General features: G+C 49.6%; 1 protein-coding gene across 1 annotated transcript; it reads right to left on the bottom strand.

The window, feature by feature from the left end:
• Window positions 1-19,434: 19,434 nt before the first annotated feature.
• On the bottom strand, window positions 19,435-60,041 carry MARCO (macrophage receptor with collagenous structure). Its single transcript, XM_047085000.1, has 16 exons — window positions 59,908-60,041; window positions 45,754-45,855; window positions 44,444-44,665; window positions 43,079-43,114; window positions 38,016-38,060; window positions 37,655-37,699; window positions 37,255-37,362; window positions 33,754-33,852; window positions 33,622-33,657; window positions 33,036-33,134; window positions 32,881-32,943; window positions 24,245-24,289; window positions 23,164-23,262; window positions 22,517-22,561; window positions 21,840-22,016; window positions 19,435-19,694 (listed from the first exon to the last, which is right to left on the bottom strand). The coding sequence occupies exons 1-16, from the start codon at window positions 60,014-60,016 to the stop codon at window positions 19,564-19,566; spliced, it is 1,461 nt and encodes a 486-aa protein (XP_046940956.1). The 5' UTR covers window positions 60,017-60,041; the 3' UTR covers window positions 19,435-19,563.
• Between the last annotated feature and the right edge of the window lie 11,088 nt (window positions 60,042-71,129).

Genomic DNA, 71,129 nt, shown 5'->3' with positions numbered 1-71,129 from the left:
CATGAACTTCGGGCAGGTATGTTTTGTACTTTCCGGACTGTGTGAACTTGGGCAATTATCTAACCGCTCTTGAACCTTCACTTCTCCAGTTTTTTTTAAAAAAATGTTTATTTTTGAAAGAGAGAGAGAGAGAAGGCAGGGAGGGCCAGAGTGAGAGGGGGACAGAGGATCCGAAACAGGCTCTGTGCTGACAGCAAGGAGCCCCATGGGGGGACTCGAGCCCATGAACCATGACATCATGAGCTGAGCCAAAGTCGTACGCTTCACCGATTGAGCCACCCAGGTGCCCCTCCAGTTTTTAAGTGGGCGTAATATTCCCTCACCACCACCCAGGGCTGTGGAGATAGGATAAGACCAAGTATTTTAAATATGTAACATAGTGCCTGGCACCCAAGAAGGAATTAAAAGCAAAAGATTATGATCTTGCCCATGGAAACTGCCTTGAAGGGTGGAGTATCCAAATCCCCCATCCGGTTTCCGGCTGTCGCTGCTTCCCTGTCACTTTCCTGTCCGCCTCTCCCCGCCCCCCACCCTGACAACACACACCTCATCAATCCTTCTCTCCCCTAACTGCTCCAGTCATATTAATCTTCCTTGTTCTTTCTTATCTCTGAGCCTTTGCTCCTGTCAGGTGCGACGGAATGATCTCCCCTCTCCTCTCTGCCAAAGTAGGATGAGCGTCTCGTTCACGCCTTTGTCAAATTAAAATTTTCTCCATGGCAAAAAATACCAGGAACGAAGTAAAAGGACAAACCAAGGGAATAGATTTACATACTCTTATCCAGGCCATGTGAGGAGCTCTCACAAATTAGCGAACAAGCGTAACAACTCAGTTTTTAAAAACGGGAGATAAGCACACAGGCAGGTTGCAAGCAGGGACGTACAAGCGGTCAATAAACATCTGACAAGAAGCTCCGACTCACTCAGTTACTAAAAAACTCACAGCAGAACAATGAGGCGCCATTTTTCACAATTATCTTGGCAAAATAACGATGACAGTAGAGTCAGGCGAAGGAATGGGGAGGAAGACACAGCCGGGGACTGTTAATGGGAATGTAAACTGGTGCAGCCTGTTTGACTGGCAGTTCGACAACTTTATCAACGTTTTCCAGGCTTTTCTTCGTTGAGAGGGCGGTGCCACTGCTCGGAGCTATTTTATGGTTGTAATCGCTCATACCCTTCACCTCATTCAACAAATCCATAGTAGACTCCCGGTTGTCGGTTGTCGGTTGTCGGCAGGCGTGGTTCTTGGTGTTGGGATGCAAAGAGAGGAGAGCAAATCAGCTAAGCACCGGTTCGTTTCTTCCTGCTGCTGTAACGTGACCTGAAACAACATGGCGTGTGTATCTATATCTGGGTCTATGTCTATATCTATATCTATATCATCTAATCTATATCTACCTATATCTTTCTAATCTACATCTGTATCTATATCTATATATCTATCTCTATATCTTTCTAATCTACATCTGTATCTATATCTATATATCTATCTCTATCTCTATCTTTCTAATCTACATCTGTATCTATATCTATATATCTATCCCTATCTACATCTTTCTAATCTACATCTGTATCTGTATCTATATATCTATCTCTATCTCTATCTTTCTAATCTACATCTGTATCTGTATCTATATATCTATCTCTATCTCTATCTTTCTAATCTACATCTGTATCTGTATCAATATATCTATATCTATCTATATCTTTCTAATCTACATCTGTATCTCTATCTCTATCTCTATCTATCTCTATCTCTATCTCTATCATCTCTATCTCTATCTCTCTCCATTCACCAGTTGATGGCCACTTGGGCTGCTTCCGCAGTTTGGCTATCGTAGACAGCCAATGGATAGATTGGCTATGGATGCCGCCATAAACAACGGGGTGAATGTATCTTTTCAAATTAGTATTTTTGCACGCTTTGGGTAAATACCTAGTAGTCCATTTGCTGGGTCCTAGGGTAGTTCTATTTTTAACTTCTTGAGGGAACTGCATTCTGCTTTCCAGAGTGGCTACACCAGTTTGCATTCCCACCAGCAGTGTGAACGTGGACGGAGCTAGAGTGTATTATGCTAAGTGAAATAAATCAGTCAGAGAAAGACGAAGACCATGTGATTTCGCTCATATGTGGAATTTAAGAAACAAGACAAATGATCACGGGGCGGGGTGGGGGGGAGAGAGAGGAAAACCAAGAAACAGTCTCCTAACTACAGAAGACAAACCGCTGGGTCCCAGAAGGGAGGTGGGTGGCCGGGTGGGTGCGCTAGGTGATGGGGATTAGGAGGGTGCTTGCTGTGATGAGCACTGGGTATTGTATGGAAGTGATGAAACGCTAAATTCTACCCCTGAAACTAATATTACGCTGTATGCTAAGTGGAATTTAAATAAAAACTTAAAAAAACAAGAAGCCCTACAGTCAAGGAATGCATCTTTTTGCCTTGTCCAGCTTCTAGAGGCCCTTGTGCTCCTTCTCTGATGGCCCCCTCACCTTTATCCTGACTTTGACCTTCCTGCCTTCCTTTAACAAGGACACCGTGGTTACATTTAAGTCCCACCCAGATAATGCAGAATGCTCTCCCCATCTCCAGATCTTTAATGTAACTGTATTTGCAGAGTCCCTTTGGTCACCTAAGGTAACATATTCACGGGTCCTGGGGAATCGGATGCGGACGTCTTTGGGGATCTTTTTTCTGCCAAACACACAGCCTCCTGGAGTTAATATTCTGGTGCTTAAACACAAAGATATTCACGGCAGCATTATTTGTAACAGCAGAGAACTTGAAAAGCTTAACCGACCATTAATAGCAGACTAGTTAAATTGGTTATGATGCCTCCATTTAGTGGAGTCCCAGGCTGTCAAAGATCTGAGCAAGGTGGGGGCTGTTTGTAGTCACAGGGATCCATCTCGCAGATGCTTCGCTGAGTGAAAAAGTGACTGCAGGGCAGGATGAAAAGTGAGCTGACAGCTGAGTGGAAAGAAAAGTGCATATGCTTTGATATGCATAGAATGTATTTGGAAAGATACACAAGAAACTGTTAATGAGACCAGAACTGGATTGAGGGTTTGAGTCAGGGCGAGACTCTTCATAATATATCCTGTGGTATTGTTTTCCTTTTTCACCATTTGTAAAAACAACTTTTCAATTAAAAAGAAATCTAGCTAGGGAAAGGATGGAAATGAGACCATCAGTATTTTAGCGGCAGCACCTATCACTTCCCAAAAGATCTGCCCCAATTCTCTTCTGACTGACCTGCCCTCGAGGGCATCCTAGAGCAGCTCTGGTCCTGGGAGGGCTGGCTGGAGGGCCCAGGCAGCTGGCAGAACACAGAGGTGGGACCTGAAGGCAAGAGGGCAGGCAGGAGAACAGTCAGGTATGGTTCCTTCCTTCCTTCCTTCTGCATTCCTTCCTTCCTTCCTTCCTTCCTTCCTTCCTTCCTTCCTTCCTTCCATATTTCTTCCTCCATCTCTCCCTTCCTTCCTTCTTTCCTCCCTCCCTCTTTTCTTCCCTCCCTCCCTCCCTCCCTTCCTTCCTCTCTTCCTTCCTCTCTCCCTCCCTTCCTCTCTTCCTTCCTCCCTCCCTCCCTTCCTTCCTTCTTTCCTCCCTCCCTCCCTCTCTTCCTTCCTTCCTTCTTTCCTTCCTTCCTCCTCCCTCTCTCCCTCTCTTCCCTCCTTCCTTCCATCTTCCTTCCTTCCTTCCTTCCTTCCTTCCTTCCTTCCTTCCTTCCACAAATATGTACAGAAAGCCAGTGTGCAGGGCCTGAGTCAGCATTGGGAGGGGGAGCTGGGGGTGAGGGGCACTCCCTGGAGCCTAATCTCTTAAAGTCCCCTCTCACTTCAGACCCACGAACTCTTGACAGGCGCCCTGGGTCTGGGAAGTCTGGGTACCTGGGTACTCTGCCTCACCCTTGATGAAGTCAGATGTGAATTTTAGAAAACCCCTTGGGCTGGGAGGGGGAGCGGGGCACAGAGACCAAAAGTGGCAAGAGACGAGGCAGGGCAGAAGCTGGAGGCTGGTTCGGGGGAAGCGGGACAAAGATCTGGATTAAGACAGTGGCTGCTGGGAAGAGGGAAAGGGTCTGAGGATGACCTGGTGACAGATGGAAAAGGCTGGGGGAGCTGGAGGGACCCCTGGTCTCCTTCCTGAGAAGGGGCGTGAGGGGGACAATGGTCCTACTGTGAGAACGTGCAGGCGAAGGCACTTGCGGGGAGCCCAGAGGATGGTGACGCTGCAGGGGTGGACGAGGGGCCGGCAGCAGGGTCCTCACCAGAGGGACAGAGCGGTGGCGGTGCAGGGAGGGGAGGGGCCACAGCGCCCGGGCTGCACGTGCATGCGTTGCACCTCGCTCCTGCTCACCTCACTACCATAGAAATAGCAAGGTCCTCTAAGATGATTCAAGCTTTACTGAAGAATGACAACACACACATGTCACTCACTCGCATTTTCTCTCTTCCTCTTCCCCCTCCTCTTCTTCATCTGCTTTGGAAGTGGCTTTGGGAGGAAGCAGATAGAGTTGGGGTGACCACCCCCAGCCACCACGTGGCACTGTTCCTACCAAAGAACGTATGGACAGTGAAGCAAGAGGCAATGAATATCAGTTTTTCAGGGCCAAACAGAAGAGAAAGAAGCTGGGGAGGAAGGCTGAAGGGGGGGGCGGGGGTCAGGGAGACAGTGGGGTAAAGCTCCAAAAAAGTTTGAGAAAATGAAGGAGAGACAATGTTTTGAAAAACACATAATGCATTTTGAATTTAAAACACATTTTTTTTTTGAAAGGAGGCAATGGTTAACAGTGTCAGCTATCTCCTCTCTCTCTCTCTCTCTCTCTCTCACTTATCTATCCATTGATCCATCTGTCTAATCTGTAGATACCTAAGGCATGTCTACCAAGCACAAGGCATTATGGTAGAATCTTTAGGCAACGCTGTTAAAGTACCTATACTCTAGTTGGGTGACAATTGAAAACTAGCCCTAAAATATTGAAGTGGCAGCTTACCCCTGAAGCCACAAAGGAAAAGATGGATAAATCTGACTACGCACAAAAAATGAAAAGCTTTAGTCCAAAAAAACCCCAAAAAACAAAAAATCAAACCCTTCAGTACACACTGCAGAGGTATTTGGAATGCATGTGACGGTCGGCCCATTTCCCTAATTTACATTGAAAGAATCATTGAAAGACCCCAAATGAGCAGATGTGAACAGGAAGCTCTTGAAAATGAAAGCCAATAGGAAAAGTAGTCTCAACTTAACTCATAATTAAAAGAACGTGATTTAAAACAGCAAGGAGACTTCAATAATCGCACCTCCAGCTTGGCAAATCTTAAAATGCTCATTACTATCAAGTGTTGTCCAGGGTTGGGGGAAATAGGTACCCTCTCACTCCCGGTGGCAAGTCAACTGGGAAAGCGCCTTTAGGACTATGTCAGCGCCTTTTTGGAAGCGCCTTTAGGACTATGTCAGCATTTAGAACACATACCCCATTCGACTCAGCAATTCTACCACCATGTATGCAAGGTATACCAGTAGGAACACTCAGGGCAGCACCGTTTGAAGACCGCAAACTACCTAATATCCATCGACTGGGGATGGGAGGGATGAGTCATTTTGCATCTCTATTGTGGAATATCGTGTTAGCCCTTAGGAAGGATGGGGTATAATAGAGAACAGTGTGTCTAGAATTATGCCATTATGTTGATAAAAAGCTTAGGCAGTAAGCTGTATGTGGATTACACTCAATTTGTTTTGGAAGGATACATGTGAAACTGGTAACCGTTTCTGTCTTAAAACACTGTATGAATGGTTACTCCATCGGGCCAGATGAGAAATGCAGGAGCAGGTCTTTGGATGGAAATCATGAGTCTGGCTTTTGCCTGTTGAGTTTAAGGCATATTTAGGGGGAAGACAGAGAGGGGCTCAGTGCAGACAGAAAGTCACTGCTATTGTCTACTTTATGTTTTCAAGTACTATTTCAACTTTCTACTGTGTGCGTGTATTACTGTTGCCTTGTAACAGATTTTAGGTAAAATTACATACTAAGGCAATAATGGAGTAGTTGGCCCAAGGCCACATGTGAGAAACATTGAATTGCTCAGCCAACAGGGGCTGGGATGGGAGGGCTGTCTGGTCACCCCTCTGTACCATGTTGTTTTTCTATTTTGTGAAGTCCTTATGTTACTGCATATTGTTCATGGAGGCCCTCAGGAAAAGCCCCCGCAAGATGCCCGAGATGCTCCCCCCCCACCATTAGCGGCCCCCGCCATCTTGCCCCAAGATACAGACATGGCAGGTTTGTTCTGAGCAACTTCCGTTGCATGGTGATCCTTACATGTCCAAGTATTGTTTTGGCCAAAGACCAAATGAGTCACTAACTTGGGTAACTGTGTGTGTGTGTGTGTGTGTGTGTGTGTGTGTGTGTCCCAAGGTGGCACAGCTCGGTGAGTGGAAGGAGCCCTGAACTGAGGACAAGGAAACTTGGGTTCTAATCCAACTCAGCAGTTAACCCAGCTGTGTCTCAGTGCCGATCTCATTGCCTCTCTGGATCTCCCTCACTTGCCTATAAAATGAAAGAATCCAATTCAAGTCACGCCTTACAAAGATCCTCGTAGCCCAGACATTCTGGTTTTGCCACATTTCTTTCTAGACCCCATTGCAAGCCTTGGTTATATTTTCCTCCATTTCTCTACTTTCCCATAGAGCCTCCTGTAGAGCTGAGCCAACAGAGGGCTGGAGTGGTTGGCATCCTAGGGTGGAGAGTTCGCGCCTCGAGTCAGTCACATGTCCTCGGATTGGGACTCTGTTTCTGCTTCTTACCAGCTGTGTGGCCTGGAATAAGCTGATGATCTTTTCTGAGACTTGGTTTCTCCTTGTATAGAGTACCCTCAAGGTGGTCATGGAGATTAGAGATGCTTCGTCTCGGGGGCCTGGCACACAGTAGGTGCCCAATAAAAAGGGAAATTCTTATCACTGCACCAGAAAGTAATGACAGGAGAGCACAGAATGTCTACGCCCTCACCTCCTTCAAGGCTTCTCAAATGCCCTTCCTTCAGGCATCTGTGTTGCCTCACCGTTGACTGTATGAGTCATGCCCTATTGGAATTGTCTCTGGATGCCCCCATCTTCCTCAATAGACTCTGAACTCCTGGATCATGACGTTCGCCTCCCGATCTCTAGTACTTGGCACGGTGGCTAGCACCGAGAACTGCTCTGCAAACATTTGTCGAGCTAGTGTAGCCACGTGCAGGCCTGTGGGGCCTGCAGGCTTTGGACGGTGGTTTTGCCCCTGGCCCACGCTTTGGTCCGGACCACCTGTCCCAGCTCTGATTGAGCTAACCCAGGAGGGTTCCTGTACAGATGGGGGTGACGAGGGCAAACTGATGGAAGCTAACCCAGGGAGGAGGCTCATTTTTAATTAATCGCAGCCTCTTTTGTCAATGACAGGAGGGGCCACAATCGGCATCACAGAATTGCTCTAATTACCTCTGAAAACTCCCCACACTTCGGATGCTCTGGGAGGGCCTCCGCAGAGGGCCCAGGCAGCCCTGATGACTCCCTCCTCTCTTCCCCAGTTAGTCAGCTCCTCTGGGGGGTCCCATAGGTCAAACTCAAGCTTCTCTTTTCCACGACCTGCTCTGTTCCGAATTCTCCGTGTTGGTGACTGGCACAGCCACACTCCTGGGCACCCCAGCCAAGAATCAGCCTGGAGTCCACCTTCCATTCTGGGCATTGAGGGCCCATCCTGCGCCCAGGCCCCTGTCCCAGCCCTGGTCCTCTCTTGGCTCGGCTGCTGAGCCAGGCCCTTCGCCGGCCTTGCCTGTTGAATGTCCAGCCCCTACAGCCTCCTCACCCAGCTCTCCCTTTCTAGAACACCTTTGCCCCGGCCTCACTCCTGCGGCCAACCTCGATCAGCCTCCCATGAGCTCCGTCACCTCGGGTTCACCATCCTGCTCCGTCCCTGGACCCCATATTGGATCATCTAGTTGTGTGTTGATGGTTCCTCTACCTGGCTGGACCAAGACCTCTCTGGGGTCCTGGCTGTGATGGGGCCTCTCTTTCTCCCTGCCCAGCCCCTGCTACAGGGCTCCTGGTGCTTAGAATGTGCCTGGGCAACTTTTGTTGAAATGGAATTAAATCCAACACCCTCAGAGAGAAAGAGGCTGAAGAGAGAGCTGTCTTCAAGGGAAGGGAGGACGGCTGTCAAATGCCGGGGCACCTCCTGATGCCAGAGAGCTCGAGACGTAACCAGCGGCTGCAGACCGGCTGAGACCATGTGTGAGCACCTGCTTGGGAGCGCATTTGTTCCCCTGCCCACTTCCCAGATGGCACACCCGTGAGATTGTTGGCATGAAGGCCCCTCCTGGTTCTTTGCTGTCCTCGCTGGCCAGTCCTTGGATGAAGCCCCTACTTGGGGAGTCCTGCATGCACAGACTATTGGAGATGGTAGGGGGCTTTGCAGTGACCTAGTCTCACCCTTCCTTGTCCGCTAGAGAACCCAAGCTCTTCAGAAGCCCCTCCATCAAACCTGCCGGAGGACCCACCGCCTGCCCAAATTCTTTACCCGGGAGTGTGGGTATGAGAAGAGGATTGCCAGTGCAGGAGAAGAACATGAACTTCTAGGTCAGCTTGTGTTTAGACCATTAGCTCTGCTGCATAGCTGCTTGCTGTGTGGCCCTGGGCAAATAAGGTAACCTCTCTGAGCTTCGGTCTGTCTCCTCAGTAAAATGGGAGTTATAGACGCTCATGGGATTGTTCCGAGGAATTAATGCATATGAAGGACTTCATGGGGCGCCTGGGTTGAGTGCCCAACTTCGGCTCAGGTCACCATCTCACGGTTGGTGAATTCGAGCCCCACGTCCGGCTCTGTGCTGACAGCTCAGGGCCTGGAGCCTGTTTCCCCCACTCGCGTTCTGTCTCTCTCTCAAAAATAAATAAAGAAAAAAAAAAAAAAAAAGAACTTCATATGGTACCAGCTCACAGTCAGTGCTTAATAAATGGAAGTTTCCCTACATCCTAAGGGAAACGTACCCAAGTACATGCCTTTTTGAAAGCATCTGTCCAGGGCCAGCTGTAGATTGGTTATTCCCGGGGAAGGTGAGGAAGGAAGGAGGAAGGACTTTAGTGGAGGCCCGGGCCGGGCACAGACGAAAGGCGTGTGTTTCTTCCGAGGCAGGTGGGTTGTGACCCACCGGCCAGCCGACCTTGGCCAACCCACCGCAGCGTCTGGAGGTCTGTACACGGGCAGAACCGCGGAGACCGAGGCAGCTGCCTGGAGGGCTGGGCATGGCCTGCAGCGCCCCCTCGTGCCCACAGCGAGAAGGCAACCTCCCAAACCACCACCACCGGATCTGCTTGTCCCCAGGCCTTGTGCCCTGAAGGGAGAGCAGGGTCCAGTCAGCAGGCCCTGAAATCAGAGGCAGGATATGTTTAGAGGAAAGGAGAGACCTGAAACCCACCCTTTTCCAGACTGCTCAACAGCAGCTCTGCCATCACCTGCAATGGTCAGTCATTGCCCAGCATATACAAGATTCTTGCTCCGGGGACGGACAGCCTGGGTGCATTAAGCCCCTGTTATGCCCCTTGTTGTATTCTTCCCAGTCCTGGCCATAAGGGCCAGAGGGCCAGAGAAGAGCTTTCAACAGCTTATCAAAGGACTGCAATAAGAAATCCAGATAAAAAATGCCATTTAATGTGAATCTTAAACTTGGAAAGTTCTTGTTATCTTTTGCATGATTTTGACGTGCACTTACTGGGGAGACACCATAAAGCTGTTGTGCATGTGTTATGAAGACTTTACTACAGAGGGGCACCTAGGGGCTCAGGTGGTTAAGCGTCACGACTCCTGGTTTTGGCTCAGGTCATGATCTCTTCGTGGGTTCGAGCCCCGCGCCCGGCTCTGCGCTGACGGTGGAGCTTGCTTGGGATCCTCTCTCTCTCCATCTGCCTCTCTCTCTGCTCCTTCCTGCCTCAACACACACACACTCTGTCTCAAAAATAAATAGGGGCACCTGGGTGGCTCAGTCGCTTAAGCGTCTGACTTCAGCTCAGGTCATGATCTCGCGGTTTGTGGGTTCGAGCCCTGCGTCGGGGTCTGTGCTGACAGCTCAGAGCCTGGAACCTGCTTCGGATTCTGTGTCTCCCTCTCTCTCTGCCCCTCCCCCACTTGTGCTCTGTCTCTCTCTCTCCCTCCAAAAATAAATAGACATTAATAATAAATAAATAAATAAAAGATTTTACTATGTAGATTTGGGAAGCAGGGCTGGAGGAAGGAATTCCAATTGGGCCCTGGGTCTGGCTGGGGTTCAGAGCAAAGACCCCCCACATTCCTGGGCCGGCCCAGGCCATTGCTCTGTCCTGAGAATGTATTCACTTGTGGCTTCCCCCATGGGCCCTGACTGCAGGGGACAGGAACTGGGCCGTTTATCTTTGTGTCAGTTACTCCCTCGTAGAAGGCACAGGTGAATGAATGTCTGACACATTGCAGGGGAACGTGCAAATGCGAGATGGTGAGACTGGGAACAGGGTGGCTCCCAGTGGAAAGGGAAACAGAGGTGCAGCACGGTGTTAAGTAAGAGGGGCCCTCGCCAAAATCACCTTTGAATTCTCATTAAGGCGTCGGCAGCCATCGATACATGAGACCCCCCCCCCCCCCAAATCTGTTGGGTTCTCGGGCAACAGGACTTGACTGGGAGGTGAGCAGTGGCGTGGGGTGAGGCCCAGAGGGGCAGAAAAGGAGGCCGGGGCATGAGGCTCAGCAAAGGCATCTTCAGCAGAGTGCACGGATGGCCACTTGACCTTGGCATCAGACATGCCTGGGTTCAATTCTGGCCTCAATCCTGTGCACGTTGTGTGTGACCTTGAACACAGACCTCCTCAGCTCTAGAACGGTTTCAGGAATCTTCACCCTGTAGGGTTTTTTTTTTTTTTTTTTTTTTTTAAGTGAAGGCTAGTTGACACACAATGTCACATCATTTCGGGACGTACAGCCTAGTGATTCGACAAGTCTATTAACATGGTGCTATGTTCACAAGTGTTACTGCCATCGGTCGCCATACAACAGAATCCCCGTTCCATCGACCATATTCCCTAGGCTGTGCCGTTCACCCCCACGACTTATTCATTCCACACCCGGAAGCCTGCGCCTCCTACTCCCTTTCACCCATTTTGCCCATCCCCCACCCCCCACCAATTATCAATTTGTTTTCTGTACTTAGGGTCTGTCTCTCGCAGGTTGTTTTGAAGATCAAATGAGAGGATGAGTGTCTGGCCCAGGGTAAGCCTCGGTGGATGGCAGCATTTCCAGTAAAGGCAGCAGTGGGCTGCACGCCCCCCCGCCCCCCGCCCAAACCCCAGAGTCAGATCCTCCTCCCTTGACACTTCCGGCACCCGTCCCTCCCCGCGTTCAGCCGCTGACCTTGGTTCATGCCCTTTGAGAACGTAGAAGCAATCAAATGAGAACTCCACCTGTCCCTCATCTTCCCAATACCCAACGCACGGCTTCTGCGTCTTTATTCAGATTTTCACCTTCCTTCCTCCTGCCATGGAAGAGCTCTCCTGCTCCCACCAATTTGTCTGAACCCCTCTGACCTCTAGCCCTTGTAAGGACGTAGCTGCTGAAATTCTGCCCTGTCTCCCGATTTACTACTTTCTCCCTACCTACTGGGTCCTTCCCATCAACATACAAACAGGACTTAGTATATCTTGTTGTAAAATACAAAGTCCTCCCCTGCACGCCTCGTCTCCTCCAGCTGCGGTCCCCTTCCCCGTCACAGCCCAGCGCACCCTAGGTGTTCTCTGGACCCCATGCCTCATGTCCTCCAAGGGGCTTGTGCTCCAGGACACAGAGAGAGGGGGAACAGGACTGAAAGTCTGAGCCCAGGATGGGGAAGACGCTGGACGCTTTGATGGTGCATCGTGTGCTTTTACCGCCCACTTTAAATAACAATCTTTCTTCTGCTTACGAATATACATTCATGGTATATATTTATTGTCATGGTAGACATACGCATAGAAAAATAGAAAAAATACAATAAAAACCAATGCTAAAATAAATCAAAAATAAAATGAAATCCATCAGGATCCTGCCAAAGAGAAACATTTCAGTGCGTTTCTTTCCAATTTTTTCCCCCAAAGCGTATACATTTAAAAATTTATTTATTACATATACATACACCTTACATACGTACACACACATGATATATACACACTAGGTGCCGGGCACTATGCTGAATAATTAGAGGACACTACTAAAAACACAGTTCCTGCACACACAGTAGAGAGAGGCAATGAACAGTTTTTTGTTTTTTGTTTTTTTTTGGAGAGAGAGAGAGAGAGACAGAGCGTGATCAGGGGAGGGGCAGAGAGAGAAGGAGACATAGAATCTAAGGCAGACTCCAGGCTCTGAGCTGTCAGCATAGAGCCCAACATGGGGCTCGAACTCATGAACCATGAGATCATGACCTGAGCTAAAGTCAGACGCTTAACTGACTGGGCCATCCCGGTGCCCAGAACGGTTCCGAACTACGCTGAGTGCCATCTTACTGACTGGATCTGGGCATATGGGGATCAGAGGAGATGGGGCCGGAGGAAAAGGGGGGGGGCGAGGAGGGATGAATGGCCACAGCTGTTCTGAGGGACTGTGTGGAACTCCTCAGGCTGGAGAGTAAATTTGGGCCAAGTGACAAGAAGCAGTTCAAAGGCCGAGAGGTCAGTGGGGCCAGATGACAGAGGGCTCCTTCTACCACGGATGGGAGAGGGGACCTTCTTATAATGGCAGTGGGTGTTCTTTGAAGGGTGTGAAGCAAGGAGAGTGACCAGATGTAAGGCCACTCTGGCCGCTTGGGGACAATGGCTAGGAAGAGGCCAGACTGAAGGGAGAGAGACCAGCTGGGAGGTGAGCATCACATAGGCCCCTGACGGGAGCTCTGGCTGTGGTAGAGGCAGGGGTGGGAGGTGGGGGGACCAGTGGACACACTCAAGAAGCATCTGAGGGAGAACTCAGACATCTGCGGCGTGTGATCGACTCTTGGTTAGGGGTGGTGAGAAGGAGAAAACTGATTTTATTAAATTGTGGTCCTTCTGTACATACTGTTTTACAGCGAGGGAGACACAGAATCCGAAGCAGGCTCCAGGCTCTGAGCTGTCAGCACAGAGCCCGACACGGGGCTCGAACCCACGAACTGCAAGACTGTGACCTGAGCCGAAGTCGGACGCTCAACCGACTGAGCCACCCAGTCGCCCCTAGACTCCCATTTAAATTGCCATTTCTCTTTTGATTGTTCTGAACACCTTTAACATGAGTTAAAGGTGCATCTGTGTGGCTCTGTAGCATTACGCACAGTGCTCCACGGATATACTTCTGTGGGTCTGTAGATGCCTAATTGGCCCAGTTCCACCCCCTCTCCCATACATGCCTTTTGTCCCTTTGCCATCCCCCTACTGAAGGTGGAGGGAACATTCCTGCCCAAGGACTTTGGGCTTGGCCATGTGACTTGCTCTGGCCAGCGAAATGTGGCCAGAGGTGACAACGTGCCGGCTCTGAGCGTGGGCTTTAAGAAGTATCCTGTATTCTTGCTTATCCTTTGACGTTGCTGCCTTTACCAGGAGACAAGTTGTGGAGGGAATACAGGTGGCACAGCTGGGCCTGATCCACAGCGAAGAGCTTAACCCAGCTGGCCCTGCAGCTTGAAGCAGCGCCCCCTAGTGGAGCCCAGCCTGGATCCGCCAATTTCCCCCCACCTGCAGGTGCACGAATCAGGATAAATAAGAATTCTAACCTACCAAATCTTGGTGTGATTTGTCGTGCAGCAATAACGAACCAATACAGGGGGCATTTCTGATTCGTTCCTTGTTCTGTTTCAAAAAGCTCAAGTCACATCTCGCCAAATTCCCCTTCCCCACACCCGGAAGATCCATCTGTATTTCTATTTGCAGTGGTTAATGGTGTTCTTTTCCTTCCTCTTTGACCAACACCAAAGATTTTTTTTTTAATTGCCAATTTGACATTCCAATAAATGACCTCATGGGTTGTTGTTGCTGTTGCTGTTTTTTGCATTTCTTTTATTGAATGTAACGATGAACTTAAATGATTATTGGACCATGATCTCTTGTGAATTGATGGCTTATATTCCTGGGACTTGATCTGATTGGCCTCTGATTGCTCCACTACAAAGGGGAACTGAAGAGTGTTTAAATGAAAGAATTCCTCGAGTTCTGATCCCCTCCTCAGTCCCAAAGACTTAGAACATCCCTATCAGGGGAGTGTTGTTTGCGTATTATTTTAATGCGGGCTCCCATATGGCAACAATACACATTTCCTGAATGGTTCCCGAGTCCAAGACGGTGCAAAGGAAAAAGTGCAGAAGTAGAAGACCTGGGGATGAGTTTTACTGAGCAAAGGAAAGTCGCCTTATGGCTCCCAGCCTCAGTTTTTCCATCTGCAAAATGGAGGTATTCATGAAACATTCCGTCCGCTGTGGCCGCGAAGGATAATCGGCACAAAAATATAACGCATCCAGCATAGTGCATATCACACAGTTGGCTCTCAGAAAATCTTAGGTTCTGTGCTTTCTCTTTCCTTACATGGATGGGCCATTGGGATTGAGTGAAAGGAAAGATTTGTCTGCAGCAAGAGTCGTCAGAAAAGGTTTCCTAAAGGAAGTACAACGTCAACTGGGCCATAGAGGGTGGAAAGGATTCTGGAGTGGCGGGTGGAAGGATACAATATTCTACGCGTGGAGACAGGTTACAGTGGAAGCTTGGAGTCAAGCTGTTCTCATAACTGCTGTTACTCAGTTCCCAGTATGTGCCAAGAGCACGGGCAGTTAATCCATGTGAGGCACTATATTATTTTTATTTTTATCATCATCATCGTCATTTTTCCCCCTTTACAGATGGGGAAACAGAAACTCAGAGAGGGTATGTGACTTCCCCAAAGCCACACAATCGGTCATTGGTGCTGGGATTTAAATTTGATCCCAAACCCCGCACGCTTTCCCCCAAACCACCCCCAGCGGCCACGCAGGAGAGAAGCTATCCTTCAGCTGCAGGAGCACAGGAGCCTCCGGCCTCTGGGCGGCGACTTCTGGATGCACCTCCACTTCCCGGTCAAGTCCGCGCACTTCCGGGGCAGCCTGGCCAGGGACTGAATGGGGCAGAGCACGGTGTAGGGCCTGACTATTCCTGCCCAGCAGGGGATGCCTAGAGGGGACCGAGTCATGTCTGCATGTGGGTCTGCGTCTCTAGTGCCTTTTGTCTTTCACAGGCCTGACCCCCAGTAAATGTCTCCCACTGCCAGCTCTGTCTGTGTGGGGCCCTGGAGGACCCATGGACCCCCATCTTAGTGCATCCTACCCCGCAAGCGTGGCGCGGATGGGAGGGCTCTGAGAACACCCTCTTGCCTGGGGCACAGGGCCCGGCAGGGCAGTGGGGGGGGAGGCAAGGGTCGAGGGGTGGACTGTGGAGGGTGTTGAAGGATCATAGTAAGGAGCACTGAGCATTTACCATGTGCCGGGCACCATGCGAAATGCTTTCTTTTTAGCTATCATTTTGATTAATCCTCACAAGAACTCTGAGAGGGAGGAATTCTTACTATATTTTATAGACAAGGAAACCAGGGCCCAGAGAATTTTTTTTAAATTTTTAATGTTTATATTTGAGAGAGAGAGAGAGAGAGAACGAGCAGAGGAGGGGCAGAAAGAGAGGGACACAGGGCAGGCTCCATGCTGATAGCAGAGAGCTCCATGCGGGCTTGAACTCACAAACTGCGAAATCATGTCCCGAGCCAAAGTCCTACGTTTTACCGACTGAGCACCCAGGTGCCCCCCGGGGCCCAGAGAATTTCAACACCTTGATTGTCCAGGTAAAAGCCTGTTATAGGCTGCCCAGCCCAGGCAGCCTGGCTCCGGAACCTTCCCTCTTAGGTGCATCTCTATGGCTGGATGCCAGGGAGCTCTCTGGGCTTTCCCTGCTGGGCAGGGGAGTGATGGGGGCAGGGGGTGCAGATTGTGCACAGAGGGCCATCTCTGTCCTGCTGGGCCGGAGGGGCCCCGTGCTGGTTTGTGACCTGCGGGCCTCAGCCAGGCCACAGCATTTCCAGGAAGAGGAAGCAGGAGAGAGGAGGATTACTGCACATGAACAGCAGCGTCTGGCAAAGGTTAGGCAGTCATGCCCAACATTCAGCAGCCCCGGCCCAGCCTAGTCTGCTCTCGGGCAGTTGAGGATGCTGTCATGCTAATTTTCCCACTTCCCCTCCTGCCCCACAACCAACCCTCCATCAGCCGCAGAACCAGCGTGCCCACGCTGCGGCCATGTGCCGGCCCCCGCCCCGCCCGACGGAGGTTCTGGAAGGGACGTTTTCTCAGCTTAGCTTGGTCTGAGAGCTAATGAGGGGAGCTGCCTGGCCGAGGTGCGGGCGGCAGCAACTTTCCTTGGTCTCTTAATGTTACTGGTGCCAGACAGACCTGGGTTCAAATCTCTCTGCCTCTTACTGGCTGGGTGTCCTTAGTCGAGTTAATTGTGTTAGGGGGTTACTGCTACATAGTAAACCACCCCCAAAGTCAGTGGCTTTAAGCCACAGCCATCTGTGATTGCCCATGCGTTTATGGCTTGGTTGGACAGTTAGTCCCTCCAGCGTGGGCCAGGCTTGACCAGCCTTAGCTGGACTCCCTCATGTGACTGGGGCCAGCTGTAGGCTGGCTGGTGGAAGCTGGCCCCAGCCGGGGTGACCGGACTCTGCTCCACATGCTCATTCTTCCCCCAGTGGGCTAACCTGGACTAGTTTTCATCACATGATGAGAATTCCCAGAGAGAGAGAGAGAGAGTGTGTGTGTGTAAGAGAAGAGACCTGGCCTCTGTTGACGAGCTGCAGGGTCACGTTGTGAAGGCCACGGATGGAAGGGCGATGAATTGGGAGCCACGTGCCGCGGGTTTATAAGATGAGAATAGTATCACTTGCATCGCGTGATGCTCTCGGCTCCCTGTCCTTTTCGGGGATGTCACTCACGTGCTGCCACAAAACGGGGCACAGGAGAGGTGCAGGGAAAGGAAGTGTGCTACGCTCACAGGTCCTAGTGAGACAGAGTCACCGCAGGCCGAGGGGCCGCCACATGGCGGGGAGTGTTCAGGTTCAGGGAACAGGTTGAGCCATGCAGGTGGGGAGCAGAGAGACCGAGGACCCACGGGCAAGGGCCTTTATGGGGGGTCAGGGCGGGTGCACAAGCAAAGGGCGTGAGGGGTCTTCACGGGTCCCCTTTGGTGTTTGACTATCACCAGGTCATAGTCGTGGGAGGTGGGAAGGGGCACCTGTGGCAGGGGGCCACCTTACCATACCGGTACACCTGGTCCCCTGGGCTGGGTGCTCACAGCGTGTTTTGTGGGGATGTTGATGCCGCAGGGAGATAGGAAGTTTTAAAATGTACAACGCACCTAGTAAACCATGAGCTCCATGAGTTTGTTTTGAAAGCTACCCTTATAAAATGTAAACGACCGAGGATTAGACTCACCTTTGGAGAAAGCCGTTCCTTCCTTTCCTTGGGAAGGGGTTTCAGTGGGGAGGTCCTCTGTCACAATAATTAGAGTACGATGCACAACATTTGAGGGAAGACGGTGACGCCATCCCAGGGCAGAAAAAGCTGAGTGTTGGGTTTAGCCTGCCTTCTTCCTTCCTTCCTTCAGGCAGTCGATCAGAAAACAGCAAGAGCCCATCGTGTGATGTGTCGGAGATAGATCGATTGTCAGGGGCACTTCCTTGTAAGCCATGTGATGCGTGTGGCCCACTGCCTCGGGGAATGGGGAGCCTTTGAAGGCCTTAGGTGGGCATCAGCATGGTTTCTTTGTCATTTCTAAAGATCTCTCAGGCTGCTGCCCGGAGAATGAAGAGGTGGCTGATGGGTGTGGTGCAGGGAAGAGACTGATTAGGAGATGTCCCAAGCATCTGGACTATTGGTGCTGTGGCCTGAACCGTCGTGGTTGCAGAGAAGGAGCCAGCTGGATGGGCTGGAGAGATGTTTTGGAGGCAGGGCGGTAGAATTAGTGGGACTGGGTGCCTGGTGCTTGAGGGGTAAGGGATGGGGAGGCATGGGCTTTGGCATTCAGTTTCTGTCTTGGGCCCTGATGGAGGGAGCCATTGGCTGAGATGGGGACGCAGGAGTGGCAGACGATGAGTCAGACCTTAGCTTCCTGACCTTGAGACACCCACATGGAGGGTGCTGGTAGGCAGATCTGTATGACTAGGGCTCGGGAGAGAGCTCTGCACTTGGAGTATAAGCTAGGGAGTCAATAGCTCAGGGATGGAAACCAAGGCCATGGATGGGAAATGACTGTGAGCCTAGGCCTTAAGGAGCATCGTGTGTGCCTGCTTACATTTTTATGCTGCTGCCTTCACCAGGAGACAAGTTGTAGAGGGCATCTAGGTGGCACGGCTGAACCTGACCCTCAGTGAAGAGCCAAACCCAGCTGGCCCTGCAGCTTGAAGCAGCGCCCCCTCGTGGAGCCCAGCCTGGATGGGGCAGTCTCCAGCCGACCTACAGGTGCACGAATGAGTAAAAATAAGAGTTCTAACCTACCCATACTTGGTGTGATTTGTCGTGCAGCAATAACTAACCAACACAGTGGGTGTTTCTGATTCGTTCCTTTTTCGGTTTCGGAAAGTTCGGCTCACATCTCACCAAATTCCAACTTCTCCATCCCGCAGAGATCCACCTATGTGTTTATTCGCGGTGGGAACTCCTAGGCCCGGGCCTTCCATTGCCCCTCTGTGGGTTCTAACCTTGGCTCCCCTGTTTACAAGTGACCCTGGGCGTTTTTTCCGAATGCCCTGAGGCTGAGCTCCCCATGGGTCTGGCACAAATGATGATACCTCAGAGTCCTATCACACATGCATCTCACTCTCCCAGATTTACCATTTACCCAAAGCATTTATAATGGAGAGAGAGAGAGAGAGAAAATACTCGCGAGAGTGCACTCAGAAAATATATAACCCAGGGGAAGCCTGAAAAGGGAGTCAGAAGCCAAGTTGTGCAAAGCATGAGCCGTTCCACCCTCTTGGTTTAATTCAGTTCATTCAGTACATGTTTACTGAGTCCCTACATGGGTGAATAAAACAGACAAAAGTCCTTTTATTTATGGAGCTCACATCCCAAGGAAACTAATTTTCATGCTTAAAGGCACCGTTCCTATTTATCATGCACCATGGCGTCAACCACATGCCAACGTCCTCACTCGCTGGCGAACGGCCCCAGTGCTGGGGCTGAATGATGGTCATGCCTCACACTGACTTCGGGCACTCTTCGGTTTCCACTTCGCGTTTAGATCCCCCGAGTTGAGACGACACTGTCTCCCCGGGAGAACTCAGTGAAATGTGTGCGTGGAGTGGGCTCATCCGTAAGGGATGAGAGGTAGGAACGAGTGATTTCAGCCCCAGCCAATGACATTACCAGCTAGTGCTTTGAGCTTTATTAGTGACCCCACCCCAGAGGGACCCCTCGGAGAGCAGTGGCCCTCCCCCAGGTGAGCTGAGTGTCCATGCCTGCAAACATTTTGGGAGCGGAAGTGGAGGGGCTGTGGGGGGTCAGCTGCATTCCACGCCTGCATCCTCATTGTGGTTGCAGTTGTGAGAGCCCCAGCTATTCTTGTTGCAATTCCACAGGGTCCCTTCTGTCCCTTGACATGCAACGTTATCCAGCCAGATCTGCCCAGTGCCTGGAGATACGGAAGGCGAGGAGAGAGAGGAAAGCACAATTAGGGTCAAACTTCCATTTGGGGGTAGACTGCCAATTTCCCTCGCATCCACTCAGGCCGAGGGTGCTGACAGCTGGTCTATTCTCTCTCTCTCTCTCTCTTTTTTTTTTTTTTTACTTTTTTTTAAATGTTTATTTATTTTTGAGAAAGAGACACAGGGCGAGTGGGGGAGGGACAGAAAGAGAGAGAGAGGGAGACACAGAATCTGAAACAGGCTCCAGGTTCTGAGCTGTCAGCACACAGCCCAATGCGGGGCTCGAACTCATGAACCGTGAGATCATGACCAGAGCCGAAGTCGGACGCTTAACCGACTAAGCCACCCAGGCACCTCTCGTCCACTCTCTTATGTTAACTCCGCTTCTATTCTGCTTTCTACCCTTTGGCAAAGGTCTCACCCAAAGATTAAATGAGATAGATTAAGATACATTATGATATTAAATCTATTATTAATTATTATTACTTAAGCTATGCACCGTTTGAAATTTCCTCCTAGGGGCTCCCAGTGTTTACCACTTTCCTGCTGATTCACAGCAGCCATACCTACCTTCTTCAAATGGCCTTTTATTACCAGGCCATTCTCTGGCTGGAAAGCATCATTCTTCAAAAACCCCTAACTTCTGATATAATTGATTTCAGATCAATAGCACAGGGAAAAACAGCAGGATGACCGTCCCCACTTACGATGGTCTGATTTATGACTTTTCAACTTCACGATGGTTCAAGAGTGACCCACGTTCAATAGAAATCATACTTGAGAATTGTGAATTGTGATCTGTTCCTAGGCTAGAGACATGCGGGACGGTGCTCTTGTGGTGCGGGCCAGCACGAGCTCAGTCAGCTAGGCGACCACGAGAGTCGACAACCGATACATTTAGAGCCCTTCAGTACTGAGACGGCCATTCCGTTTGTCACTTTCAGTATGGTAGTCAATCAATTACAGGGGAAAGTTGACAACATTACATATAAGTAGGTTTCGTGTTAAATAATTCTGCCCAACTGTGGGCTCCTGTAAGTGTTCTGAGTATGTGTAAGGTAGATGAGGCTAGGCTATGATGTGTAAGTGAGGTGTATTAGTTGCATTTTCTGCACAATGTTTTCAAATTAGGATGAGTGTATTGAGATGTAACCCCATCGTAAATCGGAGAAGATGTGTATTCAGTTACAGTAATTTATACTACAGTGTGGCCATCTATATAAGGGTAATCTATGTGAGGAAAATATATCCTTTAAAGTAGTGTCACAATCCAACTGGAACTCAGATTAAAAAGCAGGTGGGTGCTGGGGCGCCTGGGGATCTCAGTCGGTTGAGTGTCCGACTTCGGCTCAGGTCATGATCTCACGTCTCGTGGGTTCGAGCCCCGCGTCGGGCTCTGTGCTGACAGCTCAGAAACTAAAGCCTGCTTCAGATTCTGTGTCTCGCTCTCTCTCTGCTCCTCCCCCATTCACGATCCCTCTCTCTCTCAAAAAATGAATAAACATTAAAAAAAAAAGAGGAGGCATTTTGGAGTAAGGGCAGAGAGTATTTGGAAGTGTGGGCAGGAGAAGCCAGCCTAGTGTCCCTGCCAGTTCAGCTCTTGTGGCCAAAGAAATGATCTCAGCCTGGATTCTTCACTCCTTTGTTGAAAGTTTGGACCTTTTGCTGAAAGACACAGGACATCTTTCCAAAACGAACTTTAGGAAGTCCCTGCCCCAATTTATTTTCTCTTCCTTTTGCACCTTCTCCTTAAAGACGGTCACAATATGGAATGTCCTGGTGTCTAGTTCCCAGAAGACTGAGAGGAACCCCTGTGTTTGCCCGTCCTGCAACTTCTCTGTCCTTCCGGGGCCAGCGCCTCAGCTGTCCTTCAGAGAGCCATGCCTCGGCCACAAAGCGACCTGGCTTCAGGGAGGCACAGACCGCGATCCAGGCCAGGTCAGCCAGAGCCCCGACCAAGCCTTTGCCATCACCGTTGTGGAAGACAAGTCCTCTCTCTCCTGGGGCCGCCAACCTGGAAGGCTGGCAGCCAGGGGCACTTTTCAGATGCTTAAACCAATCCTTCTCTTTTAACCCAAACTCGTTGAGTCACTTGCAACCGAAGGGAAGGCCTCAAGGAAAGACGCACTCACCAGGTGTCACATTGACAAGGGCCCTTCCCCTGGAGTAGCCCAGCATGCGGCAGAAGACAGTGGCATCTGAATGGTCCCAGTCGTCGTCACAAATTGTCCCCCAGATGCCGTTATAGTAAACTTCAGCCCGGCCTCGGCTGCTAGTGCCAATAATCCTGACGGACACCAGGGATTCACCTGGGTGAAAGACATACGTGGGAGAGGTGAGGAGAGCAGTCTAGGGCTTTGCATGGATGCGCGCTCTGCCTTTCCGCTCTTGGAAGTTCTGTCGTTAGGGAAGAGCCAGCCCCCCGCTTGGCCGTCACCAGAGCCGGGAAGATCCCACATACGGCACAGGTACGACCCGGCCGGCAGCCTCCATGCACCGGCAGCTGGCCTGGCCTGGCCTTGTGGGGAGAAGAAAAGGAAAAGTTGAGGGGGTAACGGGAGGGAGGGAGAGAAGGGAGGGGGAGACAAAGGGAAGGGGGGAAGAAGAGAGAAAGAGAAGGAGTCGGGGGGAGAGGACGGGAGCTGTGGCTCTCCGCCATGGGCAGGCCTAGCTGAGGGATAAGCCTGTTAGCTTTTCCCAAACCGAGGGATTTCTCCGAGAACCAGGGCCTCTCCCTACCGCACCTGCAGTTTTCAAGTACAGAGTTTCCTCTAAACCACAAATTAAAGAGACTAGAAATAGTGATTACCTTTTTGACCTTTTTGTCCCTGTATTCCTTGCTGTCCAGAGGATCCTGTCAAAAGGACAAAAAAAAAAAAAAAAAAAAAAAAAAAGCCCCCCCCCCAACACACACAATTTGAAGGAAACCAAGAAGCCAAGATCCCCTCACGCCTCTTTGCCAGCAGTGGGAGGAGGGTGGGGAGGTCAGATGATCTCCTCCAGGTTTGCAGGTGACCTGGCATCATGAGGGCTGGATGGACCACGGGCACCCGTGGTTGAGCCAGACGAAATAGGCTTACACTACAGCATGAGGGATTTGAGCTCGACCAGAGAGGAGCATTTAACAGGTGAGAAACATGTGACCCCATCATGTGACATGTGGGAAGTACATGTGACAGACAGGGGAGGCATCTCCTTTGTGGAAAGGTGCAGCGGCCGGGGCATTGGCTGGGCGTCACGTGAACACACGTTCACATGTTTGCCTCTCTGAAACGCCCACAACGTGCCTTCTTCACTTCTGTGTGCTCAGGGCCAAGGGCAATCCCAGCACAGAACTTGTCCGGGGTGGAGCGGGGGGAAGCCAGTAAACCTCTACACCTCTGGTTGTGGAAACTCCCAAACCCCTGACAACAGGGACTCTCCTCAGAACCCACAAATCAGAGACCGAGGCCTGACCTTTCACTCCTGGCTCTCCCTTTTGGCCTTTTAGTCCCGGTGCACCCGTGAGGCCTGCCAGGCCTGGGCTTCCCTGGCTTCCCTTCATGCCTGCAGGGCCTGGAGAGGAGAGAAACCATGTTAGTCAGATGCTTTGCTCTGCTTTCCGAGGGGGGCCAAGGGCCTTGGTCCTCAATGACTGAGTTGTCCTCGCCCACCTCCGTGAATGGGCTGCCAGGATGTTCAGCCCATGTCTTTGGTCCACCTTGGAGGGACAGTAGGGTTCAGGGTGTTGTTCTGATCTCCCCACCGACTCTCCTACGAATGCCGGCTGGGAACACACAGGTAAAAACAGCGGACGGGATCCTGGAGGGCCTCACCGAGCGACATAATTGTGTGGAAGGTGTGGCCATTCTGAGAGAACTTGCCGTCGTGTTTCTAGGTCTCGAGTTCGCCTTTAGTAAGTTCAAACAGGAACCGAATACGCAGATCGTGAGGCAGAAAGAGGGTTCAAGAGATGTGTCTGAGAAGTTTTGCGTTGGCGCCCTTTGGGGCGGGGGCTGTGGAGAAGGCTAGAAGTGAGTGCTCTGTGGGAAGTGCCATGCGCAGTGACCGACCACACGCTTGGGCTTGGGAGGTGATCATAATAGGCTAGCGGGCAGCAGCAGGAGGAGGGGAGGAGCTTGAGGGGCCAAAGGGAAGACAGAGATGGACCAGTGCAGGTATGGGGAAGCAGACGAGGCCTCGCAGCCCACTGGGGAGGTGGAGAGGAAGGCCGCACAGCTCCATGGTGGGCACACGGCCTGAAGCCACCAGCCGGCCCCGGCTCTCCAGGCGCTTCTTTACCCCTTCTCTACCCTCAGCGCGGCCCCTCTCCCTACCCGCTCAGGTCACTGAGTTCTGTCGCTCTCCAGGTTTTCCAGGGGTAGGAATCTGAGACTCGAAGGACAGAGCCCTGGAGTCTTAGCCTCAAACAGGCTTGGGCCCTAGCCCCTTTGGGGGAAGGTCACAGCAGCATGTTCAAAGTCAACAAAACCTGTCCTCCAAGCACGAGGTTTTCCAGACATCATTCTGAGAAATTAAAACGAAGCCGGCCCTTTACCTGGAAATCCTGATTCTCCTTTTGTTCCTTTCTGTCCTTGAAGTCCTAAGATCGAAATACAAAAAAGAGGGGAAGATAATAAAACTTAGATATTAGACACTTTTAATCTTAGACAACCTCTACCTTTTGTCTGATTAATGCAGACGGAAAGATACATTGGTTCTCCACGATTGTTTAAAGCCTCCTGAGCAGAGCATAAAAGGAGACAGACTGCAGATAAATGGGGACACGTGTTGGGGACAAATAGAGATGGAGTGGAGGAAAGTCTGCGTTAGACAGACAGACAGACTCTGGATTTACTGGCTGGCCTTCTTTGTCCGATTATAACCTGACTTGATGGCTAACTCCAATCCCGTTTCTTCCTGATGCGTTTGATTGGAAAGAAGTTGAGGGATATTTTGAAAACAAAGCTCTCTTTATTTCCAAAAGCCCGTGGAGGGGACTCACTGGCCGCCAGGAGTGCTTGGGGGCTCTCACCCATAGCAGATGCTCCACAGAATTGGTGGGTTCATTTCATTGTGGCCCTAATGTGGCTAAAGATTTATGTGGCTAAAGGGTCTCGTGTCCAGAAGATGGAAGAATTATCACTGCAATCATTGGTGATGATCATATTTGTGGTTCTAATGTGAAAGATCCTTCCTTCCCCCCTCCTTTCCTCCCTCCCTCCTTTCCTTCCTTCCTTCCTTCCTTCCTTCCTTCCACCCACTCACCCCGTTATTCACTGACTCATGGAAGGCCCACTGTCCCCAGTACCATGCTGGGTCACAGGGAGATAATACTTTGTTGGTTTAGCAACATTGTGGTTTCTTTTTTTTTTTTTTTTTGTATAAACTTTTTTTAAAGTTTATTTATTTTAAGAGAGAGAGAGAGAGCAAGCCAGCAGGGGAGAGGCAGAGAGAGAGAGAGAGGGAGAGCATGAGAATCCCAAGCAGACTCCATGCTGTCAGTGCAGAGCCGGATGAGGGGCTCAGCCCCCAAATCGTGAGATCGTGACCCGAGCTGATATCAAGAGTCGGACGCTTAACCGACTGAGCCACCCACGCGCCCTGCAACATTGTGGTTTCTGGATTTTAAGTGCCTGTACCGATTTGATTTCAGAGAAACAAGACTCTCCAAGACCCACAAACTTGGGGAAACGAAAGCTCAGTATTGACTGTGAAGTACCAGTTACTAGAGGGTAACCAGAGGAACACTGTGCTCACCACCACACCCTCGACTGGTGTCCTTCCCATGGCACAAGCCCACCGGTGGCAATCCTCAGCAGCCACAGGAAACTCAGTTCCCCAGCTTGCCCACGGCCTGCGGGGAGTTCCTACCTGGGGAACTTCCTGCTTCTGACTTCAATTTCTGACTTTCCTAAGCACCTACTGTGTGCTGGTCAATGGAGGGCAGGCAACGGGTCCGGCGGGCCTCTTTGGGACCCCTTTCTGGAATAATGAGCAAGGGAATTCCTGGCTCCCAGCAGCCCTTCAGATGATTCTCCTGAGGCCGGGAGCTGCCTGGAGGTAGATCAGAAGCCCCAGGAGCTCAGACCTTGGCACCACAGAGGCAGGAAGCCCCGGAACGATCTGAGAGGGCAACTAGTTCAGCTCTTCGTGTTAGGGATGGGACAGAACTGAGGCTCAGGAAGCTTCTTCTAAGGGCTAAAGGAACCTCAGAGGTCAGACCCTGGCAGGCAGACCCCAGCTCACTCCGGGGTCATTTGCTCATGCCCCAGCCCCCTTTGTAGAATGCCCCACTCCCTTCATCCCCCAGAGAACTCGGATCAAGCCTATGAAATCTGCTAAGATGTTAGATGTCCCCGACTGCAAAGCCTTCTCTGACCTCGCCCATGGATGGCATACTTCCTTTCAAGGCGGCAAAGTGGCCAGAGTCAGAGAGCCTGGGCTTACATCCGCCTCTGTGACCTTGAGCTAGGTGCTGCCCTCTGGGAACCTCACTTTCCTCCTCTGAGTCTCCTGGCTGCCTCGGGGGCACTTGGGAGACTGAAACGGAGTCGTCTGTGTCATGTGCTGAGCCTCATGTCTGGCGTGGGCTCAGTAGACCCTGTCACAGGGACCCCACAGACCCCGTTTGCACGTGTCTGTCTCCCCTCTCTGTGGGGAGTGCCTCGGACGCTGGCCCACATGAGTTCCGGGCTCACTGCCCAACAAGTCCCATAAATGTTTGCTGGTGACCTGAGGTCACCCAGCAGAGGTGGCAGATGCTTCCTGTCCTCTCACTTACAGCTGAATTGCATGCGTCCAGATGAGAGAGGAGAAGCCACGCTCAGAAACATGTTATTAAATAGGAAAACGAGTCATACATTGACTCTTGGCTCTTTGCATCCTAGAGGGCACCGTATGGCAAAACTCTCTACCTTAAGAGTCTGTCCCTGGAAGCAAAGTTCAGGGACCCCGGGCCTTGTGACCTCCCCTAATTGTCCCCTCCTGAAGAAGTGCCCATCTCCAGCTGTTCCCAAAGCACCAAATGACAAACACCCTGTACAGACAGGAACCATAGGGAATCCCCTCTTCTCTAGACCTATGGTCCCTGTGGCCTGACCCCCCCCCCCCCCCCGGCTCATTTCTCACACCCTCCTTCCCAGCCCGTCACCCCCCGGGGACTCTGTCTCTGCGGCTGCCTGCTCTCTGCCAGGCACAGCGCCAGGGGCTTCACAGACACCGCCTCATTCCGTCTTTCAGCTGCCCTGCAAGGTAGTGCCATTTTCCTTCTTACAGGGGAGGAGGAAGTCCACAGTCACAGACGCTAGGTGATTTATCCAAGGTCACGCAGGGAGTGAGCGGTGAACTTGAGTTGTAACCCAGGCTTGGCCTCCCACTGGGTGCCATAGCTCCCTGTGTCCTGTTCGCAAGGCAGCTCACACCTTCCTGAAGTTTCCCTCTCGGGCTGCCTACCTGGTTCCAAAGACATTCCCGGCCCCACCGGGGACCATCTCGTTCCCCTAAAGGAGTAGTCAAACTCGGGGTGTATCGGAATCACCAGCACAGGGCTTGCCAAACAAAGCAGCTTGTTAGGCTCTATTCCGGGATTGCTGATTCAGTGGATCGGGGATGGGGATCTGAGACTCTGCATTTCTAGCAAGCTCCCAGGTGATTTTAATGCTGCTGGTCCAGAGGCCACACTTTGAGGAGCAAGGCCTTAAACAATCCTTAAACTCATGGCCCACCTTCTCCAAACAGCCTTCCTGTCTCTGAGGCAAATAAATGCTGGGTTTCTCCTCTTAACCACAGCTTCCTGAATCTTCCTGGATATTGCACACATCTCAAGCTGAGGGGACCCCAAAATATTTATTTGCAAGGTGTTTATTTAGAGAAATGATTTTCTCCCAAGAAAATCGTGTAGTTAGAAAGCACACGTCGTCTTATTGGTCAGCGCTTAGCTAGTATTTTGCCTAAATGCTTAGGTTCCTGCTTTGAGGGGAAACTGTCAACTTCAAACCCAGAGTTATCAAACTAGCAGGGATCTGGATACTATTCTAGACGATTCCTCGCATTCCACAGGGGAGGAAACTCGGGCCCGGGGCAAGTTGGGGAGCAAGTCTCCCGACTCTGATTTAATGTAGAAATTTCCAGTACATTAGGAAACTTCCTTCAATACTTTTCTGACATACAGACTAAGTGCAGCCTGGCAGGTTGAGGATAAGTTTAATAACTGACAGATTGAGCTGTGTAGCAAGAAGGGGACCAAAAACTTGGATGCATGTAGAATTCTACAGATACCTCTGAGAAATTTAGAGGAAAATGAAAAAAGTTTTACAAGTGACAATTTAGTAATGTGATTTGGTAGAATTTAATAAGTTCTGGGGCTAACCCAGTCCTTAGATATGGCGGCTGGAATGAACTGAGAAATTATATTCACAATATAGGGCTTAATTGCTATTATGACGAATTCTTTGTTGCTTACCTTCAAAGTAAAATGTCCTAAAACACAGATGAGAAAATGGATTGCAGGTTATTTGCATTTTGGCTTTGCCTCAAGAGGAAAATCAAAGAACGTAGAAAATTCAGATGCTTGTTATATTTTAGACAGGAAGGCTGCTGAGATGCAGAACTTCTGATCCGATTGGTGTTTTGGAGCTTAAATGTTTTGGCTGGTTCTAACATCATTTTATGAGGTGGAATGATAGAAAGAGAAATGCCACGATCACAAGACGAAGTGAGTTCTTCCTCGTGTCCAAACAAACTTCAAAATGGCTAAGGGATTTTGAGCTAAAATTAATTTTTGTGTGGGGTTTTCGTGTTTTGCAATTCTCCCCACTTCAAAGTCAAGTGATTTTGTAATCCTTTGAAAGCTCAAAAGTTAGAAAAACACAGGGGCGCCTGGGTGGCTTAGGCGGTTAAGCGTCCGACTTCGGCTCAGGTCATGATCTGGTGTTTTGTGAGTTCAAGCCCCGCATCAGGCTCTGTGCTGACATCTCAGAGCTCGCAGCCTGCTTCAGATTCTGTGTCTCCCTCTCTCTCCGACCCTTCCCTGCTCGCCCTCTGCCTCTCTCAAAAATAAATAAACATCAAAGGTTAGAAAAAAACCAAGTTTGGGGAGTTTTGTAAAATGCCGTTCGGTGAATGGGTGAAGGAAAGGACCGTTAGAGAAAGTTGTGCTGAGTGATAATGCCCTACTTAATAAACTGTGCACCTTCCCTTCCCAGCAGAAGGAAAAGAACTTCCTCCTCACTGTCTTTAATCTGAGACGGCTCCTTTCTCACAAGAGGTGTCAATGAGGGGAAACATTTCACTTGGATGGGCTGGGGTGTGGTTAGTGGCTGTTCACAGCGGCAGGGGGATCTGGTGATGGGGCCAGGATTTACCCATCTGCTGTGGAATGGGAATACAGGTGATTCTGACTTCTCTGGAGTTCTACACTATGTTATTCTTTTTTTTTTTTTTTTTTTTTTTTAATTTTTTTTTTTCCAACGTTTATTTATTTTTGGGACAGAGAGAGACAGAGCATGAACAGGGGAGGGGCAGAGAGAGAGGGAGACACAGAATCGGAAACAGGCTCCAGGCTCCGAGCCATCAGCCCAGAGCCCGACGCGGGGCTCGAACTCACGGACCGCGAGATCGTGACCTGGCTGAAGTCGGACGCCTAACCGACTGCGCCACCCAGGCGCCCCTACACTATGTTATTCTATGTGACAAAATCTGGAACAGCGTAACTTTGGAATCTGACTTTGGTATCAGCTCCTGGATTCAGAGTATATTAACTGTAAGCCCCCCGCCTGCCTACCCCAGGAGAGGTTTTGCCTTCGGGGAGTCTTTGCTTCTCCTGCTGTAAGGTAGCGAAACTCAGGAGTGTGGGCAGGGGAACTAAGATGATGGGAGTAAATCCCAAGCACAGTGCTTGGCCCAGAGGCATTGTTAATCATAAACAGATTTATTATATATATAATTTAATATTATATATTAATATATAATAATATTATATATTATATATATACATGTATGTACATGTATATACACATATGTATACACATGTATATATGTATGTACATATATACATGTATATACATGTATATACGTATACATATACATACATGTATATATACATGCATATATTACATATATACATATACACATTATACATATATACATTAATATTATATATTAATATATAATAATATTATATATATTATATATGTATATTATATTATATATAATATTATATGTTAATATATTATATTATATATAATATATATAAATGTATATTATATATAATTAATGCATGATAATGGGATCCAGCTGTTACTTAGGTCAAGCGAAGGCACTGTAATTTCTCTGTTTTCATCTCGGGAGGCTAGATATTCTCTTGAGAGATTAATGATTTTATTTACAAAATGGGAAATGCATTGGTTTGATAAACTGGCTTGATAGAATCAAAACTGGACAAACACTGTGGTGCCTCCGGTCTGGGGAATACCGATGTCCTCACATGGAAAAGCATGTGTTATCTTCCATGGTGAGAAGGCCTGGCCCCTGGGTGGGAGCTCAGCCTTCCTTTTCCCACTTCAGAAATCTAACTTCTGCAAGAATTCGTTAACCTCTGACCCCGGGATGGTATGGAGACCTGCCTATGGGCCGCCAGACTGTGGACCTATGGCAATTCCCTCCTGAGATGTTCATGTGGGCCATTAGCTCCTAGATCAAGACAAGCATTTGGATTTGTGTGGGAAATCTGTGCAATTTTACATAAGCTGTAATTATCACATGCTCTGCTTTGGAAACATAATCACCATGTTTACTTGGGAAGCCAGAACTAAGGAAGAACCCTTAGAATTTGCCAGGTTGGTATTCACCAGTAGGCCTGATCGATGGAAATCCCCAAAAAGGTGCTCGGCAAAAATACAGGAACTTGATAATGGGGTTAAAATGATCCCCAGGCTAAGGGCCAACCGTCTCTGTGCTGTAAGGGAGGTGGGTTTGGGGGTGTATAACGAAGAGCCGTAACAGGGCCTGAGAACTTCATGTTTCCTTCTCAGAGTGGAAGAAGCTGCTGGAGCCTCAGCTCTAATCTTCCCTGGACTGGGATGGAGAGAGAAGGTGTTGCTCATGAGAGCGCCTGATGGGGGGCAAGGGGCACGTTCAGGCTGCCGGGGCAGGGAGACAGCATGATGGAGTACAGTGGGTAAGTCCATGGGCGTTGGATTTGCCAGGCTTGGGTTCTGGCCCTGGCTGTGTCTTCTCCTGGCCCCTCGAGTCTGGGCAAGTTCCTGTGAAATCGCACTCACAAGAGTGCCGCTCCCACTGCGTTGTCATGCAAAATCTCATTATCAAGAGGTGCTTTTACTATGTAAACCCTCCCAGGACGGGGACTACAGGGCAGAATTCCCTACCCTCAGACAGTGGGAGACACAAGTTGGGGGCTGGGGAGTGGGCACAGTGTTCCCTGTGCGTAAAACCATGCTTTACCCCTAATACCCTTGCTTAGTTAAGAACCGTTGGTCTGGCAGTGGGGGAAGGGTGTGGACAGGTGGGGACAGAGACTCATTGCTTATAGCCAAGGGATAAAAGCCATCATCACTATGAAGCCAAACAAAAACCTCAGGGATAGGGCAGCCTCAGGCCCTAAATTCAGACCCCCTAAAATCTGGGACCAGGGAAGATGAAAATATATATGATCAGGAGGAAACAGCCAACAAGTCAGGGGCATCTGACCCCCACACCCAGATGGAGCCTTTCCAGAAGGTGAAACCTTGCTGGCTGCCTTCAGGTGGCATCCTGGAGCAGGTCCCCTGTCCACACTGACACATAGTCCATAAACAAGAAATTGACTCCGGGGCTGGATGGACTGGAAGGGCAGTGGGTGTTACAGCGGCCTGCGCCACGGCTCTTATTAATCTTCAGAAAAGCCCAGATGGTTGAAGGCCCAGAGTCCAGGGCCAGCCAGGAGGTGGCGCCGCTAATCCCTCTGGCCAGAGCTCCTGACCCTCTCTCACATCTCAACCCTAAATGCCAGGGACATCAGCCTACAGAGCCCTCCCTCATTCTTCTGTGACTTCGCCTGCTCTGTTCCCGCTCTCTAGATTTCCCATCCCCTCCTCACCATGGCCAAGCTCCACTCATTCCATGAGACTCAGCTCAAGCTCTTACATCACTCCCGGACAGCGCTGCCTTTCACCACCCCTGCCAGACAGGGGACACTGTGAGACTGAAGCAGTTAGCTGAGTGAAGTCACATTTGTTTAAGGAATCAATCCATTCATCAGTCAACCACTTGATCAGCGAGCACAGAGAGGACGTGCCCCTGGTGTGGGTCTGTACACCACTCTGCCTGAGGGCATCGGGCTGTCTAACCCGGCAGGACCTTCTGCTCGGGCGGAGGATGGAGCCACGGAAGGCTGTCCACAGCCATAACCTTGAGCTGCTACCACATTCCAGGCTGCGCTTGGCTTTCTAAAGGGCATTTGTCACGTCTCACTTCTCCATGCAAAAGCCCACAACACAGTGTGCCTGGCACAACCTGGCAACAGTCTGTGTGCCTGTCTCCTGCCCCAGCCTGTATGTGTGAGGGCAGGAAGCAGGTCTTACGCATCACGGTGACCCAGCGCCCAACACAGTGGCCCACGCTTTCTAGACCACTATAGGCACTCGGACTTAGGGACGCGACAAAATTGGCGTGGGGGTTCGCAAAGCAGACCACACTGGTTTGATGCTTTGTAACCTAGATGAATTTGGCATGAAGGTTCATCCTGTAGTCACTGTGAGTTTGGTTACGCGGGTCCCTCCTCCCAGCCCGAGTCCCTCTGGGACAATGTGCAGGAAGGGGTTTCTTGACACCCCCTGCCCACATTCAGAGCCCTGACCCTGGGGGCCCCCCTGCAGGTCAGCAGGAGAGAATAGAAACTATGCACACAGCCGGAAGGCAGGCCAGGGGACAAGAAGGGCCGGCTGCCCTTCTCTTCTCTTTAATGGTGGAGGTTTGGTCATGGCATTGAGGCCTTTCAGGGATGCTGGGCAGAGAGAGGACAGCCCTAGGGCTCTGAGCTAAAAGGGCCCCGACAGAGGGAAGTGTCCTTAATCGGGGTGCCTCAGGGGCCAGAGCACAGGACACTCTGTGCCTCCTTCTGGGGGGCCCCCTGAGGCAGTGCTCCTCCCTATGCACCCAGCACCCCGTCCACCCCCTACCCACACCCTCCGTTACCTGAGTCCCCCTTGCTTCCCTTCATGCCGTCGGCTCCTGGCATCCCGGGTATCCCTGGTGGTCCTGTACAACAGATGCCCGGAGAGCATGAGGGCTGGGCTCTGTGGCTCTTCAGACACCACTCCCCATGCCCACGGCAGGGCCGAGGACCTCACCTGTCAGCCCGGGGGGGCCAGCGCTGCCGGGCTCACCCTTGGCACCTGGGGATCCCGCTGCGCCCGGAGAGCCGGGAAGACCCTGCGCTCCAGGTTGTCCTGCAAGTTAAGTGACAGTTGCAAGGTTGGGGGTGGTCGGCAGAGGGCTGGCTGCCCGCCCCTCGGCTCGTCTGTCTTCTCGGCTGTGACACGTGTACCTCCTATCAGCGTGCATTCTCCCTGGGCAGCTTTCCACATCTCCCTTTAGAAGCCACGAGCGAGCCCAGTTAGTAGGAGAGAAGTTACAGCCTGACCCGTGTGTTCATCGTTGCCATCACTCTGCAGTGCCTGGGGCTCGCGGACTCCCTAGGCACCCCGGTCGTGGGTGTGGGCTCCACACCCCTGCGTGGCGGACTGCAGCGAAGTAGTCTAAGGGGAATGCCAATCAAGCCTGTTCCTCCCAGGCGGGACCCGGTTTTCAGAGAGCCCCCACGCGCTCTGGGTTAACGCTACAATGAATCTAAGGACCGTGGAGTCGTGTCCCGGACTTGACTTTGCCCAGGGACAGTAGCAGCTCGAATGATGTCTGGATCCCCAGAGTTCTTACCTTGGTCTCCTTTCATTCCAGGAGATCCAGCCGCACCTAAAATGAAGAAGGACTGTTAGGGATTTTGTTCCCCTCTAGCTCAGCCTGCCAGAGAAAAAGGGAATGTGAACAGGCGGGTGGACGGCCTCTTACCTGGGGGGCCTGGCTTCCCTGAGTCACCTTTGCTCCCCTGGGCTCCGGGGGGCCCCATGACCCCTGTATCTCCTTTCATGCCCACGTCTCCCTTGCTTCCTGAAAAACCAGGGAGTTGTGGTCAGGCACGGAGGAGGACACAGCCGGCCGCCAGGTCCCAATGACGCTGTCCCACCCAAAATCCAAACTCAAACTCCTTGGGCTCCGCCTACCTGGTTCCCAGAAGTGGAAGATACAGTGGTTGGCCTCAAGGAGCACACCATCTTGCCCCAGAGACCAGATGGAAACGCATGAGAAATAGACGAAGTCACGGGGCCCGGCTGGCGTGCAGCCGAAGGCCCAGAAGCCAGGCTCTCAGGACCCTGGTCAGCACGCTGGTCCCCTTGGGAGGGACCACAGCCCAGGCTGAGCTAAGCGCTGCCCGGCTCATTTTAGTGTCTGCATTTGGGGAATTTTTTTTTTTTTTCAAGCCTCCCCAACTGAAACCTGAATATTCCAGAATGCCGATCCCAAGTGCCGAGAATAGAAACGTGAAGGCATGAGTGGAGAGGAAAACATTGCAGCAGCTCGGACTCCTGCCAGTGCTCCAGCCACAGCCTTTCCTGGTGCCCAAGGTTTCAAATTTTCCACTTGTCATCAGCATTCGAGGCTTGTCCCAGCCTGTCCTCTCCTCGGTCCTCCATTGCTCCCTCCTCCTTTCTGCATGGCGCATATCAGTTGAGGGAGGCTCCTCGCATGGGGGCTGCCAACCTCTTCCCAGTCTGCGGGCTTGGCTCCCGAGCGGGCTGCACACCCTCGCTAGCCGTGCCAGGCTGGGTCTGTTCATCAGCGGCCCCCTGGCTTGGCTGGTGTTCCCGGAGCTAGTCAAAGTCCCATCCTGGCAGCTCCCTCAGCCCTGGGACAGGCTTATTGGGATGGAATTTGGTTAAAAGGCTCCACTCCACTATCTTCCCGATATCAGAGCTGGGAGGACTCAGAGGGATAGCAGCCTTCCCTCCTGTGCGTTGGGAAAGGAGACAGAGAGATCTGAAGCAGCGGGGGACGGGAGGTGGGGGGGGGGGGAGAGTCACAGGTCACGCGAAGCTTTCTGGTCTAAGCGTGGGGTGATGTTAGGGGCAAGGCTCAGGAAGCAGATTCTTTCAGGTGGTTTAGATACTTGAAGGATGACTATTCCCTGATGGGAAACAAAACAATCAGAAAGAACTCGGTTCTAGCTGAGATCGCTTATGGCCTCAGGGGCAAGCCCCAAAGAAGGCGATCCTTGCTCATTCAAGATGTGCGCTTCGGCAGAAGGGACAAATGGCATTCGGCAGATGGGACTAGGAATTACTTCCCTGGAGGAATATGTTGGTGCCCGACTGCCCTGGGCCGGCCAGAACCACCGCGTTATGGGAATCCCTAGGCTGCCCGAGGATTTCGGAGCGTGCTCTGGGCCGAGTCTGTGTGTGGCTGTGTGTGGCTATGACTACCGTGTCTCCACCAAAGGGGGCGGCCTGGGGAAGCAGGGCGTTCTCAGTGAAAGGCCCAGAGTCTAGCCCCAACAGACGAACATCAGCTGCCGTCTGGTGTCAGAACTTTGCCATCACAGCTCAAGGCAAGGTGAGGAAAACGCACCTGTCCCCTGGCCCTTCCCCAGGGACATTACTCCTTGGCGGGGACAAAGACCACAAAGCCTCAGGACCACTGGAACGGGGCCCCTCGTGCCAGCCCTGTCTGCCAGCAGGGGTTTAGGAAAACAGCGGGTGAAAGAGACCTTGCGATCTTGGGAGAGGAAATTTGGGAAGAGGAGGGGTGGGTCGGAGTCCTGATTTCTGAAGAATTGAAACTTTCGCATTTCCCCTCGCCAACCACAGCTTTTCCGGGCCGAGTGCGGGCGGGGGGCCCCACCCTGGTGTCGGGTATCTGCAAATCTGGGGCACTGGATGAGTGTGGGAGGGAAAACAGTAGGGCGCAGACTCCACAGGCAAAAGTGCTGGCTGTCACCCCCTCCCCTGGGGCTGGCAGGGCCACCTTGAGAAAGTCTGGGCCTCCCTTTCCTGTTACATAGAGAACTACGGAGAGCAGCCTTTGGAATCGCCGTCAGAGGTCAACTGTCTAACCATCCGCCGGGTGCACAGATGCCCCCCCTCCCAACCCTCCCGGTCATCTCAGCACAACTGGCTCTCCTGAGACCTTTGATCATGGCTCCTCATTCTTCAGGATGGCTGACACCTGCCTGTAAGGGCCCTCTTCCTGATGCATGCACCCCAGTATCTGATAATGTGAATAACTCCTATTCGCAGGTACAGTGCCACGCATCTTATGTCTTCTACTCCAGTTGTAACTCAATCCTTATTAAAGGTTGCTTTTATTATCCCCCTCTTACAGCTGAGTAAGTTGTGGATCAGAGAGGTCAAGTCATTTGCCCAAGGTTGCCCAGCTAGTGAGCCATACGAGGACCCAGATGTGTCTGACCTTAGAACTGAAGTCCTTCCCTTTCTACCTTAAGGGATCCCTAACACCATTAATACGGACGGTTATCATTTGTTTAGTGTTTAACGATATGGCAGAGAGTTTGAACACATGATCTCTAGGGACTGCCCTACAAAGTATGCATAATTTCATTATTATATATATGTTTATTCCTGAGAGAGCACGAGTGGAGGAGGGGCGGGGGGGGGGGGACGGAGGACCCGAAGCAGGCTTTGCGCTGACGGCAGCCAGCCCGATGAGGGGCTCGAACTCACAGACCGTGAGAGCGTGACCTGAGCTGAAGTTGGAGGCTCAACTTCAACAATCAGGCGCCCCTGATTATTATCATTTTAATGGCCATTCTTTTCGGAAATGAAGACACTAAGCCTCCGCTGGTTAAGTCACCTGCCTAGAGGCACATGTGGACAGGTGCAGAGCAGGGGCGACGTCAAGCCTTCTAGCCGCACGGCCCTCATCCCCCCCTACTGCACCCCACAACCACCCGAGGGGGCTTCCAGAGGCCAAGCGACAAGGGGCGCGAAAAGTGCTCTGTCGTGGCCGGAGCCCCTGGGGCAGCGCTTCTCAGAGCGTGCCCCCCAGACTTCCGGCGTCAGAATCATCCAGGCCTTTGAAACACAGACTCTTGCACTTTGAGCAAGGGCCCCAAATGGTTCTGACGTAGCACCTGCTTCTGGAATCAACCCCTTCACCCTCCCTGCCAGCCGTCTCCCCTCCTGCCCTGTGCCCACCTCATGTCCCACTGCCACCCCTCGCCGTCCTCTCCTCAGAGCTTGTCGCATGGCCTGTGTCCTCACTTGTCACCGGTTGTGCCTGGCATAACGTTGTGTCTCCCCCCACCCATGCTACTCTCAGCTCTCCATTCCTGGCCTCTGCTCACCTGGACGGATGGGACCACACGTGTGCTCCTGGGGGAAGCAGAGCACAGCCCTGCCCTCAGTGGGACCAAACAGACATGCTTACAGAGGGTCGGGACCCAGCTCCCCCTCAGCCCCTCCCCCACAAGCACCAACACCCCCACCCGGCCCTTACCTGGGAGGCCCAGGTCTCCTTTGTCTCCTTTAGCCCCAGGTTCGCCTTTCAGGCCAACGAGTCCCCCATCACCTTTGCTGCCCTTCTCTCCTTGCCGTCCTGGGGTGCCTGGGCAGAGAATGGCCAACAAGATGGGCTCCCGCCGTCCTCCCAAGGAGGACTCAGGAGCCGCCCACGGGCTGTTCAGCAGTGGGGCAGGGGGCGTTTTGAAAAGAAAAGAAAGGGGCCTCTGGAAGAAGTCCAGGGGATGTTAGGTCATAAGACTCCAGAGCAGAGGACTGTGGGAGGGCACCAACCCCCTGGGGCTGTGGGTGGGGATGTGGGGAGGGGGGACCTGGGCAACTGGCTCAGCACCTCAGCCAAGGCAGGGCTGAGCCCAGGCAGGGGAAACACGCGTTACCAGGGGCTCCTTGTTTCCCTGGAGCGCCGCTGGGTCCTTGGAGGCCTGCGGAGAAGGAAAGAAGAATTAGTCACAGTGTTCCAGGCTCTTCCGTCAGCTGACGTTCTAGAACCTGTAGGAGAGGACGAGGGCCCAGCACGAGGGGAGGGGCTTCGGTCTGTCTCATTCTCTGTCTCTCACACACACACAGACACCCCAACGGTATCAACATTCACCCTTCACAACAGCAAGAAAAAGAGAGATTGAGAGAGAGAGAGAGAGAGGAAAGAAAAGGCTGAGTTGTTAGACACAAGGGTGTAAACGAGCCAGGCCCCTGCCTCCTGACTCCCCCCGCCCGCGCACTCACCCAGCCCCTGCCCACCTGCCTCTCCCTTGATTCCAGGCGGGCCTTGGAGTCCCGGGAGGCCTGGAAAGGAAAAGGAATTCAGAACGTGGCCTGTACAAGGAGGAGAAAAAGGATTACGGGGCCAGTAGACAGACGCCCATATCTGTGGCTCCCTGGCATGCCTCGGTCCCCTCAGTCCCCCTCTCAGCCGGTGGCCTTGGCAGGCCGGGGATGCCAGACGTGCCCTGGGCCCCTTTTGACCCGGAAGACCTGAAGAAGAGGGGCACAGACACCAAGGGGCCAACCCACGAGGTGGGGTGACAAGGCCACTTATCACACCTTTATGTATTCAATGAACTGTCGCTGAGCACCGAGAACGGGCCAAACGGTGTGGGCAAGAAAAGGAAAGGCAGGGCTCCTTCCTACAAGAAGCTCAGGGCCTAACAGGCGAAACGCAGGCGTATCGATGACGTCACCCGAGGGAGGCTGCGTCACACAGACCTCGCGCGAATCTCTCCTTCATTTTGAGCCTCAGCTTGCTCGTCAGTGAAATGGGGCTAATATGCCAGCTTTGCAGGGCTGTCCCGGAGGCAGGCTCTGGATAAACGGAACCTGCTTTTGCTGCACCTTGCGCGCGGTTCTGTCCCTTTCCCAGGGCTGTGTTGCAGGCTCGAGACGCACAGCATCCCGGGAGCACGGGACGTCCTGTCCTAGGCCGTTCCGGCTGCTATAGCAAAATACCGCAGGGCGGGTGGCTTTGAAACGACAGACATTCATTTCTCCCTGTCCTGCAGGCGGGAAGCCCAAGGTCCTAGATCCAAGAGCTGGTGTGGTCGGGTTCTGGAGAGGGCCCTCTTCTGGGTTGCAGACCACTAACTTCTCGCTGTGTCCTCACGCGACGGTGGGGAGCTGAGGGAGCTCGTTGGGGTCCCTTTGATAAGGGCACGAATCCCATTCAGGAGGGCCCCGCCTTCAGGACTGAATCCCCCTCTAAAGACCCCACCTCCTAACACTGTCGCTTCCGATGTTAGGTTTTCAACATATGAATTTTCATGAGAGAAAAACACTCAGGCCGTGGCTCGTCCCCCACATCTCCACGAGGGGGGTGACTCTCTGAGAGGCGTGGCTTTGCCTGAGCTCACACATGTGGAGAGAGGCCGGCAGATTCCAGGTCTCCCGATGGCAAAGCCTATCCCCGTGTCAGGGCACCACGATGACAAGGCCTCTGACATGCTTTCTACTTCAGGGTAGAACCCCAGTCTGATTGGTGGGACCCATGATGCCATATCTCTCCTATGTGCACAAGACGGGGGGTGGGGCGGGCAGAAGCAAGGAAGCAGAGCAGGGGACTAGGGTCCCTCCCACACAAATCTCAGGGAAGGACACTAGAGAATCAGCTCAGGCTCTGACCGCTGGCCTCCACTGACCAGCCTTTCACATGGCCTAGCCCGTTTTCCCGTGTCACGTGGGAATGCCACCACCTGCCTCACGGGGTCCTCAGGGGACCACATGGGGTCATGGGACACGGTAAAAACCCAGGGAAAGTGAGCTTTGGCTACACTTACCGGCCAAAGGAAAGAGGCAAGAAGTCCAGAGACCCTGCGAGTACAGGGCTCAAGGCCAGAGGCTCTGGCCCCTGGTCCTTTAGGAGTAGTGCCCCACTTGTTGATAGGACAGGTCCAGTCCCTCAGGGGAATTTTCGAGGCGAGTCCCTAAGATCCTATGCCCGTCAATATGGCTCCTTCCCACCACAGGCTACACAAGCTGTACCAGCTCTGCTGCGGTGGCCTGGCCCCCGGGGCGGGAACGGGACTCAGGCTGCGGAGTCCGACTCTGCCCCTCCAACTTTGCCTGAGTTAGCTTGAGTAAGTCAACGTCCCTCTGAGCCTGCTTCCTCATCTGTGAAACGGGGGTAATAGCAGCAGCCACTTGGGGTTAGCGTGAGGAGTCAACAAAAATACGTAGCTAGGGGTGCCCCCTTCACCTCCCCTGACCCAGGCCGGCCTAGTCCCCGCTGCTCCCATCCTGTCTTCCAACTCTGCTCCTCTCTTGCACTCCAGCACGTGGGTCTGCCTTCTTTGCCTTCCTACGCTCACCAAACCCCCTTCCTACCTCAGGGCCTTTGCACATGTGGGTCTCTGTCTGGAACCCATATTTCCTGACACCTTCTGCTCATACTCAGGTCAAGGCCACTAGGTGTCTCTGGGAAACCCCTTCACGTGCTGGGGTTAGGCCCTTTCTGTGCCCTCCTTACTGAGTTGTCTCAGTCTATCAGAGCAGAAGGGGCTAGAACCAAATCATGCTTCCCTGGGGGCAGGGGTTCTGTCTGTCTTTTTATGTCTGCGTTCCCAGTGGCTGGACATTGCCTGGTCCTTAAGAGGCTTTCAGTAAATAATTGTTGGAAAGTCCGGAACACACAGGGGAGGGAAAGAGGTGTGGGTGGGTTCCACATCACCCTTTCCCCAAACTTGACTTAGGCGCAGCTCCCTTCTCCATCCCTGCTGTTCTGGAAGCTTGGGCCAGAGTGCAGTTTCTCGGCAGGCTGCCTCAGGGCCAAACCGGTCATCCTGAGCCCTGCACCCAAACGTCCTCTGGGATCCACCTATTGGTCACCAGGGCCTTTGTAGGAAAATGTGCCTTTGGGGAGCCCTAGCCAGGCGAGGCAGGCCATGGGGGAGGGGAGAGAGATTGCAGCCTCCCCTGGGTGGGCCAGGGTGGTGGGGGACGCTGGGAAGGTACTGGTGGTGGGGGCATTGCTGAGCTCCAGCTGCTAGAATCAGTTTCCAGCCTCTGGTTTCTGGGCTCCAGAAGAGAGAGAAAGGGGCAAAGAGGTAGTCAGAGACAGAGAGAGGCTTCGAGAGACATGGAGAGAGAGTACTGGAGATTATATACATACATACACGTACAGAGTCTTCCTTGACTCGCAATGGGCTTAGGTCCCGATATACACAACGTAAACTGAAAATATGCTAAGTCGAAAATGCATTTAATGCGCCTAAACTACGGCCCGTGACAGCTCAACCTCACGCACCGTAAACATGCTCGGAACACTGACATCAGCCTACAGTTGGGCAAAGTCATCTCATGCAAGCCCACTTTATAACACGGTGTCGGCCCTGTCATGTAACTTCCTGACTAGGGTACTGAAAGTGAGGGTCAGGATGGCTGTCTGGGGACAGAGTGGTTGTCAGCGGCGTGGTTGTTTGCGACCAGGAGCTGCCCCGCCCAGCTTCGCGAGAGAGCGTCGTCCTGCCCGTCGCTAGCCAGGAAAAGATCCAAATCCAAAATTCCAGGTACAGTACCTGCTGAATGTGTATCACTTTGGCACCGTGGTAAAGTCAAGAAATCGTAACTGGAGCCACTGTATGTCAGCGACTGTGTGTACGTTCACACAGAGAGAGAGAGATGGAGAGGGACAGAAGGGAGGCCGCTCTCCACCCTGAGGGTGAGCTGGGCTCTGTGTCTTGTTCCTGGAGCACTGGGCCTGGGGCGGGTGATGGAGCAGATTTTAAACGTCAGACTAAACCCACTGGGTTGACAAGAGGTGTAAGCCCCCATCATGTTGGCTACGGCGGTAGAAGCTGTTGGAACAGCATCTCCTTGGAGGGGAGGAGACGACGTTCAATCAGGCCGGGACTGCTCCGGAATTAGCGCATTCAATCTGCCCCAGAAAATAACAAAGCAAATAGTAACAACAGATAACAGCAATGACACTATCGAATGCTTCCTCTGAGCTGGGCGTTGGGCTAAGCATGTTTACCTTCGTCATTTTAATTCTCGCACCAATCCCGGGAGGTCCTGGGATTATCCCCTGCTGCGAGGGGAGAACACAGAACTCAGGAATGTTAAGTGACTGGTTCAAGGCCACCCAGCTCCAGAGGGAGCCACTGTTTGTCCTGGTGCGATAGTCACACAATGCACACTCGTGCTGCTGCCTCAAAACTCTTCCTGGCCAGCTGGGGCGCCCAGGTGGCTCAAATAGTTAAGCGTCCGACTCTTGGTTTCGGCTCAAGTCATGATCTCACGGTTCGTGGGTTCAAGCCCCGCATCTGGCTCTGCACTGGTAGTACAGAGCCTGCTTGGAATTCTCTCTCTCCCTTTCTCCCCTGTGTGCACGCGCGAGCTCTCGCGCGCTCTCTCTCTCTCTCTCTCAATGTCTCTATCAAAAATAAATAAATAAACACTAAAAAATAAACAACACAACTCTTCCTGGCCAGCAGCGTGATCTGGGCCATTATGTGAAAAATTCTGAAGCCAAGGAGTTCTGTCCCAAGAAGACCATGTACCCTTATCTTCCGGGTGGAATTTCAACCGCTCAGGTGACAGAAAGGAGTAGGACGTGAATGAAGCGCACATGTGCAACGAAACCCGCGTGTGTTCAAGGAGAAAGAGAAAGCAGCCGAGGGGGTTGTCCTCAGAGAGCACTTGCCATTGTCAGACATTCGTGGCCCGCCCCTTCCCGTGAATCTTCCAGCATCCCTGTGGAGTGAGCCCAATTGTCTCCCTTAGTTTTGACACCGGTGAGCGGCTGGGGGTCCAGAAAAGTTAAGTACCTGGCCCCAAGTCACACAGCTGGTAAGCAGCAGACCTGGGATTAGAGGCTGCCCCTCCCGTTACAGTCCACCCCTTCCCCCATGTCATTACGGTGCTCTAGGAGACGCGAGTTGTGCGGCCCTGTCAACAATCACGGCAAGGTGGGGAGACAAGCTAGGTGTTGGGTAATCAGCCCTGGAAACAGTGCTTATGGGAGACAGAGGGGGAGTCCTGCATGGGCAGCAGGGACGCCAGGAGGAGAAGGAGCAGGGGGGATGCACGTGGGCTGGCCTTGAAAGGTGGCTTAGAATCGGCTGGGCTCGGTGGATGGAGAGGTCACTTCTCATTTCAGGCAAGGAGCAGGGTAGAGGCCCAGAGGCTGGGAGTCCCAGCACGGTCAGGGAACAGAGAGCAGACCCGACTGAGGACCAGTGAGTTTGTAGGGGGACTCTGGAGGCCAGTGGGAGGTAAGCTGGGGTTGAGGCCCAGAAAAGCACAGGCCCAGGAGCCCCTGGGGGAAGGCTGTGGGGAGCGGGCGACGTGGGTCAGAGCGGAAACAAACGTACCTGGAGCGCCTCGTTCCCCTTTGATCCCGAACAGCTCTGCAAGGGGAGAAGAGAGGGTTGTAGGCTGGGCCGGGCGGGCGCACCCAGCTCAGACCTGGAAGGTTGTGTGCCCTCGGGGCTGAGGAGCAGGGGCTTCGGGGAAATGGGGGATTTGGACAACAGGGGCCCAACGCTCGGGTATTTTCCAGGAATGAATGTTTCGGAGAAAGCTGGATGTTTGGTTGCAGGTAGTGGTCTGCACCGGAGAGCTGTAGATCCCTGGGAGCTGCAGAAGTGTGGAGAGAAGGTTGAGACCCCCGGAGTCTCCCTTGTGTGGTCAGAAGACCTTGGAGCCAAACCCATGAAGGAAGAGCCTCAGGTTAAAGGCAGGCCCCTCGTGCAGATCACCACCTTCGTATGTCACATAGAGAGGGCTGGTCCTGGTGTCTGAGCGGCTAAGCCTGGACTCCGCCCATCTACCACGGCCGTCACCTCTCCTCACATCAGGGCTCGGCCTCTGTCTGCGCTCACGATGCAGCCTCGGAGGGATTTGCCCACCTGGACCCTGAGTCCTTTCAGCACGTGCTCCCCTGGGCACAGAACCGCCGTCATGGAATCAGCCCCCAAGGCCGAGCCCGTCCCAGAGACAGAAGAGCCGGAGCTCCGGGCCACAGTGTGAACCCTGCAAACAGTCATGTTCACACCTAGGAGCCGGTTTGGCCCAGATCAGCTCTTCCTGTGCGGGCACAGCCAGAGGCTGGCAGGTGCAATGGCAGACAGCCTCGCCTGGCCCAGGGAAGACCAAGGGAAGGTGGAGGGCACTGGCATCTCCACCGTCCGCTCTGTTTTCTCCCGTGTGCAGCCCTATCTTCCAAGCCACCACACTTCCCCAGCAGGCCCACTGCCCCCTCCCTCCAGGGTTCCCACGTGACCTGGACCGGCTTGGTGCCTTCCGTGATGCTCTCTCCAGCCACGTGCCAGTATTAGTTGGCTGCACGGGAGTGGTCTTGGGAATCGTCCCAGGCTCTGTGTTTTACCCACCTTCCCAAACATTCTAGATCCATCTGTGGGCTTTGTGACTAAGACCTGGCCTTGGGCCGATTGCTCTGGTCCCTGGCTCTCGGAGGTCATACTCTGCTTGGATAGGGCACTTGCAACCTAGGTTCTTGACCCACCTGTCTGCAGCCTCCGATGGGGCTGTAACCTCATGCCCGTCCATTTGGCTCTCACCCCTTGTCTTGGGTCCCAGGGTCTCATACTCTGGGTTCTGGAATGCTCTTTTTGCCGGGGAAGGACTTTCAGGCCCAAAGATCCCCTTGCCCATGAACCACCAGCCCCTACTTTCCATCCTCTGAAGGGTCCCGGTGCAAGGGGAGGGGGCCAAACCTGGGTTTCGAGTGAAGTTGTCCACCTTCCGAAGCAGATGCTCCTGACTGGTGCGGACCTGGGTGATCTGGGCCTGTAAGACTTGCAGCCCCAGCGCGCCCCCAGGGAGGTGCGGGATGGGCATTGACTGGAGCAGAGAGAAGGACGGGCTGTCCTCGGCGGCCAGCGTTCCATTGGTGAAGTGCATCTCCAGGGCCCAGAGCCGCTCCTGAAGATTCAGAACTGGACACCCCACCCCCACCCCACAACACTCTCTTAGGGACCTCATTAAAGCCCTGGGCATGTGAGCATGTCCCTGACATTCCTGTGTCATATGTGCATGGCTTCTGTGGGTCCTGAATACTAAACACACATGTCATGTGCTGTGAGGACCTAACATGAGCACAGAGCTCTTTCCATATCTTGCACATGTGTGCTTTATACCGGGCATGACGTTACATGTCATAGAATATTCCTGCATGGCCTAGGGATGTACCCACAGCATTACGATCAACCTTCAGCCTTTCTGGATACTCTGGGTGTGAACGTATGATGACTAATGTACTGGTGTGATCTAATCATGTGTGACCTTAATATGCGAGTGACGCATGTTTATGACAGCTGAGCACACGATGTTCTTGCGTGACTTCAGTGTCTGCGGGTGGAATTGCTTCATGGCCTTAACATTTGGATTGGGGACACTTTGAAAGTAAGATCATGTTAAAATGAACAATCGGGGGTCCCCCGGGGGGCTCAGTCGATGAAGTGTCCGACTTCCGCTCAGGCCATGATCTTGCGGTTCACGAGTTTGAGCCCCGCATGGGGCTCTGTGCTGACAGCTTGGAGTCTGGAGCCTGTTTTGGATTCTGTGTCTCTCTCTCTCTCTCTCTGCCCCTCCCAACTCACGCTCTGTCTCTGTCTCTCTCTCAAAAATAAATAAAAACATTTAAAAAATTTAAAAAATAATAAAAATAAAATGAACAATCCGCTCAATAGAGCCCTTTCACACCCAGACGCTGCGGACCCTTGATGAAAGACGCACATGACATCCTGGGTGAAGTTATCGCACTGTTCACCGCTCTAGACACACATAGGTTCACATGTGCTTTCTCTCTCTGTCTCTCTCTCAATCTGTCTCTGTCTCTTTCTCTCATACATACACACACACACACACACACACACACTCCTCCCTGGCCACTCCCCACCCCCTCCATCAATGTAGCTGCCCAGGGACTAAGAACTCTCTCTCCACAGGTGACCCCAGGGCTCTTTGCTCAAACCTGAGCCCTTTGTCAGCCCAGGAAGCACCAGACAGCACCAGATCTCTTTACCTTTTACCACCAGCAGCACGGCACCTGCGGTGAGGAGAACCAGGTAGATGGCCACCATGACCGTGAAGCAGTTAACCGCCTTTCTCTTCCTGGACTTCGGATCTGAAACACAACCCCGGTAGAAGGTGGCTATTGTAGAAGGCAGAGAACAGGGAGCCCCAAACTGCGTCCGATTCCCCTCTGTGTGAGCAGAGGGCTCCCCGTGAGGTCGAGGGTAAAGACACAATGTCTCACTACCCCCAAGTCTTCCCCCGATCCTCCTCTTCCCACAAGCCAGGAGATGCCATCATCGGTCACTCACTGTTGTGCTGGGCACACAAACACCCATGCCACACGTCATCAGTTGGAAGAGTACAGTCCTTAAACCAGGCTCACTGCCAAAGCCCCTTCCAGTGCCTGGAAGTAGAGGGCTCTCAAGAGACGTTCGGCGGATGAATTAATGAGTGAACATACTTAAATTTCAAAACTTTGGGAGGAGGATGCTTGTTGTCTCTTTATAAACTGTGGGTGAGGTTCGGAGAAGTTGAAAAACCTATCAGGTCGTGAGATGCAGATCTGGAAATCAGGTTCAGGCTTTGGCTTTCCTTGTCTTTAGATTATATAATTATAAAAACACAACCTGCTTAATATAATTTATCAAACAATATAGAGAGCATTGCAAAGGTTAATGATCTTGTCATCGGGGACTTCAGGGGACCTGAGTTCCTTGGCGTCCTAACCCACTGACATAAGCTTTGCTGGCGTTCTGGGGTGTGGCCTTCGCCCTGCTTATTCGTGGAAACTGACAAACCCGTACCCTGCTGAATGGACTTGTTTTTTCTTTCGATTTTACGCGGATGATGTCATATTACATATAATACAGCACGTTGCTTTCTGCAATGAGTGATTTTCTACGGACATTCCTCCAGTCTTTTGTTTGTTTGTCTTTTGTCTTTTTCTAGAGAGAGATTGGGCCATTCTTTTAACAGCTGCCTGATATTCCTTAAAGACAAGAGCCACAATTCTTGCAGATAATGTCCCCGTTGACAAGCTGTTTCCAGTTTGGGGTGTTACAAAAAGGGGCCACGGTGGTTCTAACTCCAGTGTTTTCCCCATTCCAGCTGTCTCCCCACTTTGGGGCATCCAAAGGTGGGGAGCCGGCCTACTCGGTGCCAGGCACTGTCCTCTATCATGTCTAATGCTTCCCGCAATCCTGCAAGGTAGGTGTGATTATCCCTTTGTACAGACCTGGTGTTCAGAGAAGTCAGGGCAACACAACAGGCGTGTGTCCCTGGGTCCGTCTAACCCCAAGGCCTGAGCTTCCCTCATCAACCTACACTGACAGTCGCCCTTGGAAAAATGCATTTGCAATGAACTCCAAGGGCAGGTGTGAAGGCAAAAGGGATCATAGGTGAGCCTCCCAGGGGAGGGAGGCAGGGGTGGTGAACACATTTTTTTTTTTTTTTTGCTTTGTGGTAGGTGACGGTGTAGAGGAACCTCGCGTCTAGTTTCCATCACCTGTGGAACCGTTACTATTCTGCTGATGATCCTTCCAGCCACCTGCAGAGCACATGCCTCTGCGTTGGCATCGTCTAATGCATGGTGGTCTCAAGATGGCTCTGGCAGAGGCAAGAGGAGTGCTTATTTGATTGGGTGGTTTTTGAGTTAGTGGCACTTGGTTACGCTTCGTCTAGCACAGAGTGTCCCCCGCACTGCCCCTCCCAAAAGGGGGGCCCACACGGCGGCCTCGGTGAGCACTCTAACACACAACTTGGCCAAGTCGCTTCCCTATCTTCAGCCCTCCAGTGGCTGTTCACTGCCCACTGTCCTGTTCACCTCCTGCCAGCCAGTTGTCCCGGGGCTACACCTCCACACCACACCCCACGTGGACCCTGACCAAGAGTCAGGCCGGACCACTCGTGGTGACACCCTTCTGATTCCAGGCCATGTATCTCCTCTGAGTACATGGCCCTGCCTCCTCCCTTCTGCGTGACTAATTCCCCCTCATCTTTGGGGAGCACGGCGGAACTCCTCCTGCTCCAGGACGCATTCTCTGACTCCCCTGGGTTAGGTGGGATCCCACTCTGCCTCCCCACATTGCCCTGGGTTTCCGCTTGATGAGGCATCCATCTCCCTGAACCGTGTCTTGTTTATGTCTCAGTTTCCCCCCAATAGCCCGGAAGCTTCTTGGGCTGCCTTCTGGCACCAATGTGGTGTAGACCACACGCGACGTGCTGGAAGATGAATATTCAACGGGTGAATGAGTGGCCGCAGAGGTTGGGCGCTGAGCACGTGCAGAGTGGAGCACTGCCAGGTTAGAAGTGTTGGGAAAGCATCAGGAACGCAACTGCAGACCTCAGGTAAGCGTGTCATTGTGGCAAGGATGGGCAACGCACAAGGGGGGGCCTCGCTTTTAACAGGAGATGGCGGACTATGAATACAATCTTGTAGACAGCACTGCACCTTGTAAAAAAATGTTTGTTTTAAGATATATATAGAGAGAGAGGCAGAGAGAAAGAGAAAGAGAAAGAGAGAGAGAGAGAGAGAGAGAGAGAATCCCAAGCAGACCCCATACTGTTAGCGCAGAGCCCGATGCGGGGCTCGAACTCACAAACCAGACAGCACTAAAGCCAAGGAAACAATGGGAATAGAAAGATAGTGTGCTTCAGAGACACGGTGTTAGAGAGGTCAGAGGTGGCAATGAGGGCCAGCATGGAAAATATAGATATTTTCTTTTTTTTTAATTCACATTTTAGTATAATTAAATTCGCAAGGGGACACATAGCTTTCTTTAATGGCTCTAAAACATATTTAGATTCAAGTTAGTTAACATATGAAAATACGAGTATGTTCAAACCAGATGGTCGGAGGGGTGGAAGGCATTTGAATAAGGATGATGAAAGGAAAACCAGACATGATAGTATGATGGGAGTAGTTCAGGGGTGTTCACTCAGGCCCAGGATGCTTTTTTTTTCTTTTAATGTTTACTTATTTTTGAGAGAGAGAGAGAGACAGAGCATGAGTGGGGGAGGGGCGGAGAGAGGGAGACAGAATCCGAAGCAGGCTCCAGGCTCTGAGCTGTCCACACAGAGCCCGACGTGGGGTTCGAACCCACAAGCTGTGAGATCACGACCGGAGCCGAAGTCGGAAACTTAATCGCTTAACGAACTGAGATGCCCAGGTGCCCCAACAAGGGTGCTTTTTTAAGCCAGAGCTATCATGTAACACAGAGGCAAGGTATTTTAGACACTGGGAATGGCATTTCTCTGACTTTGTACAGAGCTGATAATCTGATAAAGTTTTCTTTTTTTTAAAATAAGATTCGGGATGAATCTTCTTAAAGTTTTTATTTATTTATTGTGAGAGAGAGAGTTACGGAAGGGGCAGAGAGAGGGGGGGAGGGAGAGAGAGAGAGAGAGAGAGAGAGAGAGAATCCCAAGCAGGCTCCGCGCTGTCAATGCCGAGCCAAGGTGGGGCTCGAACTCACGAACGGTGGGGTCATGATCTGAGCTGAAATCAAAAGATGGACACTTAACCGACTGAGCCACCCAAGCGCCCCAATCTGATAAATTCTTTACCGTCTATGCCGATCATTTAAGCTCTAAGGGAGTAGAAGAAACTGCGAAGGAGTTTCTCCTCCAGACTGGATCTCCCCAGTGAGGAAGAGCTGAGACGAGAGAATGAAAGAAGCCGCTGGCGAGCTAGAAAGAGCTTCCCCAGAGCAAACCGTGGTGAGTCTGGCTGAAGAGCTTAGGGAAACAGTTTTCAGAAATGTGGCAGCTCTATTGTTTGACTCCCAGTGAAAATGTGGCTCCAGAGGCAAATAAAATTTCAATTCTATACAAGATCTCCACGAAGAAAAAAAAAAATCCGTACATAGACTCTAGGGTTCCCAGGCTTGCCCTCTCCCAGCTCCTTGTGCTGTGGCAGATTTGGCTTTGGTGGGTGCAGAAGGCCCCCTCCCCACCCCGCCTTGAACCCAGCACTAGGCTGCTGGTGGGCAGGCCCAGGAAAGTGGCTTCTGCCCTATTGGCTTGATGTCTCCACCCCCCACCTAGCGCCACTGGACAGTCTGAGGAAGTACCTTCTGCCCCTGCAGGTGGCACCAGAAGGGAACCAGCAAGGATACCCATAGCATCAGGGGAACAACGTAGACCGGAACAGCGTAGTGAGGGCTCTGAAAACTAAGTTGATATTGGAACCGCAGCCCACAACATGGGTCAGAATGCATGTGATACCAGCGATGTGATTTTCTACCAAAACAGAAGATTTAAAAGGATCCAGTGTCTCCTAACATACTACACAACATGTCCACGATACAATGGAAAACCACTCATCATACCAAGAACAGAGAAATGGCAACCTGAATGAGAGAAGATAATTGGCAGGTGTCAAAAACATTGGACTTATTTGATAAGGACTTGGGAGCGGGTAAAACAAAAAGGCTTTAATGCTCAATTACAAATACTCTTGAAACAATAAAATAAAGAAAAATCTTAGCGTTTATTTCTTTTTGAGAGAGAAAGAGAGACAGAGAGAGAGAAAGGTAGCATGAGCAGGGTAGGGGCAGAGAGAGAGGGAGACACAGAAACTGAAGCAGGCTCCAGGCGCTAAGCTGTAAGCACAGAGCCCGACGCGGGGGCTCGAACCCATGAGCCGTGAGATCATGACCTGAGCCAAAGTCGGCCGCTTAACCGATGCTTAACCCAGGCGCCCCAAACATATTTTTTAATATACGAAAAAATAGAGAATATAAAAAAGAAACAAATGGAAATTGTAGAACTTCAAACTACCAATTAAAAAAAGAATCTCACTGGATGGGCTCAACAGTGCAATAAATGTGATAAAGGAAAGAATCAATGAACTAAATGATAGAACAATAGAAATTACCCTTTCTGGAAAACAGAGTAAATTGACTAAAACAATAAAGAGACTTAGACACCTATGTATCAATAACAAAACACATAACATTCATATCATTAAGCCCCAGAGTGTGAAGCCGAAAAAAATAGTTAAAGAAATAATGGTGGCTGAAAACTTCTCAAATCTGGCGAAAGTCACAAACCTACCAATTCAAGAAGCTGAGCAAAGCCCAAACATGATAAATTCAAAGCACTCAATAACAAGACACATCACAAGTAAAAAAGCTGGGGAAAAAACAGCCCTACGTACCAAGAAAATTAAAAATCTAAAGAAAAAGAAAAAATCTTGAAGGGAGCCAAGAAAAAATGACTCATGACCTATAGACATACCGATTTGAATGACAGCAGATTTCTCATCTGAAAGCCGAAGTGACGTGACATTTTTCATGTGCTCGAAAAATGAATTATCAACTGTATCCAGTGAAAATATCCCTTAAGGATGAACAGGAAATAAAGATATTCTCAGATGAAGGAAAACTACACGAAGTTATTGCTGCTAGATCTACCTTTACAGAATGGCTAACAGAGGGCGCCTGTCTGGCTGTCAGTGGAGCTTGTGACTCTTAATCTCGGGGTTATGGGTTGGGTGTAGAGATTACTTAAAAATAAAATCTTGGGGCGCCTGGGTGGTTCAGTTGCTTAAGCGTCCAACTTCGGCTCAGATCATGATCTCACAGTTTGTGAGTTTGAGCCCCGCGTCAGGCTCTGTGCTGACAGCTCGGAGCCTGGACCCTGCTTCAGATTCTGTGTCTCCTTCTCTCTCTGCCCCTACCCTGCTCGTGCTACCTCTCTCTCTCTCTCTCTCTCTCTGTCTCTCTCTCAAAAATAAACATTAAAAAAAATTTTTTTAATAAAAATAAAATCTTAAAAAAAAAAAAAAGAAAGGAAGAATGGCCGAAGGAAGTTCTTCAGGCAGAAGGGCAATGATAACAGCAGAAAGCATAGCACTTGCAAAAGGAAAGAAGAAGAAAAAAGAATGAGTAAATATGGAGATGTGTTTAGGCCATCTCTCTCATGATTTTTTAATTTTTTTTTTTAACATTTATTTAGTTTTGAGACAGAGAGAGACAGAGCATGAACGGGGGAGGGTCAGAGAGAGGGAGACACAGAATCTGAAACAGGCTCCAGGCTCTGAGCTGTCAGCACAGAGCCCGACGCGGGGCTCGAACCCACGGACCGTGAGATCATGACCTGAGCCAAAGTCGGCCGCTTAACCGACTGAGCCACCCAGGCGCCCCTGTCATGATTTTTTAAAATCACAATTTTTTTTATCGATTTCTTAACAATTTTTTTTAATGTTTATTTATTTTTGACAGAGAGAGAGAGAGACAGAGCATGAGCACTGGAGAGGCAGAGAGAGAGAGGGAGACACAGAACTGGAAGCAGGCTCCAGGCTCCAGGCTGTCAGCTCAGAGCCCAATGTGGGGCTCGAACTCACGAACTATGAGATTATGACCTGAGCCGAAGTCGGAGGCTTCACTGACTGAGCCACCCGGGCGCCCCTTTAAAATCACATTTGATGTTTGAAAAAAAAATCATAATTATGTGATACCTAGTGCATGTAGAGGAAATGTTTAAGATGATTACATTTCAAAACTGGAAAGGCTCAAAAGACATTAATGGAAATAAGATTTCTACACTTGACTGAAGATGGTAGAATGTTGATGTCCGTAGACTGTGATAAATTATATATGTACAGTGGAGTGCTCAGAAAAAAAAATTAAGAAAACTATTTCAAATGATAAACTAAAAACAAACAAAAAAATATAAATAAGTCAGGGCGCCTGGGTGGCGCAGTCGGTTAAGCGTCCGACTTCAGCCAGGTCACGATCTCGCGGTCCGTGAGTTCGAGCCCCGCGTCGGGCTCTGGGCTGATGGCTCGGAGCCTGGAGCCTGTTTCAGATTCTGTGTCTCCCTCTCTCTCTGCCCCTCGCCCGTTCATGCTCTGTCTCTCTCTGTCCCAAAAAATAAATAAATAAACGTTGAAAAAAAATTAAAAAAAAATATATAAATAAGTCAAAATGGAATTCTAAAACATGTTCAAGCAACTCATAGGAAAGTAAGATAAGAAAAACTGGTAATGGGAAACAGAGGAACAAAGAGAAAATGCATAATAACAAGGCAGATTTAAGCCCTAACACATCAATAATTACTTTAATGTAAATGGTTTAAAGATGTCAGTTAGGAGGCACCTGGGTGGCTTAGTCAGTTGGGCGTCTGACTCTTGATTTTGGCTCAGGTCTTGGTCTCACCGTTGTGGGATCGAGCCCCATGTCAGGCTCAGCATGGAGCATGGAGCCTGCTTGTGATTCTTTCTCTCTCTCCCTCTGCCCCTGTCCTGATTGTGTGCACGCTCTCTCTCTCTCTCTCTCTCTCTCAAAATAAATAAATAAACTTTAAAAAACAAACAAACCAATGAGAAGGCAGATAATGACAAAGTGGATTAAAAAGCATGACTCAACCATATGCTATCTCCAAGAAAGTAAACAACAGAGCTCCCATTTGTATGAAGCAAAAATTGATATAACTGAAGGAGAAATCAATATATCCACGATAATACTGGGGATATTAGCATCCCACTCTCAGAAACTGATCAAAAATCAGCAAAGCTATAGAAGAAATGAACAACAGCATAAACCAATAGAATCTAAAGAACAGTTATAGAATATCCCATGCAACAATAGCAGGATACACATTCTTTCCATGCACACATGAGATATTCACCAAGATAGGCTATCTCATGGGTCCTAAAACAAACCCCAACAAAATGGAAAAGAAATGAAGTTGCACAGAGTATGGTTCCTGACAATCGAATCAAAACAGAAATCAATAACAGACAGACAAGGAAAAACCTCTAAACACTTGGAAATTTTTTAAAAAATTAAATAATGTATGAGCTATAAAGTCATAAATATTTTTTTTCTGAGAGAGAGAGAAGGAGAGCAGAGGAAGGACAGAGAGAGGGGGAGACATAGAACCCCATGCAGGCACCATGCTGTCAGTGCAGAGCCTGACATGGGGCTTGAACCGATGATCTGTGAAATCATGCCATGAACCAAAATCAGGAGTTGGATGCTTAACTGACTGAGCCCCCAGGTACCCCTTAAATAAAAATTTTTAAAAATACAACTGACTGAAAGTGAGAATAAACATATCAAATTATTGGATTCAGCTAAAGTAGCACTGAGAAGGAAATTCATAGCAGCACTAAAGGCTGACATTACAAATAAGGAATGGTCTCAATCCAATAAGCTAAGGTCCTAGCTCAAGAAATTGGAAGAGAGCAGCAAAATAAACCCTAAGCAACCAGAAACAAACAAACAAAATAACAGAGATCAGAGCAGAAATCAATGAGATTTAAAATAGGAAAACGAAAGAGAGCATCAAAAGAACAAAACACTGGTTCCATGAATCAAATCAATAAAATCGATAAAGCTCTGGCAAGACTCACAAAGTTAAAAGAGGAAAAGACACAAATCATCAATATAAGGACTCAAATAGGAGTTATCACCACAGTTCCTGCAGCCCGGAACAAGAAAATAAGAAAATCCTGTCACTGACTTTATGCTCACAACTTGGAAGAAATGAATCAATTTCTCAAAAACTACAAACTACCAAAACTCAGCCAATAGGAAACACATAATATGAATGTCTGTATATATTAAATAAACTTAATTCGTACTGAAAAAGCTCCTGAAAAAGAAATGTCAAGGCCCAGATAATTTTATTGGAACATCCTATCAAACCTTTAAGAGAATTAACACTAGCTTTACATACTCTTACGAGATAATGGAAGAGTAGAGAACAGTTCCTAACTCATTTTAGGAGGTCAGGATTATCTTGAAAGTGCAAACCAAAGATAACATAAAAAAAGGGAACTGAAGATCAGTACCTTTCATGAAATGTGACATAAGAATCCTTCACAAAATATTAGTAAACCATGTTAAACAATGTATGAAAAGAATTTATATACCATGACTAAATGGGATTTCTAGGTATATAACTCTGATTCGATATCCAGAAATCAATCAGTATGATCCACCATATCAATGAGCTAAAGAAGAAAAATCAGATAACCATATAATGGACACAGAAAAAGCACTTAACAAAATCAAATTCATACTGAAACTCTCATAATTATAATTCATAATTCTAACTCTCTTTATAAATAATAAATTCATAAGTAAAAACTCTCAACAAACTAGCAATAAAATAGAATTTCCTTAACTTAAAAAAAAAAGGAGCATCTAATGAATGGGGTGCCTGGGTGGCTCAGTCAGTTAAGCGTTCAACTCTTGATTAGGGCTCAGGTCATCGTCTCACAGTTTGTGAGTTCAAGCCCCGCTTTGGGCTCCACTCTGACAGTGCAAAGCCTGCTTGGGATTCTCTCTCTTCCTGTCTCTCTGCCCCTCCTGTGTGCACGCGTGTGCTTCTTTTCTCTCTCTCTCAAAAATAAATAAATAAAACTTGAAAAAAAAAAGGAGCATCTAAAAATATCTAAAGCTAACATGATACATAATAATGAAACAGGATCATTTGCTCTGAAGATTGGGAAGAAGGCACGGATGTCTGTTCTCACTCTCTTATTCAGTCACATGCTGATATACACGTGACAAATAGGTGGAAATCGCAATTAAAACATAATGGCATTTACAGTCACTCCAAAGGAAATGAGCTCTTTAGATATGAAGGTGACAAAGTGTATACAGGAGGTGTAGGCTGAAAATTTGAATACCCTGATTAAAAAACAAAACCAAAAAAACAAAAACAGAGACCTAAATAAATGTGGAGATGCACTGTGTTCACGGATTGTAAGACTAAACATAGTTAAGATGTCAATTCTCCAAAACTGATCTGGAAGTGTAACACAATTCCGATAAAATCCCAGAAAGGTTTTTTTTTGTAGGTATCAGTAAGCTTATGCTAAAATTTACATGGAAAGGTACAAACTGTAGAATAGCTAAAATCACCTTGAAAAAGAACAAAATGTGAGGAATAGCTACTTGATGTTTCGACATCGACAAGTATGGTGTAGTATTGGTTACAGGAGTAGAATTTAGTGATTCATCACTTACATATAACACCCAGTGCCCATCCCCAAAAGTGCCCTCCTTAATACTTATCACTTGTGTAGCCCATCCCCTCACCCACCTCCCCTATAAAACTTTTAGAATTAAACATAAGAGAAAACTTGTGGGCCCTCAGGCCAGGTGAAGAGGGCTTAGACTGTAAATCTGTAAATCTGTAAATCTATAAATCTGTAAATCTGCAAAAGGGGAAATTAGACTGTAAATCTGTAAAAGGGAAAATTGCTAGGTAGGGCCTCCCCCATAGAATTAAATACTTTTGCTTTGTAAAAGACTGTTAAGAGGATGAAAAGACGCGTTACAGATTGGGAGAGAATATTTGCAGACATTAGCAGCCCTTAGGAAAATGCAAATCAAAATTACAATAGGATATCGCGATCAGGCACCCATCGGAATGGCTAAAATAAAAATAGTAAAAATACCAATTGCCAGCAAGGACTCAGAGAAACTGAGTCAGCTGTACGTCACTGGTGGGAACGTAACATGACACAGCCACGCTGGAAGAATGGATCAGCCGCTTCTTAAAAAACCAAACCCACACTTAGAATGCAGCCGCTGCACTTGGAGGCGTTTATCCCGGAGAAATGAAAACTTAGGCTTACACAAAAACTTTTTCGTAAATGATCATAGTAGCTGTATTCGTAGTAGCTCCACGCTGGCAACAGTGTGTTATGTCTTTCAAGGGGTGCGTGGTGAGACACGCTGCGGTACATTCATATCATGGAGTAATACTCACGAAAAACACCCCTTAATAAAAAGAGCTGTTGATACATACACCAACTTGGATGGATCTCGAGGGAATCATGCTAGGTGGAAAAAAAGCCAATCTTAAAAAAGTTACATACTGTGTGATTCCGTTTATACACCATTCTTTAAACGGCAAAACTGTGGGGCGCCTGGGTGGCGCAGTCGGTTAAGCGTCCGACTTCAGCCAGGTCACGATCTCGCGGTCCGTGAGTTCGAGCCCCGCGTCGGGCTCTGGGCTGACGGCTCAGAGCCTGGAGCCTGTTTCCGATTCTGTGTCTCCCTCTCTCTCTGCCCCTCCCCCGTTCATGCTCTGTCTCTCTCTGTCCCAAAAAAATAAATAAACGTTAAACGGCAAAACTGTAGAATTGGGGAACTGATTGATGATTGCCAGGGGACGCGGATCGCCGGTGGGGGGCGGTGAGGGGTATGTATGTGTGGCTATACAGATAACATGACACAGAGTCTTGTGATGCAACAGTTCGGTATTCTGATGCTGGTGATCGTTACACAAATATGCACATAGGATAAACTCGTAGAGAACTATTCACACACACACACACACACACACACACACACACACGAATGCCTGAGCTCTGTAAGTTGTACCAATATCCATTTCCCGGTTGTGATATTGTAGCTACGCAAGATGTTCTCACGGGGAGAAACTGGGTGGGGGGTCACAGAGACTTCCCTACACATGTTTTTGCAACTTTTTGTGAGTCTGTAATGGTTTCATAATAAAAAGCTAGGAAAAAAAGAACTCAAGGGTGGAGCTGGATGTCTAAAAGATGCTGAGAAATAGTGACGTGACAAAAACCAAAGTCAGAACAAGGACCCGGAGTGACAGCAATCTCATCAGCAGGGCTGACCCCGAATAGAGCCCAGTGTTCAGGTCTATTTGGAGAATATTTAAAATCATCTTTAGAGCAGGAAGAAGAGACAGCTAAACCCACCGCTGGGGAGGGGCGGTGCTTCCTGTTAAGCAGAACAAACAACTTTTCCACCCGTGTGTTGGGGGTTTTCTCTGTCAAGAAGTATGTTCTGAAATTGGTGGGAAGGCGTACGAGAAGCAAGACGTGAGGCCCAAAATAGTGGAGGGCTCCGGGTGAGAGGTCCAGACAGATTCCATCCCACGGACCGCGAGAGCTTCCTGATGTGCTAACAGAGCTCCTTCTTGAGAAACCAAGACACGCTGGGGGAAAGACAGGAAGCTCAATAAAGAAAAATGTCCGTAATTTTCCAAAAGGTGCACAGGGGCGCATCCCAGAAGGATACTGACACAGGCGACAAGGGGAGAGTTTCTTATTCAAGGCCAGACGCTCTGCCGTTGGGGAGGGGGAGGCTCGTACTGGTCCCCGAGGAAACACCGGGGGTTTTGGTGGGCCTTCTGCGCAGCAAGACGAGCGGTAGGTTGAGTCTCTTCAGAAAACGAAAGCCATCTTCAGGAGACATAAGGAAAGGGAGGGAGTGAGGGAGGAAGAAAGAAAGGAAGATGCTTGGAGCCATTTAGTGCTGAAGCAAGGAGTTTTATTCATTTCAGTAAGCCCTGAGGGGGTCACTATGTTACAGAGCCTCACAGTGATTACTGTTCATAACGGCATTCATCTGGAAAGTTCCATATGGCCCGCGATCTTTGTATGAGAAGACAGGAAGTTGTCAATGCATTTAGAAAAATGTTCCTTCCAACGAAGCTGGAGGGTTTTGGTTGTTCGTTCGGTTTTTGGTCAGAATTTTAGTTAGCGGCCTCCATAAACCAAGTCAGAAAGCTGGAATCCCTCCTTGAAGCTGGCCTCCCCCCTCACTTGCGTTGCCCCGCCATTAGAGTCCTACTGATGTGACTTCTAATATCTTTCCAGAGCATTCTCTCTTTCCCTTCCTCATAACCATTGCCTCTTATTGTCTCTTATTGCCATGCTTCTCTCTGTCCTCAGAGTTACTCTTTGTAGCTCGTCCTGTGTTTACATCAAGTAATCTCAAATGCAAACCAATGCCTCTTTGCCCAATGCCAAACGTTCAACGCTCCCCATTGCCTTCAGGACAAAGTCTAAATTAATTGGTCCTAGTCTCAGTCCCCTCTGAACTTCCCCACTCAGTGTTGACCCCACCTCATGGAACCATTTGTATTTCTCTAAATATCCCCTATGAATAGATCATAAACTTGTGGTCCTCTATTCCTGCTCCAGCCAGCATCTTCTGTCACTAATTCCCTTTATTCTTTAAACTTTAGAAGAGTTCCCACCTCTGACCTTCACATGAGACCAGGTTGGATCTGTCCATAGATCTGTCCTGTGCTGGTGACAAATTGTTCAGAAATAGTTTACAGGTGGCCTCATCCTGCCATCCTCCTGCCACCACCAACGTGACTGAGGACTCCCCATTTACTCTTGCTTGTTCCCTCGGTGCCGAGAACAGTGCCCAGCAGGTGCTGAATATGTTTGATCAGCTGACTTAGCTTGCACATTTTCAGTACCTTAAAAGGCACATATCGGCAATGCTGCATTCCCCCAAGTTCTGAATAGCCAACAATTATTAAAGGAATTTGCGTGCATGCATTCTCTGTTACCACACTGTAAATTCCTAAAGTCAGAACACCCAACCCCTCATCTTTGTACCCCCTTAAATCCCAGCCGGTGACCGCACGAACAAATGCTGGATGGGAGAGACAAATCAGGCCAGGGGACAGAACTTCGCTTGCTCTGAACATACAACTTCCAGAAAAGACTGGGAGCGGGAATGACTCATTAGTTCAGAAGGCAATTCCGAAAGGATATTCTGGAATGGAAAACCAGAGATCCCCTGTGGAAAACACTCCCTGGTGACTTTAAAGTCTAGAAGATTTAAAAAATGCACCACCTGTATAACAATGAGGGGGAAAATAAAGACGACAGAGTTGCCTGAATTTTTAAAACCTGAAGCGAATCTAAGACAAATAATTATGAAGCTACAAACATAGCCTAGCCCACACGAAATGGAGAAAGCACTCCCTGATCAACACATCAGTTATTATGGAAGTCACCTTAAAGAATTTTAAAGGAATTACATTAAATAACTACGTGGCACTGGCTTTAGTTTTGTGGAAACTTTTCATCCCTCTTGTTTTGTTTTGCCATTTCATCGCACAATCTGTGTGTCCAAATAAGACGCTAATAAAAAGGAGGAGCATATGGTAACTGCATTAATCTGGGGAAATTATTTGAATACAATTTATTGCGAAGCTAAAAAAAGCAACCCCAACTATATGCTAACGATACAGCATCTATTACTAGCATTCTACAAATTCCAGATTGAAGCATTCCAGAAATGGATTAGTGAGAGTCGATGGTACAAACCTAGGCTTCCTATCACCTTGTCCATTCTCATGTTGCCAACAGAAAAAGTACATCACCAGGCAATGTCATTACTGGGAAGGAGTACTTTACCGTTGATTTCAAAGGTCTCCGTTGCAGGGAACATGGTTTGGTTGATAGTTTCTCTTTCTCCAGTGCTAGCCAAGAACTCGTCCTCCTTGAGAATTTCTTTATTTTCCATTGTGAAGCTTTATAGATGGCCAAAAAGTCCTGGAGCCAGCAGAAACGTTCCCCTCAAGAGGAACCACTTGGGGGAAAGATTGTTCCTATTTAATTATTGCAGCTAATTGTAGGACACACGGCACTTCCCTTTGGCTCTGACTTCTGAATCTGCAAAATGTTTCCTGATGTGATCAGAATGGGACATTTCTCAAAAACAGGCTATTCACACGTGGAGCTCCTGCTCAGTGCAGCTGCTCGTTAAGGGGGGGTGGGGTGTCAAGGTGGCTTTAGGGCATAAGTCACAGGTGCTTGGAACCACCCCTCGCTCCAGGCTCCTGAGAGCAAGGTGGTGGATGACCCCAAGGAGGGTGTTTCCCTCCCTTCCCTCCGCCCACCAGAGCCCCGCCATCATCGCAGACCCAGGACACTGTCCCAGGACCTCTGTAGCTTACACTGAAATCTCCCTCCTTTGGCCTACTTTGGCCTCAGGGTTCATCTTTGCTCCTTAAAGTGTGGACCCGGAACCAGCAGCATCAGCATCACCTGGGAACTTGTTAGAAATGCAGTCTTGGGGCGCCTGGGTGGCGCAGTCGGTTAAGCGTCCGACTTCAGCCAGGTCACGATCTCGCGGTCCGTGAGTTCGAGCCCCGCGTCCGGCTCTGGGCTGATGGCTCAGAGCCTGGAGCCTGTTTCCGATTCTGTGTCTCCCTCTCTCTCTGCCCCTCCCCCGTTCATGCTCTGTCTCTCTCTGTCCCAAAAATAAATAAACGTTGAAAAAAAAATTAAAAAAAAAAAAGAAATGCAGTCTTAGGTCCCGTCCCCATGTGAATCCACATCTACAGTTTCACTAGATTTCCGGGTGAGGTACATACACGCTGGAGAAGCACTTCTCTGTAGCACACATTGTGGGTTTTGATTCTGCTTCCCCTCGTATCTTCCCATGCTCTGTGTGGGTCCACCTGTGTGCTTGCTCTGGCCCCAGTAAGACCTGGACTCCTAGAAGGGAGAAACCCCTTCCCTAGCTCCCTCTTGTCAGGCATTCCCCATCCTTCCTGGATGGATAGCCGGGCGGTGAAGCCACAGACCCTACAAGTTCAAGTGTTCGGGCTCGAATTCCACCTGCTCCGCAGAGGAGCTGTATGACCACGGGGACATCACGCGGGCTCCGAGCGCCTCGCTCTCCTCGATCGTAAACTAAGTAGGATGGTGATATTCGTTTGGCTGTTGGCTAAAAGGATGAGACCGTGAATAACGGCCAGGATGGCACCTGGCAGGCAGTGGGTGCTCAGGGGGCGTGGCTATGATCGCTAGAGACGTGAGCTTCCTGGTTTCCGGGGAGATGAAGGGAACGGCTTTTGCCTCAAAAGGAGCTCACAGTCCGGTATGCGGGGAGAAAGTGGATACAACCGAATTCTAGAAAACTGCTGTGAAAGGAGGCAGTCACTGAAGCCCCTGACAGAATGGCCTGGAGGCAGCGGGGCCACCAGAGAGCTTGCTGATCAGCTCAGGGTTCGAGGGCTGACCGGGGCTTTGCCTGGAGAGCGAGATGGGTGGGGGGTTCCCAGGTCAGAAGGGTGGCGAGTACAGCGCACAGGCAGGGCGGCCTCAGGGCTGAGGCGCCACAAGACTTTGGGGCTGCTTGGAACCCGAGAGGTGAGGAGGAGAGGTGTACAGAGATGAGGCTGGGCCCCGCCGAGTCACTTTCTTTGGCCTGTGGCGTATGACAGAAAGCCAAACAGGAAAGGAACTCGGGAAAGTGAGTTACTGGCAGTGCCCGCAAGGCAGAGGTCCCCAGTGGTGCCCGCGGTTTCAGTAATCAGGAAGTCCCTGGCTGGGGCTGAGGTGCGGGGAGCCGAAGCCAGCACAGGAAAGGTTAAAGGCGAGGAAAGGGAAGCAGCTGTCAGCTCTAGTCAGAAGTCTGGGCCATGGAAGATAGTAGAGGCTGCGGGGGGTTGGGGGGGGGAGTTTCCCCTGCAGGAGGGCAATCCTCCAGGGACAGGAACCTGCTCATTTCGGCTCCCTCTGCCTGGTCAGCTCCTCTCTGGCCAGGCGTAACCCTCATTCCCGGTGGGCTAGTTGCCGAGTGCATCATCCTTGGAGGGAGCATTTAGTGGATCTCAAACGTGGTTCTTTTGGCTCTAGATACGGGGCCAGAAAGACCTGGGCCACAAACCCAACCCTTTCATGAACTTGCCGGGTGACCTTGGGTGACTTTCACTTCTCTGGGCCTCAGCACCAAGTAATAGTGCATCGAACCATTAACGGGTGTCCAGGGCTTCTCAGGGCCCAGCACTGCGCTAAACACATGTGTTACTCAACACTCTACGACGTGCAACTAGCCTCAACTCTTGTGGTTAGAAAGTGAGGCCACCAGAATTGGAATCCAGGGTATTCTCTCTCTCTCTAGCCTGGTCTAGACCGAGTTTGATCCAGAAGCTGTAATCCAGTAGTCCACGCTGGAGGAGTTTTTTGGGAACACACATACCGTTTCTCCCCACCCACCCCCCACCCCCCCAGCCTGAGATTCTGGTTATAACACAAGCCCCATGGCTGGATCTATGTGCAGCCAGGCTGAGGACCTTTGCACGCCCAAAAATAAAACAGTCACACGTAGCACAGAGACGCGTAGGACTCCTTCCTGGAAGCATCCATTAGGGGGACCCATACGAAATTATTGCTATTCAGCCCTTTCTGACACGTAGTAAATGGATACTTCATAGGATTCAAGCTAATCCTCTCGGCCTGCAGGGCGGGGCCTGGAATAAGGTCATTGAGGCACCAGCTTCGGGTGCAAAGAGATTCAGTAATCAAGGTCGTTAACATTTTAACACGATATTTTAAAAGTCACTTAAATGCAAAAAGCCCGTGATGAACAAAATGTCAGCATCTTAAAAAAAAAGACAGGATCCCACGCTGCATTTGCAATGATCCATCGCTTACTCTCCCTGGTCCCAGCACTGCTCTTTACTTAAGTTTCGGCGACCTCATTTGCAAAAGGGGACACCGGTAGTTGCCCTGTTTGCCCACAGGGTGGGCATGAGGGTGCGACAGAACAATAATAGCGTAAGCTTGTTTATCAATGGAAGGGCCCTCAGGAGAGTGGCATCTCCTGTCAAGCCAGCATGTGATGTGAAACTCTTGCACTGTTAATATGACCCTTAAAAATCCCTTATGTCTCCCGTAAAGTACAAAACACACAAGTTGGGAAATACTGTACAGTCTCTTCTTAAGTGTCTTCCACTCAGACACTTTTATCTTTGGGAACAAGGATCGGGCTGTTTTTTTCTCTCGAGCACCAGATGAAATGGTTAACTTGCCTTTGGGACCGTGTTCAAGAAATGCAGGGTTTGGCTTTATTTTTCCAGTGCGTATAATTGGATCAGAGAATTTTTTTTTTTTTTACATTTATTTATTTTTGGGAGACAGAGTGAGACAAAGTGAGAGCAGGGGAGGGGCAGAGAGAGAGGGAGACCCAGGATCGGAAGCAGGCTCCAGGCCCTGAGCTGTCAGCACAGAGCCCGATGCGGGGCTCGAACTCACAGACCGTGAGATCATGACTTGAGCCGAAGTCGGACGCTCAACCGACTGAGCCACCCAGGCGCCCCCCCCCACTTTTTCTTTTACAAGGATTGGAGAATTTAAATGTGTGTTCAGAGTGGCTCTGATGTAGTTACCTCAAGTTCTGTTGTTCTCCAAAGTGACAGCCAAGTGGCTCACAGTGCTTTTATCAGACAGGGGTAATGCGGCTGGAGTCCCAGGCAAGTGGGACCCCATGCCTGGTGGTCTCTGTACAGCTGGGCTTTCTATGAACTAGTGGATCCCCAACTGGTTTAGCTGGTGAGTCAGCCGGCAGATCAAGAACTCCTGAGCAGCCTCGTTCCAGCTGAACCCTGGGGCAACCATGTTAATGCATGATGTAAAAATCGCCAGCACAAACCCAAGTGTTCAAAACAGGCAGACAAAACCCCACAGCAAGCAGGCAAGCCCAGTCTCCAGTGGTGGTCCCAGAGTTTCCGTCGTACCTCCCTGGCTGTTTGACCACTTGTTCTGTCGTCTGCCTGAGCTCATTAGCAGAGACAATGGAAAGGGGGATCCAGGCAATGTATAAAGCATACCAAAGAAAAATGTTAAAAGTTCTTTGACTTTATTTTTCTTTCTAGCTGTGTGGGATGGTGGTGGTCGGGGTCCCCCCCCCCCCCCCCCCCCCGCCTAGCTCATCGCCTGGTGCTTAGTGAAGCTTGGTAACTGCTGATTGCAAATCGGGCTCCTGGGGGGCTCAAATGGGTGAGCATCCGAGTCTTGATTTCGGCTCAGGTCACGATCTCACGGTTTATGAGTCTGAGCCCCGTGTCGGTCTCTGCGCGGCTGGCGTGGAGCCTGCTTGGGATTCTCTGTCTCTCTCTCTTCCCCTATACGCACACTCTCTTTCTCTTTCTCTCTCTCTCAAAAAAAAAAAAAACAAAAACATTAAAAAAACATTTTAAAATAACTGCTGATTAATTAAAAAAAAAAAAAAAACAACAACCCAGCAACACAAACGGCCATCATTGGGTGAATAGGTACATAGATTGTGGTATGCCCATTCAATGGGATATTAATCAGCAGTGGAAAATAATAAGCAAAAGTATGAGCAAAAGAAGCCAGACCTGAAAGAGGACATCTTGTAGGACTGCATTTATATTAGGCTTCATAACAAGCAACATTCATCTGTGGTGTCAAAAAACAGAACCATGATTTCCTGGGTAGGGGCTAGGGGGCAACTGATTGCACAGGAGCACAGAGGAATTTCTGGGGTGATAGCAATATTCTGTATCTTGATTGGCACATTACTTCCAAAACATACTGAACTTCATGCTTGAAAGGTGTATAGAGTTTCCAAAATATACCTCAATAAAGCTAATTGGATATAGTATATAAATTATACCTCCGTAAAGTTAATTAAAATAGCAATTAAAGGCCTCACTGAGCCACCCACACCCTCTCCTCCCTGAGTGGGGAAACTTACCCATGCTTTGGGACTGCCATGTCGGGACTGCAGCCTGTGCTTTCAGAACAAAGAAAAAAATAGTGAAGTAAACAGGTCTATGGTGAGATTTTCCCACTGACCCAATGCTACTCCCCCCACCCACAGCCCACCCAGGGCAAAGGTCTGATTTCAAGAACATGAGTTCTCCTGACCCCAGACCCCGTGGTCTACTTTCCTGACATCTGCAAAGTTTTCACAGAGGCCAAATCTTTTATTCCCTTGCCCCATTAAAATGTGTCCTTTCAGGGGCGCCTGGGTGGCTCAGTCGGTTAAGCGTCCAACTTCGGCTCAGGTCATGATCTCACAGCTCGTGGGTTCGAGCCCCGTGTCGGGCTCTGTGCTGACAGCTCAGAGCCTAGAGCCTGCTTCCGATTCTGTGTCTCCCTCTCTCTCTGCCCCTCCCCTCCTTACACTGTCTCTGTCTCTCTCTCAAAAATAAACAAACATTAAAAAAAAATTTTTTTAATGTGTCCTTCCAGGGGTGCCTGGGTGGCTCAGTCGATTAAGTGTCTGACTCTTGATTTCAGCTCGGGTCATGATCTCACAGTTCATGAGATCAAGACCCGCGTTGGACTCTGTCCTGATGCATAAAGCTTATTTGGGATTCTCTCTCTCCCTCTATCTCTGCCCTCCCTGCCCATGCTCTCTCTCTCTCTCTCTCTCAAAATAAATAAATTAACATTAAAAATAACTTCAATGTGTCCTCCCAAGAGAGGAAACATTTACTTATCCATTCTGAGGTATAAACAGGCAATATTATTCTGTTCCCAGAGCAGGTTTTGGGGGTTGGAGGTGATGCAGCAACAGGAAACAGTGGGACCACCCAGGTCCCTGGAAGTCTCTGAATAAGAAGATGTTAAATATGCACTGAAAGAGAAGAGCCACTGTTAGGAATTTTGGTGTCATAGTTGTGCCAAGGGTCACCTGTGCTAATTCTCATCGATCTGAGACAAATTGTGCCCGAGCAATCCGGGGCTAAGAGCAAATGGGATGGAACAGAGAAGGTAGGAAACACATCAGAACTGCTGTGGAAGCCAGTTGGTAGTCACCCCCCATTCATTCAACTGATGATTATTCAATGCCTACTTGTCCCAAGCTCTATGCTGGTGGGAAAAGAAAAGAGAGCCTTATCTTCCCTGATGAGCTCAGTCTTCACCCTTCCAGGGTCACATGCTCCTGGGGGCATCTCTACCTTGTCACTTTTCATGATTGTAAATCCTTCATAATCCCTCCTGTCTTTGTAGCTCATTCCTCTAAGAGAGTACTTCCAATAATCCTTTGCCTCAAGTACTTCTGCTCTGTTGTTCTGCCATCTTCCATTGTCCCTTACCCCTTTCCTGTCCTCTCTCTCCTACTCAATCAACTTAAATTTATGTTCCTTATAAGCACCCCCTCGCCCACATGCTCAATCCCCAACCCACTCTTGCTTCACTGTACTCACTTGACAAAAACCCCAATGTGGATTGGATCCAACCCTTCGCACAACCGAACGTGACTGGAGAAAAGGATGCTTATGGTCTTTTTTAAAATCTTTTAACACGCACTGAAAATGAACCTTAATCCCATCTGGCCATTGTAGTACGGTTCGTTTGTTTGTTTGTCTGCAGTATACTTTTCAACCTCCTCTCCCATTCAACCCCCATTTCAACCTTATTCAACCTCCTCTCCCATTCCCCAGTCTCCCAACCAACTCTTCCATGCTTGTCTTCACTCACCTTGGCTTTGTCTCCATCATCACTCTCAGCTCATGACTTTGCTCCCCTCTTTAGTAAGAAAACGTGAGCAACCTGGAGAGAAATTCTCCAGACTTCCATCACTAGCATCTGCTCCCAAGATCCAGCCTGTGTTCCTGTGACATAAATGAACTTTCCAAGCTCCTGTCAAGAGCCAAGCCTTCAACCTGTGCACTGAATCCAGTCGCCACTCACCTGCTCAAGGGTACCTTCCCCGGGGTCATTCTTCCTTCTCTCTTTATAGCATCGATTGTATTGTGTCTCCTGGATTATCCTCAACTGCTGAACCTATGTAACCATTGTTTCTCCCATAAACTGTTATTTTTCCCCTTCAAAAACATTGGCACTCGACCCACTTCCTTACAACCTACTGCCCAATTTTTTGCTTTCTTTTGTAGCAAACTTCCTCAAAATTATTGTCTGTACCCTCTGTCTGTAATCCTTCTCCTCCCACGTTCTTGTAAATCCACTCCAATGAGGCTTTTATTCCCGGTGCTCAACTAAAACTACCCTTGTTAACCTCACCAACGGACTCTACATCGTGCCATCCTACGGTCAAGTTTTCATCCTTATCATACTAATCAGAAGCACTTCAGAGGGATGCTCACTCTCTTCTCCATGAAAAATGTCTTCAGGTTTTTCTTTTTAAGACATGACACTCTCCTGATAGTTTTTCTGCCTCACTGGTCACTCTTGGCTTATTTTAGTGATTCCTTCTCTTTCCCCCACCTCTCAGTGTTGAGCACCTCAGGGCTCTATCCTTTGTTGGCTTTTCCACTTACACTCACTTCCTTGGTGATGCTGTCTCATCTCATGGTTTTAAATTCCACCTATGTGTGATTACTCACAAATTTATATTTCTAGCTCAGACTTCTCTCTTAAACTTCAGGCTCATATCTCTGCGTATACGTCATTATAGACATCTCAGGCTGGCTGCTGACACTGCCCTCCATCTTAGTTGACGGCAGCTTCGTCTCTCCAATTGTTTCAGTAAAAAATCTTGAAGTCAACCTTCACCCCGTTGTCTCCCTCTTTCTCTTGCCACATTCAACCTATTTGGAAATCTTTTGCCTTTACCTTCAAAATACACCCAGACTATGAAACTTCTGAGTGTCTCCCTTTTACCACTCTCGTTCAAGTCACCATGATCTCTCATCTGAATTACTTCAGTCAATTTAAATGGTGTCTGTACTTCTGTCCTCGGTACCACATAGCCCACATTCAATATGGTAGCCAGAGTTATCCTTTAAAAATATAAATCATGAGGGGTGTCTGGGTGGTTCAGTCAGTTAAGCATCTGACTCTTGATTGGGCTCAGGTCATGATCTCACAGTTATGAGATCAAAGCCTGCATTGGGCTCTGTGCTGACAGCAAGGCCTACTACAGGGCCTCTCTCTCTCTGTCCCCCTCAAAATAAATAAATAAACTTTACAATATAAATCATGAGTGATGTTAGGGAAAATAGTGGAGAAGAAAGTAGCAGGAATGGCTCTCTCCAGCTGGACAACAATTATACTGGTAGAAACCGTCTGAAGTGACTATGTTGTAACTGTGGAATTTATTTGAATATTTGTCATTTCCAGGAAACAGCTTAGCTGATAAATGGCAGTTAATTTCTATTGATTTCAGCCATCAGTATGGTGGCAACTACTCATTTCCCACCCACTCTCGGCCCCATGGCAGACGAATGTGGGGACAGCAGCCCACATTTCTGACATGACTTGCTAGAGCCAGAGTGGGCAAGAAGGACCACGTCTTTCAAATAACATTGGAGTTCTGTGTTCTGAGTATGCATTGCTGCTTCAGGCTACTGAGGGGAAGGCATGGAGGCTATGCCATTTTTTCATTCCCCACCAACTGATTCAGCTCCCAAGAGACTTAAAGGAGTATCACTTGTTTTGGGCATTCAAAAATAACCCTACGTATGGTGGAATTTAGAAGGTAAACCCAGGCGTAAAGGGAAACATTCAGTTTTCCACCTCTGGAGTAGGGGAAATCCCCATTCTTTCTAATTGTCATTCTCTTCCCCATGTTTTGCTTTTACTACTTACACAAAAACCTTCGCTTATGACATTTTTGGCCACCAAATGTATGGAGGTTATTCACCACGTTGAACAATTTGACACCAGCTGGGTATCCGACAATTTAACTCATTCCAAAACTATCTGCCTGCAGATGACATCAGATCCCACAGGTTTAGGACTCAGCCTCACAAGACTGTCCCCTGTCCCCACACAGACACTTCAGATCCCATTCGCAAGGCCAGGCTCTCACTTGTGCTTCTGACCAACTGGTGGCAGATCAGAGGGCCCAATGATCCCTTCCTTGGGTTTAATTAATTTGCAAGAGTAACTCACAGAACCCAGGGAAATGATTACTTATATTCACCAGCTTATTAAAGGAAAAGATAAAGGTTACAGATGAACAGCCAGATGAAGAGATACATAGGGTGGGGTATGGGAGAGTCCCAAGCACAGGAGCTCCCATCCCTGGGGGGTCGGGGTGCATTATTCTTCTGCTGTGGATGTGTTCACCAACCTAGAAGCTCTCTGAACCCCATACTTTTGGTATTTTATGGAGACTTCCTCACATGGGCATTGTCAGTTATTAAGCCTGTTTCTAGCACTCCTCTCTCTGAAGGATGAGGGCTGTGGCTGAAAATTCCAAGCTTCTAATCATGGCTTGGTCTTTCTGGTTACCGGTCCCCATCCAGGAGTCATACAGGAGCACTTTCAGAATCACTTCAATAGGACAAAAGATGCTCCTAGTGTTCTCATCACTTGGAAATTTACAAAGGTTTGGGGTGCCTCGGTGGCTCAATTGGTTGAGCATCCAACTCTTGGCTTCAGCTCAGATCATCATCTCATGGTTTGTGGGTTCAAGCCCTATGTTGGGCTCTGCACTGATGGCGTGGAACCTGTTTGGGATTCTCTCCTCCCTCTCTCTCTGCCCCTCCCCTGCTTGCACCCCCTCTCTCTTTCTCCTAAAACAAATAAATAAAACTTAAAAAAAGAGAAATTTACAAAGGTTTCAGGAGTCTTGTGTCAAGGATGGGATCAAATACGAATATTAGAACCAAAGGTGTTCTTAGCATTCTCATCACTTAGGAAATTACAAGGATTTGGGGGGCTCTGTGCCAGGAACCAGGGACAAAGACCATTTTATATCTATCTATCTATCTATCTATCATCTATCTCCTATTAACTCACACTAAGGGACTAAGGGGAAAAGGCAGGTTCAGAAAAGAATTGAGAAAACATTAGCTTTTACCTTAGGCTGATTTCCAGCACAGAGACACTCTACAACAATAACAAACAAACAAATAAACAAAAACTCAGAAAATTTTGTGGAAGATGGAGAATTTGATTTACAGATTGCCCACTTATAAGATTCAAATATCTATCTTTCAACAACAATAAATCACAAGGCATATGACGAAATAGGAAAGAATGGTCCTTCAAAGAAACAAATTAAATGGACAGAAAATGTACTTGAGGAAGTTCAGATGTTGAATTTAGTATAGAAAGACTTTAAAACAATTGTCTTAAAGATGCTCAAAGAGCTGAAGGAAGACAGAAATAAATATAGGAGAGAAATGTATGGACAAAATGTGAATATCAGTAGATAGAAAATATAAAAACAGACCAAAAATAAATTCTGGAGTGGAAGAGTACAATAAATGAAGTAAAAAATACACTATAAGGGTTCAAAAGCAGATTTGAACAAGCTGAAGAAAGAATCCGAACACTTGAAGATCTGATCATTGAGATGAGTGAATCTCAACCGAAAGAAAAACAGAAGGAAGAAAATAAACAGCATTTTAGGAATCCGTGGGGTACCATCAAGTAGATGAATATACACATTGTGGGAATCCCCAGAAGGAGGAGAGGAACAACAGAAAGAATATTTGAAGAAATAATGGCTGAAAACTTCCCAAATTTGGTGAAATTCATGAATCTGCAAATCCAAGAAGGTCAACAAACAAGTGGGATAAACTCAAAAGAGACCCATAGTGATGAACATTATAATCAAGTTGTCAAGTGACAGAGAATCTTAAGGGCAACAAGGCAGAAGTGACTTGTCACATACAAGGGACCCTCAATAAGGTTTCACCTGATTTCTCATCAGAAACCTTGGATGCTAGAAGGCAGTGGGTTGGTATATTCAAAGTACTGTCAACTGGGAATTCGACATTCAGCAAAACTGAACTGCAGAAATGAGGGAGGAATCAAGACATTCACAGATAGACAGACAAACAAAAGCTGGAGGATGTTTTTGTTTTTGTTTTTGTTTTTGCCACTAGACCTGTCCTACAAGAAACGTTAAAGGGAGTTAGTTCTTCAGGTTGAAATGAAGCTAGACAGTAACTTGA

This window comes from Lynx rufus, unplaced genomic scaffold (assembly GCF_022079265.1).
Source record: "Lynx rufus isolate CCGP_SWC_20201006 ecotype Redwood Valley unplaced genomic scaffold, mLynRuf1.p SCAF_2, whole genome shotgun sequence".
Lineage (NCBI taxonomy): Eukaryota > Metazoa > Chordata > Mammalia > Carnivora > Felidae > Lynx > Lynx rufus.
Note: the sequence above shows the minus strand (reverse complement) of the source record. Positions and strands in the feature narration are given on the sequence as shown.

What these genes read in the sequence shown, in the direction of transcription:
- MARCO (XM_047085000.1), bottom strand. Translation starts at nt 60,016, where the DNA reads ATGGAAAATAAAGAAATTCTCAAGGAGGACGAGTTCTTGGCTAGCACT. An exon ending in AGGGAAACAAGGAGCCCCTG is followed by an intron (nt 37,363 to 37,654) that starts GTAACGCGTGTT and finishes TTCTCTGCCCAG; the next exon opens with GCACCCCAGGACGGCAAGGA. An exon ending in AGGGAAGCCAGGCCCCCCAG is followed by an intron (nt 33,658 to 33,753) that starts GTAAGAGGCCGT and finishes TCTTCATTTTAG; the next exon opens with GTGCGGCTGGATCTCCTGGA.